The 69,999-nt window shown below is 57.2% G+C and overlaps 1 protein-coding gene across 2 annotated transcripts; it reads left to right on the forward strand.

Moving 5' to 3' along the window:
- Nucleotides 1-26,306: 26,306 nt before the first annotated feature.
- ALDH1L1 (aldehyde dehydrogenase 1 family member L1) lies at nt 26,307-60,725 on the forward strand (the record flags this gene model as incomplete). 2 transcript variants are annotated; one of them, XM_079713437.1, is made up of 22 exons in its annotated part: nt 26,307-26,436; nt 27,866-28,100; nt 28,851-29,016; nt 30,650-30,751; nt 31,501-31,590; nt 32,690-32,827; nt 34,730-34,855; nt 37,437-37,528; nt 40,224-40,371; nt 41,851-41,970; nt 42,975-43,102; nt 46,611-46,761; nt 47,750-47,820; nt 51,559-51,664; nt 52,603-52,690; nt 54,228-54,321; nt 55,776-55,875; nt 57,120-57,218; nt 57,851-58,016; nt 58,924-59,029; nt 59,499-59,698; nt 60,519-60,725. In XM_079713437.1, 22 exons carry the CDS (start codon nt 26,310-26,312, stop codon nt 60,572-60,574), a joined length of 2,709 nt encoding a protein of 902 aa, XP_079569563.1. In that variant the 3' UTR covers nt 60,575-60,725. The 2 variants fall into 2 exon arrangements, with proteins under 2 accessions (XP_079569563.1, XP_079569562.1); XM_079713436.1 differs by lacking the exons at nt 28,851-29,016; nt 30,650-30,751 and having other exon boundaries at nt 26,310-26,436; nt 27,866-28,089; nt 31,525-31,590.
- Between the last annotated feature and the right edge of the window lie 9,274 nt (nt 60,726-69,999).

Raw genomic sequence — 69,999 nt, forward strand, 5'->3', positions numbered from 1 at the left:
AATCAATTAATGTTATCTGTCACATCAATGGGCTAAAGAAGAAAAATCATATGATGGTATCAACAGGTATAGAAAAAGCACTTGACAAAATCCAATACCCATTCATGATTTTAAAACACTCTTAGCAAACTAGGAATACATAGAAACTTCCTCAACTTGATAAAGACCATCTACAAAAACCCTACAGCTAACATCATACTTAATGGTGAGAAATCTCCTGATTTCTCTGTAAGATCAAGAACAAGGCAAGAATGTCCCCTCTCACAACTCTTATTCAGCTTCGTGCTAGAAGTCCTAGCTAATGCAATTAGACAAGACAAGAAAAGAAAATGTATACAGATTTGGAAGGAAGAAATTAAACTGTATTTGTTAACAGATGACATAATTGTATCTGTAAAAAAGTCCAATGAATTGAATGAAACTCCTAGAACTAATTAGTTATTATAGCAAAGATGCAGGATACAAGCTTAGTATAAAAAAGTCAATGTCTTTCCTATATGAAGGCAATGAGCAATTGGATTTTGAAATTAGAAATGCAACGCCATTTATATCAGCACCAAAAATCATAAAATATTTAGGTGTAAATCTAACAAAATATGTACAGGATCCCTAGAACAAGATCTAGGGTCCAGAACAAGAATGTAGTTTTGTAGTTATTCTTTAAAAAAAAAAAATCAAAGATCTAAACAAATAGAAAGATATTTTTCATCCATGGAAGGAAGACTCAATATCATCGTCAATAAATTGGTCTTTCCAAACTTGATCTTACATATTCAGTGCAATTCATATCAAAATTCCAGTAAGTTACCTTTCAAATATCAACAGACTGAGCCTAGAGTGTATATAGGGACTTCCCTGGTGGTCTAGTGGTTGAAAATCTGCCTTCCAATGCAGGGGACATGCATTCAATCCCTAGTTGGGGAACTAAGATCCCACATGCCTCAGGGCATCTAAGCCCATGTGCTGCAACTACTGAGCACACACTCTGGAGCCCACGTGCCGCAACTAGAGAAGCCCGCGCGCTGCAAACAAAGAGCCTACGTGTCACAGTGAAGATCCCGCGTGCTGCAACTAAGGCCTGATGCAGCCAAAGAAATAAATACATATATACATACATACATAAATATTAAAGTATACATGGAGAGGCAAAGGCCTAGAGCCAACACAATATTGAAGAAGAACAAAGTCAGAGGACCGATACCACCCGACTTCAAGGCTTGATATAAAGTTACAGAAATCAAGATAGTGTAGTATTGACTAAAGAATAGACTAAGAGATCAGTGGAACAGAGTAGAGAACCCAGAAAGAGACCCACATAAATAGAGTCAACCTTTCTTTGACAAAAAGGTCAGAATCAGTAGTGACAAGTCATATTTATGGCATGTAACCTTGATATGATGTGATGAAAATGGCTCTCTGCCTCTGTGGTCTTCCCATAACCTCAGTCTAATCATGAGAAAAACATCAGATAAATTTCAATAAAGGGGCATCTTACAAAACTCATTCCTCAGAGCTGTTAAGATCATCAAAAACAAGGACAATATGAGAAAATATCACAGCCAAGGCCAAGGAGACATAAGTAAATATAATGGGTACCCCTGGGACAGAAAAAGATGTTAGCTAAAAAGTAGGGAAACTAAATAAACTTGGACTTTAGTCAGTAATCATGTCTCAGTAGTAGCTCGTTAATTGCAACAAACAGACCATACTAATATAAGATGTTAATTTTCTTTTCTTTTTTTTTTTTTCTTTTTTTTTTTTTTTGGCTGTACGAGGCCTCTCACTGTTGTGGCCTCTCCTGTTGCAGAGCACAGGCTTCGGACGCGCAGGCTCAGCGGCCATGGCTCACGGGCCCATCCGCTCCACGACATGTGGGATCTTCCCGGACCGGGGCACGAACCTGTGTCCCCTGCATCGGGAGGCGGACTCCCAACCACTGCGCCACCAGGGAAGCCCTAAGATGTTAATTTTTAGGAAGAATTGGATGAGGGAGTCGATGGAAACTCTCTAAAATTCTCTCAATCTTTCTGTAAATGGAAACTGTTCTAAAAAAGAAATTTTATTTTTAAAAAATATCAGTAACTGCAGCAAGTATGTAAGTCTCAAAACAACACAAGACGTTTTTAAGGACGATTATATTGTATCACTAGTATTGAGAATTCCCAGTGCGTTGTGATAATAAAAAGCTGACTCTGTTTTAGTTGGTTTTGTAAGTTGTCTCCAGACAAGCCTCCTGTGATTGTCTGAACTGGAGGCAGGACGCCCACTGCCCTGCCCTGGGTATGCGCTGCTCCAAACCTCTTATATTTGTTTTTCGTGATTCCTGTGTTACTTGATATTTGCTATCTTCTTTGTTTATATCCTGTGATCACCTTTACATTTCATTTTCATCTTTTTTTTTATTACTGATATTTGAGAATTTTTTATACCTCTATGCTATTAACTCTCTGTGTTAGTTTCCTAGGGTAACTCAGTCCCACAGACTGGGTGTCTTAGAGCAACAGAAATGAATTGTCTCTGTTCTGGAGACTAGAAATCTGAGATCAGGGTGCTGCTAGGGTCTCGCTCCCACTGAAACCTGCAGGGGAGTCGTTCCTCGCCTCTTCTTGCTTTGGCTGGATTGCTGGTGATCTTTGGCGTTCCGTGGCTTGAAGGTGCATCACCCTGACCCTCTATCTACACATGGCCTTCTTCCCTGTGTGTGTCTGTCTCTGTGTCCAGATTTCTTTTTTATAAGGATGGAAGGTATTGGATTGGGACCCACCCTAGTGACTTCATTTTAACTAGATTACCTCTGTAAAGATCCTGTTTCCAAACAAGGTCACATTGTGAGGTGCTGCGGGTTAGGACTTCAACATACCTCTTTGTGGGAGGGGACGCAATTCAGCCCATAACACTCTGCGATGTTCATTTTGGTTGTGAATTTTTTTTTACCAGTGACTTCTTCCTCTTTTAATATTTGCAGTATTTTTAGCATAAAAATTCACATTTTTACATGATTAAATCAGTTATGTTTTTCCTTTCTGACTTCTGAAAAACAAAATACTTTTTACTCCAAGTTTTTAGAATTATTACTGTATATCTTATTGAAATAATTTTATTGATTTTTCATGTTTAAGTATTTATTCCTTCTAGAAATGAATCTGTGCGCGGAACAGAAGTATCTCTTGAATTAAACATAAACGTGTACTTAATGACCAGTTTTAGTTCTCCCCACACTGAGGAAGGAAACGTCTCCTACTGCCTCTTAATTAGCAAAGAGCCCACCCCTGCCATGGACTCAGTAAAGCACACCGTTATCTGAAGTTTGGTCTTTTCCTGCTTCCCTTTCGGGCTTCGCCAGGAGAGAAAGTGCCCACAGACCCCCTTCCTTTACAGGCTGCTCCCTGGCAGCACAACGAAAGCCTTAGAAATGGACAGTCCAGAAAAGCCTGGACGAAATTATTAGCCAAGGAGTGTTACTGTGCTCGGTCTCCATCTGCGAGAAGAGAAAGGAGGCTACCCAGTCTCACATGCATGCACAGATACACGCCCATGTGCACACACGTGTTATAGCCCTATATGCCAGCACCAAATTTAAAAAGTATAACTCTGAAATCCAGCTGCCTTACTGTACTCTCTCACTGCTTTGAAACGGACAGGTAATATAACAACACTAGTCTCCTTCCTTTCCAAAGTTTTTGCCTCGTTTCTTGGTCTTGTTGCATCGTCTAGAATTTTGTGGGCAGTGTTGATTGACAGCATAGGTCTTCAGTCCACATTGCCGTTTCTAAGTGTCCAGAGCTCTGAAATCTCAAAGTCCTTTCATAGGTTTGTGGCAGACTCACTGGGAAACAAACCCTGAGCTGAGCTAAGGTTGGTTGTTCATACTCCTCACGTGCACACCTGGGGCGAGCGCACCTGGCCGCTGAGGTACTGGCCACTTTTCACCTCCCCACCATGCTGTGTCTGGTTGTACATCCCAGTGGATGGCTGGGTTCAAAGTTGTTGGATCATTTTGCCACCTCCTGTTTTGCGTTAACCCCAAATGCTGGACGGATCGTGTTGCCAAGAAACAAGGGTTCAAGGCAGTGAAGGAAGTAGCCCAGGAAGCAAACGTGCTGGTCCTGACTGTGACCAGTGGAGGCCCTCTGCCCTGGGCAGTGGGAAGGACCTCCATCAGGCGTGGACACCTCAGCGCAGCCGGACAGGGAGCAGCACGCCAAGGATGGTCTGAAAGGGGCGGAGGCCAGCGCTTCACCTCCGTGGAGCGCTGTGGTGACATCACCCAGAACCACCACGGTGAGTTCCAGCAAATATAGACATAGGGCTTTTGGAGCCCTGACGCTAGGGGTGATCCTGGCCAAGAGTGAGGACAGGCCTGGGAAACCTGAGTCTGCTGTTCCTCTGTCAGGCTCCTAAACACGCTTGTATCAGATACAGGCTAGGTTGCACCATGGTAGCAAACAACCCTGAAACAGCAGTGGCTTCGCACGGTGAAGCTGTATTATCCCTCACCCAGCGTTCACTGCACGTCCAGGCAGTGTTCTCGATGCAGGACCACATGGTCTAGGCCACGATGACCTTGGGACTTTGTTGGGGGAGCTGCAGCCGGGCAACAGGGACTGGCGGGTCCAACATTGGCAACGAAGAGCTTCAGCTTGGAGTTGATGTTCACTGTTTGTGTTCACGGGCCAGAGCTGGTCATAGGGCCTCTGCTAATGACAAAAGCAGCAGCAGCTTCTGCCCTGACCCTGACGCCTGGTAGTTTTGAGGAGAAAAGGTGCAGGATGGGGTTTGGCATTTTTCTGTGTTCTCTCTTGAAGGGCAACTGATCCAGCAGAATGCACAAATGTCGTGAGGCAGTGTGACGAAGTTTTACACGTAGAAGGACAGCTGTGTGCTGGACACTGTGTGAGACAGCACCCAGATCAAGACACCCAGGTCCTCAGAAGGCATCCTGGTGCCTGCTCCAAGGGAACTGGCCCCAAACTTCCGCTCTGACCCCTCGCACTATAGATGAGTTTTGCTTGGTTTTGTATTTTAAAAAATGAAATCCACAGTTGTGTGCTGTTTTGTGTAAATGAAAATTCAAGATTGTGCCTGTGAGATCCACCCATGTTGCTGCAAGGCTTCGTGTTGTTTTTGTTACTGTGTGGTGTTCCATTACGTTCTTAAACACCACCATTTAATTGATCTTTCTACTGTTTAGAGACATTTGTGTTGTTTCACATTTGGGGCTAAAAAAACAGAGCTGTTGAGGGTATTCCTGACTGTAGCTTTGGGGGGATGTGAGCCTTCATTTCTGTAGATTCTATATGAGGAGTGGAAGTGCTGGTTCACGTGGTCAGTTTGCTTCACCAGATGCTTCCCCGTGGTTTGCCACACGGCTGCACCCGCCGTGCTCCATCAGCAGTCCACACTCTCGGCCACACCTGATATGGTGAATGTAGCCATTCTGGTGGGTGGGGCGTGGTATCTTGCGGTGACATTTATTCACATTTCCTGGTGAGTGATGATGTTAAGTACCTTCTCAGGTGTAGACTGGCCGTCTGGACATGCCCCTTGGTGAAATATCTACTCCAGCCTTTCACCAGCCAGTCTTTACTGAGTTATGTCATTTTCTTATTGACTTGTTCTTCTTCCCATTTTCTGGTCATGGTGAGCCCTTTACTGGATAAAAGGTGACTTCTGTTAGTTGTTTTTTTCATTCTTAACAGTGTCTTCTGGTGCATAGAAATTCATTTAATGAGGTTTAACTTTTCAACATTTTCTTTTCTGTTTTGTGTTTGGCGGTTTTGATCCTGTTCTAACCAGGCAAACATAAATACCACAGCGTCCAGGGGACCACCCACCTCCCTGACTCAAAGCTGAGCCAGTGGCTTCACCCGGCAGGGTGTGTGTCCTCTTGGTGGAGAGAAGGGGACCAAGGCCCCTCGCCCGAGGGCCCTGTGTGGCAGGAAGCAGGATGTGGATGGGAGATGGCAGGTCACGGGCTGTACCTCCCAAGGGTGTCGAGGGCTGACCAGCGCCTCACACTCAACCCTGCAGGGAGGAGCTGGGAGGATCCGCCTGGGCCTTGCCCTCCTTCCTGACCCAAGGACCTCGCGGCCACACCTGCGGTCAACAAGCCAGGAGGCAGTAGTGCGTCGTCACGCGTCTGGCCTCCCTCGTGCCGCTGCTCCCCTGAGGCCCTCCCTCGGGTATGTGACTGGGGCGGTAACTGGACGGTGCACCGGCTTCCCCCAGCTGCAAACTCACAGCAAGGCTCTGCCCCGAGGCGCTGGACAGCAGCAGCTCCACTCCTGGGTGTCACTCAAAACGTGTGTGTGCACGTTCAGCAGGAAGCATGCGCTAGAGAGCTGGTCCAGGGCCCTTCCTCAAAGTCCTGACAGGGCCCCCTGCAGGAGGGGGCGTAGATTGCAGTTCATCACGTGCCGGGGGGCCAGGCGGTGGTGAGGAGGAACCCGAAGGACGACTTTCGTGCACTTGCCCAGAAGACAGATACGAGGGAATAGCTGCCATGAGATCACGCACATAAAGGCCCCAAAGCAGGCAAAATGGACGTATGGTTGCAGAAATCAGGAAAGGGTTTTCCCCTAGTGGCAGGAGATCAGGGGAGCAAGAGGGCTCCTGGGAGCTTGTAATGTTTGCTTTCTGGATCTGGGTGATGGTGACGTGAGTGCATTCGTGTAAAACTCAACCAGCTGCACACTGAGGGGATGCCTGTTTCCTGCATGCATATTGAGTGTACAAAAGTAAGAAAGGAAAAGACTCTGGCCTGGGGAACCCATCAGGGTGGGAGGTGGTACCCAGAAAGATAAGCGCCCTAGCCGCCGCTGGCGCGACTGTCGGTGGGGGCCAAGAGGGATGGAGTCTTTCCAGGAACCACAAAGGCATTTCCCCCGTGGCTTTAGACTCTGGAGCTCCTGGGCAGGAAGCCCCACATCCTGGGAGGCAGCCCTTTGGAATTCTGGGCAAAATGACTTTGGCTGCCATCCTGGAGGCGTCTCTGGAACCTCAGCCGCGTGGTCTGCAGGCAGATGGGATGGCGGAGAGTGAGGGGCAGAGAGGAGGCTGTGGGCTCAGAACTGTAGCCAGGAGGATCAGGCAGGACCCCAGGCCCTTGGGTCTGCTGGTCTGAGGAGAGCGGGTGGCCCTGGCCCTCCGTGGCTCCCTGGGCTCTGGTGGGCAGGCCGAGGCAGCAGAGCACCGGCTGGTCCCCTCCCTGGGGCCACCCCCAGGTTTCCGGGCCCGCGTTCCCATTTGCAGCAGGACAGAGCTGGCTGTCCTCACCTCCTCTGGGAAGGCAGCCACGGAGGACTGCGGCCAGGACGGGAGGACGCTCTTGCCATGCAGATGAGCTGAGGCAGCTCCACGGAGTCCTGCACTAAGGCTCCTGATCTCACACCCTAGTGTGGTTCCAGGCTGGGTTTTCCAGGGGCTGGGGGTGTCCTGCAGGCCCAGAGGTCCGGGGGCGGGGCTGGGGGAGCTGGGGGGAGGGCATGGCGGTGCCCCTGGGTCTGTGGCGGGGGCTGACTCCATGCTCTCTCTCTCTCTTTAGTTAATTTTTTGCAGCAGGTCATACGTTTACCTGGTTCAAAATCAAAATGATTTTTAACAAAACGATAAAAATGTTCACTTCCAAAACCTCACTGTCCCTCCCTGTCTACCTGCTCTTCTGCGCCCCCTGCTGGCACGTTTATCAGCTCTGCACGCGTGTGACAGGTTCACCTCAAGGTGAAATACACATTCCACGCCCCACTGTTCTCCATGTTCTCTGCCTGGCCCGCTTTCTTTCTCTCTCCCCACACATGCAGAGGGTTTCCTGCTGTTTCTGATGGCGCACAGAGCTGTGGTGTCTACTTAGCCAGGCCTGGTGTGCCCGTGCCATTTTGCACTCCTGCAGACGTATCTGTGGGAGGTCCCCTGTTTGTCACCCTCACTGACCTCGAGGCCCTTGGTGGCCAGGGCTGCACATCACGCGGGCCTGACTTATTGGCCCCCCACCCTGTCAGCCTCCCCTGCAGTAGACCCGGCTCAGAGAAGATTTGACGTGGCCTGACCCAGCTCCCGGGAAGCCCCTTAGAGGGTCTTTGGGTCTCCTGGACCAAGCACAGAAGGCTCAGAGTGGGCTCTCCAGTCCTGGTGACCCCCTGGGCTGAGAGCGTGCAGGGACCCTTGGGCAGTGAGGTCCACAGGACATGGTGAGCCCCAGCCGGGAGGTTGGCCCTGAGACCCCATGGAGGGGGATCTGATGTGTGGCCTAGGCCTGCGTGGAGAGAGGTGTCAGCCCGTCCGAGGCGTCGGCCCACCTGTGGGCTCTGGGCCCCAGGGAGAGGCGGGGCAGTGCAGCAGGGAGCCTGGGTGAGGATGCAGTCGGAAGGGACTTGTGGCTTCCAGGCCAGCCTGGGGCATGGCAGTGGGCTCTCTGTCTTGGTCCCAGGACAGGTGCCTGCATCAGGAGGGATGGGCACGGCTCAGGCAGAGCATCGGCGAATCCCAGAGCTCGCCCAGAGCCCCTCCTGTGGAGCTCAGGCTGAGGCAGGGGTACTCGTGTCCACAAGATGCGCCAGGAATTAGGGGACACTTACCTCAGGTTGGTGATGACCAAGGAAGGGGGGACACCCATCTCCTCACCATGCCTTGGCTTAAACCTAGGACTGAGAACTTGGTCCTGGGCCCGTGTTGGGCCAGGACCCCTCGTCCACGTGTGAGATCAGGATCCCTAGTCCACGTAAGAGGCTGGTTTTTCATTTTCAGTGATGACGTACACATATTTTTCAAAGGATATTAAACAAAGATATAACTTGATTTAAAGAAAATTTTAATACTTGTGCCTATAGTATCCAAATATGCCATAAAAGCCAAGGGACTCAGGGTGGAGACACAGTGCTCTGAAGGTAAACCATGCGACGGGTGAGTACGGGGGGCTCGGTGGGGTCTCGCCGCCGGGCAGGGCCTGGAACGACCCCCTCGGAGGCCAGGAGGGGAGGGCCTGGGCCCATGCAGGGCTCCCCCACGGCGGGCTCTGTGGGCCCCTCCCAGCTGGCACCTCCTGGGCAGGACAGTCCCCCAGTCTGTATGTAGCGAGTCATTTCCAGCAAGAACCTTGGCCCATCTTGGAAGTGTCTCAGCCTAACTGACTTTAATTATGGACAGAGAGCCACACTGTGTGCTTGAGTCTTCGGGGCTTAAAAATGGGGCTTCCAGGTAGGAAAACGTGGTGGGAATTTTGACAGGCAGTTTGGGAGAGATCGTGAACAGAAAGGAGATGCCTGGAAAAGAAACCACAGCCAAAGTGTTCAAATGGCTCCTTTGTCAAAATGCCGGCTGATGGCATTGTTTCAGGAGAAAGATGTGGCCGAGGTTTTGTGAAGGCCCAGGGGCCTCCCCGGACCTCTGTCCAGCTGAGGCCCTGCACGGGCCTGGGGGCAGGCGGGGGACGGGGGCGCCTGGACCAGCAGAGAAATTCCAGGTCGTGAAAAAGCACTCGCCCTCTGCAGGCGGCCAGGAGCCTACTGGGCTGGAGGTTTTGCAGGAGACGGCGCAGGATCTGGAGGAACTGCGGAACCGATCCTGGGCTGGCTGGATTGCAGCTTTCCCTGTGTCATTCACTCGCTGTGACGTTGGTCAATCAACTTCTGCTCTGAGCCTCAGTTTTCTCACCTGCAAAATGGGTTTTTTGCTTTATGGGGTTGTTTGTGGTCTGCGGGCCCCGGGGCCTGGCTTGTGCCACTCCCCATCTTCCCAGGAGCCTCGGGTCTCTGCTGCCTTTGGCACTGCCTGGATCACAGGCAGCAGGACCTGTGTCTGGTCAACTGGAGCAAGAATCACCTAGCGATGGGGCAGCTCACAGGATCGAAGAGGAGGTGAAAAGTTCCTACGAACCAGAGCCAAGGGCAGCTCCCACTGAGAAGCTGGAGAACACGCCTCTCGGAGGGGATGGTGGGTCTCCTGCCGTCCACGTTTGCAGTGCTCTGCTCGGGACTCAGGGACCCAGAGGCTCGGCTTGTGTCACAGCCTGTTGCCCAGGGAGGGTGTCTTGATCGACTTCTCACCACAACTGCGTGCACTACGGATCTGCAGGCCCCAAAGCAAAACCAGCGAGCTCTTGGAAGTGGGTGGGACTGGGTCTGGGGGGTGCAGGAAGGAAGAGGGCAAGCGCCCGTCAGCCCCTCCGCTGAGCGTCTTCTCTCCTGAGGGCCTCTCCCCCTCCCTGGGGCCCGGGGCCCGGCGCTCTCTAAGGACCGTTCAGGATAACAACGCACCTGCTCCACGGCGATCACAGCGTCGGAGGCACATTAACACCCACGTGGGCACCAACCTGTATGTTCCTCAAGTGTGATCTCAGCGTTTTTTCACACCCACTCTCTCTGGCTGTTGATCGTACACCTTCGAGCTGGCGGGCAGGGGACCCCCCGTTTTCAGGAGGCTCCACAGAGACTCGGACGGGAGGAGTGAGAGAAAGTGGCCGATGCCCGGTCACAGAGCTCGCGGGATGGTACTTACTAATTTTAGAAGTTTTTCTGTTGACTCTCTTGGGATTTTGTGGACCAGAATCATAACTTAAAGTGGTAGTACTTTCTCTCTTCTAATTATTATGTATTCTACTTTGTTTTTATTTTATTACACTACCCCAGAACTTTACAGTAAAAACAACAGCCGATGCCCCTGTTTGCTTCCTGAACTTAATGCGTCTGCCCCTCAAGTTCTGCCTGGAAAGATGATGCTGGTTGATGTGCTTAACACAGTGTTTGGTCTAAAGTAGGTGCTCCATAAGTGTTAGAGAGGAGTTATCGTCACTCCGCCTCACAGACAGAGCCAAGCCCCTCACCCCTTCCACACCTGGGCTTGGGCAGAGCTGAAGGGGCCTAGGGTCGTGAGGCCAGGGGCTCAGGGGCTCGGTGCGTGTTTACTGCATTAAAGTGCATGCCTGGTGGACAGTGAAGGAGTTCCGGCAGCTCCGTCCGGGATGTGCCGGCCTCGCAGTGCAGGGGAAGGAGCGTGGTGGGACCGTGTGTTGGTCCTTACAGCTCAAGGTGGAGTCAGACGCCGTCCTTCCCCCTGCCTGCAGCCAGGCTCCTCGCACCGAGAGCCGGGCTCTTCCCTCACCCCGGAATGTGGACTGTCTCAGTGACTGGCCTGACGGATAGACAGTGGTGGAAGCAACATTCTGGCACTTCCAGGCCAGTCATGGGCCTCAGCACCTCCACCTGGCCTCTCGCCGTGCTCACTCTGGGAGCACTTGTTCTTGGATGCTCCCTCGTGGACCCGAGCTGTCACTGAGAGCGGCCCTAGCCCCACAGAGACGCCGAGTGTGAGTGCCCCGGTCACGGGCCCCAGCGGAGGTTCCAGGTGATGGTCCGCATTACCTGCCAGCGACGTGCCTGAGCCATCCTGGACTTCCAGCCCAGCTGAGCCTTCAGAGGACTTGCAGCCCCAGCAAAGACCTGAGAAACCCTGAGGAAGAACTCCTGACCCCGTCAGTGTCCCTGACCCCAGCGTCACTGCATGATGGCACACTGTGTTTCAAGCTGCTGTGTGTGTGGGGGGGTGGTCTTAAAGCTGGAGTCGATGCCCAGAGCTTCTGCTTAGAGGGGCACACACCACTTCCCCTCTCAGGATCCAGCACCGAACCCCCAAGTCGTTGGCCAAGAGTTGGTGTCCACGGGGCAGAGAAGTATCATCCTCCCTCGGAGGGGCTGCAAGTGCTCAGGACAAGAGTACAGGACGGAGGGAAGTGGCTGGATACAAGGTAAACACAGGGGTGAGGTGCATTAGTACACACTAGCCATAACCCCTTCCAAAATGTAGTGAGTGAGGATCCCATTTACAGCCCCAATGACAAAAATAAAATATCTGGAAACAGCGTTCGCACCTTGAATACATCTGGTTCCTGGTACGTGGCCCCAGGGGGGTGGGAGAGGTTTTGCAGGGAGTGTGCTAGCAGGGTTGCATGCTGGGAACTTTCCAGCCAAGTTGCACGTGGGCTTCCTGCATCTTCCCGATGACTGAAAATGTTCTTCTGAACTGTTAAAATGTGACTGTGTACGTGCTGAGGTTGGAAAACATGGTATAAAGCAGGGTAGCTGGTCTGATTGGACCATAACTGGGAAATTCTTTTAAGTATGTGCCAACGTGAAAAAGCATAAAATCACCTGCAAGATGGAGCCCCCAGGCCTGGGCATTGGTTCCACAAGCACAGCCAATGCCACCGAGCCCTCTCCCTCCGTGGGCACCCAGCTGAGGCCTGGGCAATGGCCCCCGAGGAGAAGGCAGGTGCCCCTCCTCTAGAAATTTAGTTTCTAATAAAGCTTTGCGTGCAGAAGGAAAGCAGTGAGCATCCCAGGGCTCTTACCCTTTGGGAGTGAGACTCTGACCGAGGCTGCAGATCCTCTCCCGGGGAGAACCCTACCCGCACAGCACACATTCCTGCGTGACACTTCTGATGGCTGCTGACTCCGAATCTTGTCCCCGCCCCCAGGTGTATCTTTCCCCAGGTGAGCCCTTCCCCAGGTGTATCTTTCCCCAGGTGTATCTTTCCCCAGGTATGCCCTTCCCCAGGGCCCACATGGCTCCCTCACCTTCTCTAGGCCTCTGCTCAGCCATCACTGTCTCATGAAGCTTCTCTCACCACTCTGTTTAAAAGGCAACGTCCCCAACCCTCTGCTTCCTCTTCCCCACTTTATTTTTCTGCATCTCACATACTCTATAACTGCCGTGTTTATTCTGCTTATTGTCCACCGCCAGCCATCGGATGTAAAGGCCAGGAGGATGAGGTGTGTTTTGAGATCTGTGTTCCTTCTGTACCCCCAGCGTCCAGAACAGCATCTGCAGCACAGCAGGTGCTCAGCGCACCTTGAGCAAGAGAAAGAATTGTCTTTGACAGCTCTGTTTCCCTGCCCCGACTTTGAACCTCAGAAGCACAGGAACCTTGTCCTTTTCATCAGGGCCAACACACAGTGGATGTTTGTTCAAATGTTGGTTAAACTCAGTGGCCCATCTGCTACTAGAGACACCAGTGATTTCCAGGCAGCTCAGAAAACCCTTACGGGAAAGGTTCTCCCATGCCCTGGTGGGGACGGCTCCCTCCCCAGTTACCAACTCCTGTCCCAGCAGTGACCTCAGTGGGGCTTACTCAATCTGATCAACAGAGAAATTTCACAAGCCCAGTGTCACTCCTGTGGGGAACCTCAGAACACAGGAGAGCTGGGACAGCCCTTCCCTGTCCCAACGCCCTGCTCGGGGAACCGGTCGCTGGGATCAAACTCACCAGAGCAACCCTCAAAACGGGAGAGCCGCCTGTGAGGCTAGCCAGACCTGCCTCGGTGGGCGGCTCGCTGGAGGATGTGTCAGCCCAGGGATAGGGTGCCACACTCCTGTTTGCAGTCAGGGCCCCACCAGAGAGGGTCTCAGAGGTGACAACGAGCTCCCCCAGACAGCACCCGGGTCAGGCACCCCTGAGGAAGAGGCCATGGAGAGACTGTCGTTGGCCTTCTGGGCCATCTGGGGGCCATCCGCTGGCCACGACCAGCATACTGTCCGTAGACATTCCAGCCAAGTAAGCCCCCACCTGACCCCGCATAACTGCTGGGCCCTTTCCGCTTCCCAGGACCCCGTGCGTGGAGCAGGGTGTGTGTGTGTCTGGTGGGGAGCCCTCTGCACCTGAGTGTGGCGAGCTTCTCTGCCCAGCCCAGGCGCTGGTGCAGACAGCCCTGCTGAGCGGACGGTGCCTAGAGAGCAGCACTGCCCAGGGAGGGGACACAAATGCGACCTGCAGGATGAGTAGGGGTGTAGTCCAAAGAGAGGGCGGGGCGCCAGGAGGGCTCAGTGTGTGCGCCATGTTCCAGGGGCTGAGGTCGGCGTGGCGACCAGGGCGAGGGTGCTGGACGGGGGCGCACGTGTGGGTCCTTGGGTTGGGAAGGCGGCACCGGAGGAGCAGACGGGGAGGGGAGAGCCATACAGCCTCCTGGCATGGTGGCTTCTGCTTGTTCAACCCACGAGCCTTCCGAGGAACCTTGGGAAAGGCATCTCACACCGTCTCCGGGGAGGGGAAGCTCTTGGCCGTCCACCCCATCTCCCTCGGGTCCAGGACTGCCTCCTGGGATGGAGGTTCCTGAGCTGTGGCTGCCAACACCCAGCAGAGACGAGTCCAGATGGGCAGGCGTTCCCACAGCAACCAAACAAGCATCCTCCAGCTGCACCTTGACAGATGCGCTTCCATGGTGACCTGAAGGCCGCCTTTGGTGCAGCTCTTAGGCGCCCAGGCCTCCAGGGAAGGCCTGGCTTTCACGGGCCCTTGGGACAAGTGTCGAGTTGCATCTGCAGGGAGGCTGGGACGGTTGTGTGCACCTTTATTATAATTGTTTCTTTCATTTTAACTTTTAAAGGAAGTTACAGAAACCTGGTTAAAAAACACTCTTCCAATCCACCGTCGTCACTTTAGACCCTCCTTTCAGTGTCCTGGGCTCCGACCTGGTGATTGCGTTCTGCTTCTACTGCTCCTTGAATGGAATTTGCCTTTTTACATTTGACAAGCACGCAAGCTTGTTTGGATGCATTAATTGTTTTTAATGGCACTCTGCTTATCCTAAGCTTAATTATCGAGCAGCACTTGACTCCGCCCTGATCGCACGTTGAATTGGGATGTTCTGGTCGCCACATTCCAGCCATCGTCTGTGTAGGGCCCGGTGAGCCTGTGGAGTCCTGCCCACCCTCCAGCCCCGCCTTGGGTGGCGTGGGGTCACAGACTCCGGCTGGGCCAGCCCCCCAGGCCAGCCAGGATGGCCGTGGCCAGTCCAGGTGGATCCGAGGGAGGTCCAGGCCTCTCAGCGCTTTGACAGGAGGGGTGAGGTGTGAATGTCTCTAGAGATAAAGAAACACATCCCCTTGCCGTGTATGTGTCCGTTCTGCTTTGCAGAAACAAAAAGTCCATTTCAGGAGCGTGTGTTACCACAAAGGAGTTTTGGTGTGGAGAGTGTTGTGTGCATGTGTCCTGCTGGAGGGGGCTGGGGGGACGGAGCACTGGGGACCGCCCTGGACTCCAGGAAAGGGGGGCGTGTCCTGGGGACACCTCCGGCTCAAGGCCCGAGGGCCCCCCTCCCTGCGTGGTGTAAGGAGGCCCCTAAGTCCGCCGGCCTCTGTGGTGCGTGATCCTGACCCTTGCGGAGGTTCGTCGGGTCGTCCATAAACAGCAGGGCCCAGTGCCTGGCTGCCCCCTGCCCCTCTCAGCACCCCCGCCCCGAGAGCTGGCACGCAGCTGACAGCGGGTGGCCTCCGCCTGGTGGCCTCACCTCAGCTCCTGCTTGCGCCCTGTTCCGCCCTCCCTGCCTCTTCACCTGCACTTGGTGACAAGTAACTGAAAACGCTGCAGCGGCGCCAAGCCCAGGGGTTTTCTCCCCAGCCTCATGCTTGCCCGCGTGCTCTGGGGTCTGCCTGACACCCAGCAGGTGGCTCTGGTCCCCCGTGGACAGAGGCTGGGTCTGGGAGGGGATGGGGGGCGGCCTCCCGAGGGCGTGGGACGCGACCCATCAGACCACGTCCCCTGCATTGTGCTTTTCTAGTCCCCGTAGGAGAGAGAGTGAGGGAGAAAGGGAGTTGGAACGACCCAGTTTTTCACGTTTGTTTTTATGAAAACAGCGCGTGCACGCGGTTACACACTTGAACAGCGCTAAGAGCACAGGACGAGAAGGCCTGCAGACCCTGCCCACTCCTGCCCCTCCGCCACACGTGGGCGCCGCGTCCACAGCACGTCCACTCCTCCAGCCGCTGGCGCTGCTCCCCTGTCCCTGTGCCTAGAACAGTGCCTGCCGGGCGGCGGGCCTTCCAGGACCGTGAGGTGGACTCTGACTTGGTCAGTGTTTGCAAACAGCAGGCGTCCAGGACTGCGGCTCGGGGAGAAGGTCCGTGACGTTAGGCAAGGGTCTAGTCCTCGCCGGTGACTCCCACCTCTCCCTCACCCCCGACCTTCCAATACAGGAAGCGCAAAATTTGGGTAAAATCAATAATCGGTTATAAACTGAAGAGCCTATCATGACTGTGCATCACTAGGCACTGTAGAGACACAGTAGGACATTGTGAGTTTTCTTCCTGATCCAATTCTTCGTTATTCTTAGAGTTAGTTTTTAAAATGTGTTCAATGTCAGTGTATGGGTCTTTATTTTTTATTTTTCTGAAATGCCCCATCAGGCCTGTCACACGCATAGCGATGTTCTTTCTTTCGTGCTTCTCCTAATGTAGAATCTGTGGGCGTCCGTCCCAGCCCCTCTCTGCGGACGCTTGTCTGGCCTGGCCGGCCATCCTGAGATTGTCCTTTTTTACTTCCTGTGCTGCACCCTGTTGCCTTCCTCCAAATCCTGCTGTCTCTGGGTTTATTTTGTTGTTTTTCTGGATCACATGCTCCAGTGGCCTCTCAGAAAGAATGCTGTGTGTGTGTGTGTGTGTGTGTGTGTCTGGGTGTAACTTTCAGTACTAGCTTGTCTTCAAAGTGTTCCTTATGCTCCCTCTGTGTCTCACTTTGAGTTGGGAATAAAATATTTGAAAGTAATTTTCCCTCATAATTTTGAGAGCAGTGGTTCTTGCTTCTGAGATAGCCTCCTTCTTTATTTGGTTCTCAGCGCCCTCCCTTTTCCCTGTTCTGAAATTGTGTGGACACCTGCTTCTCCGTTCATGGACGTGGTGGTGCCAGGTGAGTCCTTTCCATCTGGACGTCCTGTCCTTCGATTCCTGAAGGGCATGAAGCGCCATTATTCAAGACTGTCTCAAATTATTCACTTTTTATACGAACTTGTTTCAGAACCTAAAAGCTTTTCTTATTTCCAGTATACAGAGGGCTTCTATAAATTGACAAAAAGACAAAGAGAAAAAAGGGAAAATGCAGGCAAATTATAGAAGCAGAATCCACATCATTAATAAACATAGTAAAAGGTGATAGTTTCTCTGGTGTCACAAAGTTGCAATTTTATTTTATTTTTTTTTTACATCTTTATTGGAGTATAGTTGCTTTACAATGGTGTGTTAGTTTCTGCTTTATAACAAAGTGAATCAGTTATACATATACATATGTTCCCATATCTCTTCCCTCTTGCATCTCCCTCCCTCCCACCCTCCCTATCCCACCCCTCTAGGTGGTCACAAAGCACCAAGCTGATCTCCCTGTGCTACGCGGCTGCTTCCCACTAGCTATCTGTTTTACGTTTGGTAGTGTATATATGTCCAAGCCACTCTCTCACTTTGTCACAGCTTACCCTTCCCCCTCCCCATATCCTCAAGTCCATTCTCTAGTAGGTCTGTGTCTTTATTCCTGTCTTAACCCTAGGTTCTTCCTGACACTTTTTTTCTTAAATTCCATATATATGTGTCAGCATACGGTGTTTGTCTTTCTCTTTCTGACTTACTTCACTCCGTATGACAGACTCTAGCTCCATCCACCTCATTACAAATAGCTCAATTTCGTTTCTTTTTATGGCTGAGTAATATTCCATTGTATATATGTGCCACATCTTCTTTATCCATTCATTGGATGATGGACACTTAGGTTGTTTCCATCTCCGGGCTACTGTAAATAGAGCTGCAGTGAACATTTTGGTACATGACTCTTTTTGAATTATGGTTTTCTCAGAGTATATGCCCAAGAGTGGGATTGCTGGGTCATATGGTAGTTCTATTTGTAGTTTTTTAAGGAACCTCCATACCGTTCTCCATAGTGGCTGTACCAATTCACATTCCCACCAGCAGTGCAAGAGTGTTCCCTTTTCTCCACACCCTCTCCAGCATTTATTGTTTCTAGATTTTTTGATGATGGCCATTCTGACTGGTGTGAGGTGTATCTCATTGTAGTTTTATTTGCATTTCTCTAATGATTAATGATGTTGAGCATTCTTTCATGTGTGTGTTGGCAGTCTGTATACAAAGTTGCAATTTTAAAACGACAGTAAGATTCTGGTTTTGAGGGTCTGGTTGGCAGAAATGAAAAAGTCACACAACTTCCAGGGCTCTCTTACCCTGCAGCGTGAGGGGGAAGCGTGACATATTGTAACATATTGTAACATACTGTAAAGCAACTTTAGGTAATACCTGCTAATGTCAAAGCTGTCCATACCATGTAACTCAGCAATGCAACATTTGGAAAACTAGCCTTCAGAAAAGTTCCAGCACATAAGGATGTTTGCTACCGTTTTGTTGGTTGGGGGGCAGGGGGGTGTGAAGCACTGTGACGTGCACCAGAAAGCCGTCCCAGCGGCCACACGTGAGCCCACGCCCGCTGCCGTGCACGTCTGTGCGGGACGGTGCCACCGGGCAGAGTGCACAGACGCGAGAGGAACCACGGCTACTCTCAGACAGCATGCGGGGCTGGGGGATGCAGGAGCCACTGTGACCATCAGCATCCCAGGAGGACAGCAGCACAGAGGGGAGACCAGAGGGTTCAGTGAGATGTTGCAGCTGAATTTGAGCTGAAAGTTTCATTATGAACCTGTGATAAATTCTGTCTTGGCACGTGTTTCCTAGCTCCTGACCTGGGGTTCCTGATTAAACTCATCTGGGTCCCACCAGGCCTATCCTCCCAGGGAGGCCCGATGCAGCCCAGGCCCCACTCCTGATGTCTCCCCTCTCACTGATCACAGCGCTTCCCCATCTTTGGTTTCTGCTCCCCCGCTGGGCTACAAGCACCTCCAGGAGGGACACTGCACCCGACCCTCTGCTGTTCTCACTTGCTCCCCTGCACTGAGCTCTTGGGGGGCCCCCTGCAGCCCAGGCACTGTCGCAGGCGCTGGGGATACAAACCCAAGCACCCCCCACCAAGATTTGATTTTACATAGGGGTCAACAGGCCCCTGTGTGAGGCCTTCGCAGGAGCACAGCTGTGCCCTCCATGACCGTCAGCCCAGTTCTCCAGAAACACTTGTTTTTATTTCCAGCTCCTTGAGTGGGTCCCAGTTCAAAGCCTGGAGCTGTGTGAAGGTTCACTCATACTTCACCTCTGTCTGTGCTGTGGTCTGAACGTCCGTTCCCCCGAATTTGTATGTTGAATCCTAACCCCCAAAGATGCTGGTATTAGGAGGTGGGGGCTTTGGGAGGTGATCGGTCATGAGGGTGGAGCCCTCGTGAAGGGGATTTGTGCCCTTAGAAAAGGGACCCCAGAGCTCCCTCGCAGCTTCTTCCACGTGAGGACACAGCGAGAAGTCTGTGACCCAGAGAAGGGCCCTCCCTCGACCATGCTGGCACCTTGACCTCAGACCTCCAGCCTCCAGAACCCCAAGCGATAAATGTTTGTTATAAGCCACCCAGCCTGTGGTATCATCTTACCAGCCTGAACTAAGACAGTATGTAAAATCCTATATTGCCCATTTCAAGGGGGAATATCGAGGAAAACCATCCTGAATTCTCAGTCCCCATGGGGGGGCTGGGCATCAGGTGACACCATGAAAAATTCACAAGGTCGGTAGACGCAGGGGTTGGGGGGGGCGGGTCTCACTTTGCACCTGAACAGGAGACCTTAGGACTTAGGCAAAGGAAACACTGGCGCCAAGTTGGAAAAGAAAGCCTGGGTCATGCGGCCACTGCCTTTGCTTTCCCAAAGGCCACAGACCTCCCGAGTTAATGTTTCCCTTCCAGCATACACACAGCACCCAGCTCCTGAGTTGCTGAAGGACAGCTGAATCATCCTTACACAACAGAAAGAGATTCCATCTGGTCACTCGTCCACCTGGGTTGAGCCACACTCACCCCCTAAGCTACCCCTAGACTGCCTCTCACCCTCAACCTAGGGCCGAGCAAGCCCCCACTGTGCTCCTGGACACCGAGGGGCCTGCAGAAGGCTCAGCAGAGACTCTGTCTGTTGGGGGCATCCCCCATCCACACTTGCCCGCTGGGGCCTCTTTAGAGGCAGCTGACAGAGACCCTTCCCCCTCCTCAGGAGTCTGGCCGTTGTGGAAAGACAGACAAGCATATGGCAAAGTATATTAGGGTGTGAGTTGTGCTATGAACGTGGGATCCCAAGGGAGGAGGGCTGGGGCTGCAGGAGCCCATCCCTGAGCCAAAGCAAGGCTCGGATAGACCAAGTGCAGGGGCATTCTGCAGAGCGAGCTGAGCTGGCAGAGGTGGGTGCAGTGTGACGCCCTCAGAGCACCATGTAGTTCTAGGATGCAGGAGAGCTGCCTTCTGCCACTCTCGACCTCAGGCCCCATTCCTCGATCTGGTCTTGAAAGGATGGACTCAGAGTCGCACGCTGTCACCTCCACCACGTTGCACGTGTGAGAAGTGAGCCACGGAGTTCAGGCCACACTCGAGGGCTCGAGGAACTGCACTCCTCTCCTGAAGGGGCGTGTTAAAGACCTCTAAACCGCCACAGTCCTCCAAAAGCCCACAAATGACTCACAGTCCTCCCACACGCAAAACATACGCACTCTCCAAATCCCAGCCACAGCAGGATGGGCTCAAAGTCTGGAGTCTGTGTCTAAACCAGGTTCTGATGTGCAGGAGGCTCCTGGGGTACAGTGGCTCTCAATCTGAACACCTGTGAATTCAAGGACTAGTTGTCTGCACTCCCAACCCCTGCCCACACCCAGCACACAACAGTGGGACAGGCACAGCGTGACCTCCGTAGGCACTCGAAGGGGACAGGGGACAGGGCTGGGAGGCGCACAGGTGTCCCTCATCCATACAGCCCTGAAATCCCCTGGGCAGAGACTGGAAGCTCCTTCATTAGGGCTCGGTCTGATTCCGGCCTGAAAGTGTGTCCTCGTGCTCTTGGGTCCACCTTTGGACTCTTCATTCTGCTCTGCAAGCCATCCTTTCATTTCCATAAAAGGTACCCTATGTGTGCACCTGTGTGGTTTCTCAGGCTGCTTCCTGCCAGAAGAATTTGGGGGTGGGGGAGGGGAGATCCAGAAGTCTCTTTTCATTTTGCACTGTCTCTGGTACTTTCAGTCCAAGCTTTTGCCAATATAATTCTTTTAAAAACCAAGTGTGTCTTCTGTGAATCTTATTGAGGTTCAGTCCTTTGATCAGCTGGCAAACCCACTTGACCTCTTTGTGATACACCCTTCTCTACCTTGGGCTTCTGCTGAATGACAACTTTTTCTTTTTTTTAATTTATTTAATTGATTTATTTTTTGTCTGTTGGGTCTTTGTTGCCGCATGCGGGCTTTCTCTAGTTGTGTCGAGCGGGGGCTACTCTTCGTTGAGGTGCATGGGCTTCTTGTTGCAGTGGCTTCTCTTGTTGCAGAGCACGGGTTCTAGGCACTCGGGCTTCAGTAGTTGTGGTGCACAGGCTCAGTAGTTGTGGCTCGTGGGCTCTAGAGCGCAGGCTCAGTAGTTGTGTCGCACGGGTTTAGCTGCTCCGCGGCATGTGGGATCTTCTCAGACCAGGGCTTGAACCTGTGTCCCCTGCACTGGCAGGCAGATTCTTAACCGCTGCGCCACCAGGGACGCCCTGAATGACAACTTCTAAGCTTCCCGGAAGTCCTACTGTTGAACCGAATACTCTGAGGTACCACTTTGGACCTTCTTGAGAACTTAACAAAGGATCTTACAGCATACACTGGGCTTCATCTTTAGAGCCTCTTTTCCTGCCATGGCCATGCCTCATGTCTCCCTTCACCTACGAGTTGTGTGTTAATTTTAGCATCACTTGACATGCAGAGAAGCTAGGAAATTTGAAAACCAGCAAGTTCTGGTTCCTTTTTATTTAACAGTCTTCCTGTGACTTATCTGTCTTCTCTCACATTTTAGTATAAGCAGCAAGAAGAAGTCAGGAGGCACCGTCAACATTCTGCCTGGAAATTGCCCTAGCTGGACAGCCCAGGTCCCCCGGCACATTTTCTGCTTTCCGTGTTACAGCAGGTGGCAGTGCTGCCAGACTGGCTGCTTCAACTCCTCTCCTCTCTGTACACCCCCTAAGACTATGGGTTCTTCTCTGATTTCCTAACACCTTTCTGGGGTGTCCGATCTCCCAGCCATTCTTCCAGTGTCACCTGTCACTCTTCGTTCTCTATTCCAGCTTCAACGTTCTCACACAACTCTCCCACCCCAGGCTCCTCACATTCAGCCGTTTATTCCACACGTTTTATTGAGCACCTACTAAACACAAGGCACTACACCAGGTGCTGGGGAATTCCTGCGACTGAGACCGTCTTTGACCTCGTGTTCCAGTGGGGGAGCCAGTCAGATAATCAGTGAAAGCAGTGATAAACCTGCGGCTGAGAGGGTGCCTGAAGGAGCCCTTCTGTGGTCATGTGACGAGGGGGCCTTTCCTAGCGGGGGTGTGGTTAGGGAAAGCTTCCCTTAAGATGTGACGTTGAAGTAGGAGCCTCCTGAAGTATGCGTGGGTTTCCCGGAGCAAGACCTTGACAGCACGTGGAGAGTTCCTGAGCCAGTGAGTAAAGTTACCTGCCCGGCCACTTTCCCCGTATCCCGTCAGCTTGCGGGTGCTCACAACCACTGGGCCTTTGCAAAGCCCTGTGAAGCCGGGAGGGGTCGCAGCCCGGGAGCGCGCTCCCCACCCCACCCGGCGGGACTTTGCGCCCGCCCCGGCCCCTCCCCTCCCGGGCTCTGGCCTTGGCCGGGGCTCCGGGACTGGCAGGGGCCGGCCCCACCTCCCCACCGCCCAGGCCGCGACAGCGCCAACGCTGTCTCCTGCCCGGACCCGGACTCAGAGGTCCGTTCTGGCCAGCGACGCCTGCGCTCCTCCCGTACGTGGTGAGTCCTGCTCCCCGGAGCCCCAGGGAGGGAGGCCGCCCCCGCTCGCGGCTCCGGGGGCTCCGGGGGCTCTGGGCGGAGGCGCCTGGGGGCGCGCGAGCCTGGCCGCGGGGACGCGAGTCAGGGTTCCCCTGGGGGCAGCCGAGGCTCCAGCCTGGCGGGGGGTCCTCTGGCTACAGGACCGCGGTGCGGGGCAGGGCCTGTGGAGGATCGCGCGGCGGTGGCGTGGGTGGGGGGGCGGCCTGGGGGGGCGTGATCAGCCCCGCTTGCAGAAAAGGAAACTGAGGCCGGAGAGGGAAAGAGACGAACCGAAGGTGACTAGATGGTCCTGCCCCGCTGCGCCGCCTGCCCCCCACCCCGACCAAGACCCTCACCCCATTTTCGGGATGGGAATGGTCCCCCTGATTGGCTAGATTTGGGGGCCGGGAACGAGGACCTCTTGTGATTGGAGAGCTCCAGCCCTGCCCCCGCCCCCGCCCGTGCCGCCCGTCCTTCTTGCGCCGGGGGAGGGGGCGGGGAGGGGGAGCTGGGACCCCAGAACCCCAGCCCCGCCCCACGACCTGGTTTGGGGGTTGCACTAGCTGCGTGTACTCAGAGCCCGGGCCCTTGGCGCATCTGTCCAGGCCCCTCACCTGCCACCTGCCTAGGGGAGGCGGAATCTCCCTCAGGTACCGGAGACAGAATTCAGTGTGCTCGGAGCAGGGGGCCACCCCCACCCCCGGGCAAGGTCTGGCCGCTGGGCTGGGGCGGGGGGCCTCGGGAGCCCGACGGTCCCCCTGGTGCCACCTCAGCCCCACAGCGTCCCCGGGAGGAGGGCACTGAGGGCGCCAACCTGGCGGGAGGCCCTCGTGGGCTCTATGCCTCCCCCATCTGACTTAACTGGTGCCAAAGCCCAAGGTAGGCTGCCCAGGGCTCCTGTCCCGCCAGCTCCACAGGTGGCTTCCCTGACCCTGCCTCCCTGCTTCCAAAGGGATCTTCTTTGTCCCCTTTATTTTTCCACAAGTAATACACGCTCAATAAAAAAATAAAAATAAAAATAAAAATAAAACATTCTGGAAAGAAAAAGAGAATTACCATCATCAAAAGACTTCCAAACCCCAAAACCCTGCCTAGTGACTTTTAATATTTCTGTGTGAGTCCTTCCAGGCTTTTTCTCTGCCAGTATACACATGCACATACATACGTACCACACACACACCATACACACCACACACATAGCATACACACCACACATGCAGACATACCACACACAGGTACCATACACCATACACATGCCACACACACACACCCCACACATACCACATACACACCACCCTCACACACATATCACACATACCACACACACCACACACACATAACACACACACCATACACACCACACACATGTACCATACACACCATACACACACACGCCACACACACACCACATACACATACACACCACCCTCACACACATATCACACACACCACACACACCACACACACATAACATACACACACACCATACCACACACACGTACCATACGCACCATACACACACACGCCACACACACACACCACATACACATACACACCACCCTCACACACATATCACACACACCACACACACACCATACACACACACATACCACACACACACACAGGACCACCATCCTCATTCATTTGACAGTGTCTTTTGCAGACTTTTTAATCTTGATGATGTCCAGCTTATTTTTTTCTTTCTTGAATCGTGCCTTTGGTGTTGTATCTGAAAAGTCACTGGATACTCAAAGTCATCTAGGTTTTCTCCTGTGCTATCTTCTAGGAGTTTTATGCTTTTGCATCTTACATTTACGTTTGTGGTGCATTCTGAGTTAACTTTTGTGAAGTGTGTAAGATTTGTGTCTAGATTCATCTTTTGCATCTGGACATCCAGTTGTTCCAGCATCATTTGTTGAAAAGACCGTCTTTGCTCCGTTGTGTTGCCTTTGCGCCTCTGTCAAACAATAAAGATTTTAGAAGGCGAAGAGAACATCTCTAGGAACTTGGAGGAGGCAAAGATTTCTTAAACAGAATAGAAAGCCCACTAAACATAAAGGGAGATTTTGATGCAGTGTACTATACTGAGTTTAAGAAATTGTGTTCATCAAAAGGCACCACAGAGTAAAGAGTCCAGCCACAGAACTGGAGAAGATGTTTTTCATAAATATATCTGACAAAGGACTCATAGTCTAGATTATTTAAAAATAAAATGAAACAGTACGAAGCAAACAAAAACCTCCTACAAAATCAGTAAGGAAAAGATCACCCAGTGGAAAAAACAGACAAAGAAATCCAAGTGGCTGATAAACGTAGGAAAAGGTGCTCACCTTCATCAGCCATCAGGGAATTGCCAATGAAACCCCAGCAGGATAGCTCCAGTCCCTGTCAGCAGGATAGTAAAATGAACAGAGAGGAGGCTGCAATGCAAAGCACATGGAAATTGGCAAAACCACTTTGGAAAACTGGCAGAGGCTGGTAAGCCTGAACATTTTCACACCTGGGACCCAGGAATTCCACTCCCAGGTACACACCCAACGGAAGTGTGTTCTTGTATTCAGTAAGAACCATGTGCCAGAATCTGTATCACATCCGTCTTGGTAATAGCTTCAAGCTGGAAACTACCGGAATGTCCACCCGCAGTAGGATGGATACATGAGCGTATTTATTTACACTCACAGGGAAACTGTGGAGCAATGAGAATGGACACAGCACAGCGACATGGACAGTGCTGAGGGGAAACGACCCACAGAGCATCACGCAGTGTGATTCCATGTGTGTAAATGGGGTGCACCCATGTCCTACCTCTCTGTTATCTAAATGGGCTTCTGGAGTGTTCCTTCATCTGAGCGCCGATTATACTGGTGTGTTCAGTTTGTGAAAATTCATTGAGCTACATACTTACGGTGTGTACACTTTTCTGTATGTCCGAAGCATGTAATACTTCAATAAAATGTTCTCCAAAAATGTATACTTGTAGATAGATAATTTAAAGAAATATATCAACTAGATAATAGGTTTTACGGATACGAGCATGGTGAATGAACGAGCAAACTTTGGTCCAGCCGTGCGTCTTCCCACGCAGCCCGGTGGCACCTGTCGCACCGCCCACCCCACCTTCTGTCCTCTGCCCGTCCACTGGGCATCTGTCTCTATGCAGCCGAAGTCCAGGCCCATTGCTGCTTCCTGCCCAGGGAGAGCCTGGCCTGCAGGCTGGAAGCATTTGAGGAGCATCTTTCTCATCAACAAGTGAGGAAACGGAAGCCGCTGTGACTTGACCGAGGTCACAGGACTGGTTACAGAAACATGCTCAGATAGGCCTGGGAAGACAGCACACGCAGCGCCCCGTGCGGTGTTGGAGGTTCCCGGGAGGAGTCCCCGAGGCTGCGCTCGCCTGCGACACGCTGCGGCATCTACAGGCCCGCCGTTCAGAACCTCTTCCTTCACTCCTCATGTGGCCGCCTCCCCGCAGTGGCCAGCGGCCCAGGGAGCCCAGAGCGGGGTTGAGGGCTTGGGGCGGGGGCGGGTGGGCGGCCCCCTTGGGCCAGCGGGCCCTGTCTGACGCTGCGGTCGTATTCCTTTCCCAGGCACTCCCGCCCCGGCCCCGCTGCCATGAAGATCGCAGTGATCGGACAGAGCCTCTTCGGCCAGGAAGTTTACCGCCGCCTGAGGGAGGAGGGTCACGAGATCATGGGCGTGTTCACTGTGCCGGACAAGGATGGGAAGGCGGACCCCCTGGGTGAGTGCGTGGCCCAGGAGCACGGAGAGAGGGTGCCCCCTGGGCAGTGGTGGGAGCAGAGTCTGCGGGGTCTTGTGTGGGGTTGTGGGCTTCCCCGGACAGAAGCGGCCACTCATGGTCCACCCCGGGTCCTGCTCAGGTGCCAGTGGGCCACTGGGCTTTTCTGGAACCAAGTGGACTGCGGGGTGGGGCTTGTGTCCTGGAGAAGGGCCGTGGAGAAGCCTGGCCTGCTCCCAGGACCCTTCAGTCTGACCACTCTGGGCTCCCCCCCGACCGCAGCACCCATGCTCTGAAAAGGCCCCCAGGCGGGAGTCACCACGGCCAGCGTTCTCAGACGTGAGCGTGCCCTGCACCGCGTCTCGGGGGGCACCTGTTGAGCACAGCACTGAGGCCCCGACACTGCCCCCGGCCCGCCGGAGTTTCTGCTCAGAGGGATGGGAGGGGCCTGGGAGTCACATTTCTAACAAGTTCCCGAGGTCATCTCAGCAGTGCAACAGGAAGCAGGGCCCTCAGCTTGACGAACAGACCTTCAGGCCCCTCCTGGGTCCTTCTCAGGCCTGATGGATTCAGAATGTGGGTCCGGATGGACGAGGAAAGGGGCCTCACGGGGCTGCCAGGCCCCAGGGCTTGGTGCATTAGGAATAGACGGTCTCCCCAGATGGAGAGTGCAGGCTGCCCCCATGCCAGCCAGGCCTCGGCTCCAGATCTGAGCCCACCACAACCCGTAGCACAGCCTGAGTCCTGCCCGTAGCCACTCAGGGACCCCTGACAGCATCTCTGAGCCTGGCTGGGGCTGCTTCTTGACCTGACCTCAGATGTCCAGCACATGTCCTGGTCACAGTGGGGACAACTTTTGCAAGCATGGTCTGGTCTGCTCATGTTGACCCGCGTCCCTGAACCCAGGGCCCAGAGGCAGAGGAACCGATAGTGGGTCAGGTCAGCCAGGGCCACACATCAGCCAGGTGTGTACCAGAGAACTGAGGGCTGGGAAGTGCTGGACAGGGGCTGAGGGGCAGGCAGAGGGGAGCTCGGAGGAAGCGGCTAGTGACTGCAGGGGCAGCGCCACCTCCGAGGGGCAGTGGGGCAGGCAGGAAGCTGCATTCTAGAACTTGGGGACTTGCAGACTGCACGTCAGACCCGCGGGGAGGGCACCCTGCTCCGGGCAGCTAAAGAGGCCAGGGCTCAGGCAGGCGTCTGGGAGAGGGAGGCGGTCAGCAGAGGTCAGTCCTGGCACAGCAGCTCCTGAGACCTGGGCCTTGGCCGGCGCCGTCCCCTCTGGGCTGCCCAGAGCAGCCCGGCTGGGCAGCGGGGGAGGTTGGGGGGACAGGCTTGGGGAGGAGGTGCGGGAGCCACCCTGCGGGGCAGGCAGAGGTGCCGAGTCGCAGTGGGTGCAGCAGTGGGGAGCAGTTTCTCATCCGCCGCCCCGCAGGCCTGGAGGCCGACAAGGATGGAGTGCCAGTGTTCAAGTTCCCCCGCTGGCGGGCAAGGGGACAGGCTCTGCCCAACGTGGTGGCGACGTACCAGGCCCTGGGAGCCGAGCTCAACGTGCTACCCTTCTGCAGCCAGTTCATCCCCATGGAGATCATCAGCGCCCCCCGCCACGGCTCCATCATCTACCACCCGAGTCTGCTCCCCCGGCACCGGGGGGCCTCGGCCATCAACTGGTGAGACAGGGCCCAGACATCCCACCTGCCTGAATCATCCCCGTCCCTCAGCCCGGAGCTCTTCCCTGCGGCTGAGGAGCAGGCGTCACGCGGTGCCTGCCAGACGCGTCCACGCAGTGGATCGCAGCGCGATCCCTGAGCAAGAACTGGGGTCAGGCAGCGCCGTGTGCCCTGCATTCCCACAGTGAACCGCAAAGCGTTCCCGTCTGGCAGCAGGGTTGCCGGGGCAGGGTGGGCTGAGGGGCTCCCTGAGGCCTGCTCTGACCCCCACCGGCTACTGGTGCTCTCAGCAGCCCCCCACTTGGAAAGAGAGATGGAGGAAAGAATCACCTGAACAAGATAGTCTGAGACGAGAGGTGATGTATGTATGTGGAGGGTGGAGCCGTTCAGAGGAGCAGTCAGGAAGGGGAGACGTCTGAGCTGGGAAAGAGAGCGGGTTAGGATTCAGGCTCCCTGACCTCCAGTCACGTCTCCTCCCTTCTCTGGGCCTCAGTCTCCTTATCTGTAAAAGGGGCATCCGATGCTGTTACACCAGTGGGCAGTATCAAGTTACACGAGGCATTAAGGCTTTTAGCACCACAGTACCTGGCACACAGTGGGCATCAGTAAACACCATCTTCCTTCTTCAGTCCTCCCCGGGGAGATGGGGGTGTGCGCTGCAGGGCGGCGGCGGTCCCAGGGGCAGCCCCCAGGGCCGCCTCCTCCGTGGTCCTTCCGTCCGGACCCAGGCTCCACTCCTCTGCTCCCTAGGACCCTCATCCATGGAGACAAGCAGGGGGGTTTTACCATCTTCTGGGCAGACGATGGTCTGGACACCGGGGACCTTCTGCTCCAGAGGGAGTGTGAGATACTCCCGGACGACACTGTGAGCACGCTGTACAGCCGCTTCCTCTTCCCCGAAGGCGTTAAAGGGATGGTAAGGCTGCCCCCAGGGCCCCCCCTGCTGGCACCCCCACCCCACCCCACCCTGCCCCGCCCAGCTCCAGCCTGCTGCCCTGAGCTGGCCAGGATTCTGGAGGGGGAGAACGCTCATTTCAGGGTTTCAGAGGCAGGATTAGGACATATAATATTGTGTAGGCGGGACTCTTGCTTACAACTGTCAGAACAACTCAACAAGCTTTAGCCAAAAAGGGACATTTTTGGCTCGTTTAAGATAGAAGACTCCACGCCAGGATGCCATCAAGCCTGGCTGAATCCAGAGGCTTTAGGCCTGTCACGGGATTCTGTCTTTCTGTTTCTTCACCCTGATTCTACTTTCCTCCGTTTGATTAGCTTCATCCTCAGGTTGCCCTTAAATGGGAGGAAAAGTAGTCACTGGTGGCTCAAGTTTTACACCTCTTGATTCTAGGGGAAGAGAAACCCTCTTTCCCCTAGAATTTATGAATAAAAAATCAGAGGAGACTCGATTGGCCGATTTAGGTCATGGGATAACCCCAAGCCAATCACTGGCCGGCATGGGGGAGCGCTCTGATTGGCAGCCTCTGTCACATGTTCCGGTCTTGGGGGCTTCTGGCCAAGGCTGGCCCAGGTGTGGTGACTGCACTGAATTCCTGCAGGAGGAGGAGGGCCGACCCAAAAGGCTGATGTCAGAGCTGGTTTTGCAGGCCCCGTAGAGGTGGTGTGTCCAGCGGGGGAGGCCGGCCAGGACAGGAGTCAGATGGGGACATCTCCATAGCACAGCAGTGGCTGCGCCCCCAGCCCTGGGCCCCATTATGCGGCCTTGTATCCATCTGTTCACAGGAGTGAGCAGGGAGACCTGCTGGAGGTTTGATGTGAGAGGCAGGAAAGGGTCATCTTGTTCATCCTACAGAAAACAACCAAGAGTGTCCTTCAGGGCGGCGTCCAGTGGGCAGCTGCTAGTCACGGGTGGTTATTAAATTAATTTAAATGACTTGTAGCTAAATATCAAGGTCATCAGGCTCGCTGGCTACATTTCAGGTCCCCAGAAACCACCCGGGGCTGACGTGGAACACGTCCATTACCACGGAAGTTCCCCCTGGGCGGTCCTGCCTTAGGCGCTTCTGAGTTCTCCCGGCTTCTCAGCCTCGGGTCTCCGGGGGCTCCCACCACCACCTTCCCTCCCTCCGGGCCCAGCGCCTTGGCTCTCCTCCCCGACCTCCCTGACTTCTTCTCCACAACCTTCCTCTTTCCTGGAGCAGAGAAACTGCTTCCTGCTTAACTTATTAGGGACCTCCAAACGCATCACACAGTCCAGGAGCCATTCTCCCTAAGAGACACAGAAGGTTTTAGACAAAAACGTGGATGTTGGTGTGTGTTACACCGTAGAGGGCTTTAGCTTACATGATCTTCTAGGGCCTTGTGTGGGAGAGAGGGCGGGGTCTTGCGCTCATTGCTCAGACTGGAAGTAGATTCGAGCTAATTTTACCTGTCCCTACAGCACCCATTCCGTGGGCGCCCGTCACGTGCCCACGTGGTGCCAGGTGGGTCTGTTCAGTGAGTGGCCTGGTCCAGACTCAGTGTGAACCCAGGGTCTGGGAGTTGGGGAGGCCCTGATGTTGGGGACACCCAACCAACCCGTGTCTCCCCAGGTTCAGGCCGTGAAGCTGATCGCTGAGGGCAGAGCCCCCAGGTTCCCTCAGCCTGAGGACGGCGCCACCTACGAGGGGATTCAGAAGAAGGAAACAGCCCAGGTGAGTGCCAGGGCCCTGCCCACCCAAAGCCTGCCTGTGCCCGGGCTTTGGAAAATGGGCAGCCAGGACGTACCTGTTTAAGGCCAGAAGAAAGAGCAGCCCCAGTGCAGGAAGCAGGAGCTAGGCTCGAGTGGCACCTGGACAGGCAGGGAACAGGGTCTGTTTGGGTTCTTCCCGGTTCTTCCTTAGGAAGAGGTAGGCGGGGCCCTCAGGGAGAAGAGCTGGTGAGCGTGGAGGGTGTAAAAACCAGCTGTGGTGCTGGCTCCTCATGTCCGAGATGAGACACCAGAGGGAATTCAGTTCCTTGGGGCTGTCACAGGTCGGGAGCCTAGGTGGGCCCATGGGCTGTAGCTGTGCTCAGGGCTCGCGGGGTGCTCTGTCGGGATCTGTGTGAGCCCTGTAAGTGAGGAGAGGCCGCCAGGTGGGGAAGGACGGGATGGGACAGGCCTGCCCTTTGTGTAGGGCCTTGGCCACCTTGACCACAGAACATTGTCTCCCCCAAGCCATCCTGGAGTTCCCATCCCGTGGAAGACTGAGGGTCCACGCGCACCCAGATCCGGGTTGCCAGGGGGAGGCCCAGCCCAGCTCTGGGCCTCGGACTGGAGTCGAGAGGAAGCCAGACTTCCCAGCCCGTGCCCAGGGCTCCACGCAGTGTCAGGGTCATCAGGGCAGGAGGGGAGGCCAGAGGTGTTGCCCAGATGGTCAGGGAGAGGGGAGAGACCACTGAGCACACACGTCCTGCCCCGCAGATCAACTGGGAGCAGCCAGCAGAGGCCATTCATAACTGGATCCGTGGGAACGACAAGGTGCCGGGCGCCTGGACGGAGGCCTGTGGGCAGGTGTGTCCCTGCGTGGCCGGGACGGGCTGTGCTCCGTGTGTGTCCCCCGGCTGCACAGCTATCAGAATGTGGCTGAACTAAACGGTACATAGCCACTGCCCAGACCCCCAACCCCAGCCAGGTGCCCCCGGGCCCCTCGGCCTCTCCCTCAGGACCCGCGGCTGAAGGAGAGGGTCTGGCGCAGAGCAAGGCCGCCAGGCCCAGAGGCAGCTCTGGGGTCGAGCTGTGCTGGTTGTTCGACTCTCAGACCCGGGCTGTCAAAAGTTCCGAAATAGCAGAAGTAAAACCGATGAATCGGCGAAGTACTGCTAAGTTAGTTTATTGTGCACACACAGAAAAGACAGTTCCGGAACCGGGAGCCCTCAGACCACACGCGGTCTGTTGATGAGCTTGTGAATTGAGGAGGCGGTGACTGGTTATAACAAGAATTTCCTCAAACGATAGGGATTTGGCTAATGGTTACCTCATATCCATTTTGAGGAACAGTTCACATTTTGCTTACAACTTCCAGAGACACAAGCAAGACGTGACTAAGGTCAAGTTGGTCTTGACCAACTTGCGAAATAAGCTAAATTAAGCTCTGCTCCTGTGACTGCACTGGTTTTGTCTGCTCAGGGACTTTGGAAGGCTGGTCTGCATTTGTGTTTGATCTGAGCAGCTCTTAGAGACCCCAGGCCCAGCCCTGACTTGCCTTTGCCCCGGGGGTGGGGCCCTTTGGCTGATCCCCGTCGAGGGCAGCCCTGCCCTCCACGAAGCCCCTGGCTGTCCCAACCCCTGCTCACAGGCTGCCTGCGCCGCCACCAGACCCTCTGCACAGTAGCCAGGGCTTGGTGGTGTCCCCAGGCAGCACCCTCACTCAGCGATGCTGCAACAGACCTCCTGCCGCTGTCTGTCCCCCCGGGTCGGAGGTCACGGGCCAGTGTGCGGTGACGTAGGGCCCCTCCGAGGCCTCAGTGCCTTCTCCAGGTCTCGTCTGTGCCCCCATTTGTGCCCTGACCCTCAACCCCACCCCATGATTTCCCAGCCCCCCCAGCCCCTCCTGGCCCACCACTGTGGGCCTCTCTCATCCAGCACCTTCTGCTTTTCCTGTCCTCAACAGAAGCTGACGTTTTTCAGCTCGACGCTGAGCACTGAAGGCCTGGTGCCCGAGGGAGAAACTTTGCTCATCCCAGGAGCCCACCGGCCAGGGGTGGTCACCGGAGCGGGACTCATCCTCTTCGGGAATGACGACCGAATGGTAACGTTGCTGCTGTGGGTCCCCTGTCTGTACTGTAGGCTCAAGGCCACACACGCCTGTCCGGGGGCTCGGGCCCCACAGGGAGATCCCGGGCTCCAGGAGGGAAGCCCCTCGACTGCTGGGCCGGCATACTTCTCCCCTGTCCCGGGAACGCTGGCCCTGGGCTCTTCCTGCCCAGGTGCCCCCACCCAAGCTGGGTGCCCTGGGTGGGTGTCAGAGTTGGGGAGGCCCTCTCCGGGGAGCCCGGACCTGGAGTCTGGGTGCCCAGGGCATGGTCACCGGACCTCTGTGCCTCAGTTTCCTTCTCTTTGAACAAGGAAGCCACACCAGGCACATAACGTGCTCTGGCTCACCTTAGAGGAGTGCAGCTCAGAGTGACAGCTACGATTTATGCAACTAAATATTTATAGCATGCCTGCGTGCCAGGCACTGTTCAAAAACAGCTGGATGATTTAATTTAGTTTTCCTAACAACCGTATGAGACATGTATCAGTACTATACCCATTTTACCGAGTAGAAAACTGAAGCAAAGAGATTAAATCACCTGCCCATCTTCACCCAGGCTAGCCTGTGGCAGAGCTAGGGGTCCAGCCCTAGCTCTCTGGCTCTGAGGCCCACCGCTCAGCCGTGATACCCTGCCTTAGTGCTCACCCACGCAGCGGTGGGCAAATCTGGGCCTTAAGGTACCAGGGGCAGAGAAGGAGGAGGACAGGCAGGGGTCTTTGAGCACTTTTGGGAATTTCAGCAAACACTGTGGATGTTGAACGCTTGGTAGCGGTGGCACATACAGGCCAGGTGGGTGTGGGGCAGCTTTCCTCGGACTGGCGTGAGCTCACGCTGGGTGCCCACCCCACTGGCCCGAGGCTGCCCGCAATCTGCAGTGATTGGGTGTTTCAGGTATTCGTGGTTGATGCCTTCAGAGGCTCCGTATCTGTCTCGGATCATGTTCCCAAAGCAGATCTGAAACAAGAGTTCTAGTGCTTGTGAGTTACCGAGGGAAGCGGCTAGGGCAGAGGCAAACACTCAGCCAAAGTACGGGCTCTGGAGCTGCACAGCCTCCTTCTGCCCCCCGGGCAGGCTGTGTGCTGTGAATTGCTTTTGCCGACTGTGCCCCCGCATCCTCACGGCACTCAGGCCTGGGTTTCCGCCCCCACCGGGGAAGGGTGAGAGGCAGCGAGGCATAGCCCCTGGGCTTCTCTGCATGACCATGACCCTGCTTAGCCACCAACAGCGGCCAGTGAGAAGGGCGCAGGCGTAGACCACTGGGGGCAGGCGGGAAGCGGGGGGGTTGGGCCAAGTCCGCCCTGAATCCGTGAGGCCAGCAAAGTAAAGGAGCAGCCTTCGCGGAGACCCTTGGTTGAGCGTCTTTCAGGAACTTCCAGCTGGGGCCTGGCTAGGCTTTAGCTCCAGAAAGCTCCAGAGCATCTTTGGAAGACAGCAGGGGTGGGCAGTCGGCTGGGAACCCGGCTCTGGTTCCGTCCGGTGTGTGCAGGAGGTGTCGTTCTCATAGACGAGTGTTACCCGACAGACGCGGCCTCTGCCGTGAGCTCACCTGCTTCCCTGCCCCGAGGGGCACCTGGTGACCTGTGCCAGGTTTCTAGGGAGTTTCTGGAAGCTGGGCTCTTGGGTGATGAGTTGTTTTCTCCATTGACTTTCAAGGTAGTGCTTGCATTACTTTAGTCTAACGAGTAGGCATCAGTTTTATAGGGTCACCCAACCATCACAGGTTTCCGAGCTTGAGAGCGTGGTGGCGTGGATGGCAGGGAAGGAGCTCAAGCGAGTCCCTTTGGCAGCGGCCTCCTCGCCTGATCTGGGCTCCCAGGCCTGCCTCCGGGGAGGGTGGAGACGAGCGTGTGCCCACCGCTCGGGCAGCCTCGGGTCCTGACAGCCTTCCTTTTGCAGCTGCTGGTGAAGAACATCCAGCTGGAGGATGGCAAGATGATCCCAGCCTCGCAGTTCTTCAGGGGAGCCGACAGCACGGGCCTCGAGCTGACGGAGGAGGACCTGGTCACTGTGGAGGCTGTGCGAGTAAGAGACACCTGCGGGGCTACCGTCTGGCGGGGCAGGTCGTGCGCAGCAGGTGCGTTTCGCAAATCGCACCCCCTGGGGTTGGGCTGTGCACACCCTCTGAGGACGTGTGTCCTGGCCCCGGGCACAGTGTTGGTCCTGTCCTGTCACGGGGCTTCCTGATGCCCCTTGCCCCTCCTTCCTGTGCCCCTGGGACCTAGGATTCGGCCGCCGGGCCCTACTCCTCTGGGGACACACTGTCAACAGTGGGCAAATAGAATAGCTGAAGGACCCAGTTGTCCTGCCGTAGGGCATGTGTGCCGGAACCTTCTGGAAAGGCCTCCCGAGAGGGAGACCCCCACGTGGTCACCAGCACAGGTGTCACAATCGGCCGCCCTGGACTCCGGGCCACCCCGCCCATGTGCCGGTGGACACCACTGCCCTCTCGGAGGCCCGGTGTGCCCCCCACCTGGAGTCCAGGCATTGGCCACTTCCCAGAACCGCCCTCCTGCTCTCTGCTCCACCCCCCTCTCCCTGGAAGGCGTGGTTTGGAGGGTGTTTAGCTGTGTTGCTCAGAGGGCGCTGGATGGATTTTCAGCTGTTCAGTCATTCGGTCGTGGGTTTGCTTATTTGAGATACATGTGCAGACGCTAGGGGTGTGATGGTCAGCAGTGTCTCTGCTGTCACGTGTGTCCCTTCTCACAGGAAAGAGAGCCGGCGAACGACCAGGCAAGGGAATAAAATAATTTCCGACGGGAGATGTGCTCAGAGGGCAGTAACGGTGATGGGAACGAGGTGGCTGGAGGCCGGGATGCTGCAGAAGGGAGTGCGGGGAAGGCCACCCTGGCTAGGGAGGTGGTTTGTGCTGAGACCCGAGTGGAGAGAGACGGCAGGCACAGCAGATGCCGGGGCCCTGAGAGCTGGGGAGCCGCGGAGGGCCAGGCGGTGGCCGCGGGGCCACTGGGTACTTGTGACCAGTGCAGATGCAGGACCCAGCAAGGGGGGACGGGGGAGCCTGCCGGTCCGGGGGGCACCGAGCACCTCCTCAGGTGGAGGCTAAACATTCTGAATGTCTATTTAAAAAAAAAAAAAAGCCTATTCATTCAAAAAGTACTCTTGGAGCAATTGCTCTGGCCCTGGGCCTGAGCCTGCCCTGGGGTTACGGGGCCAGCTGGACAGACTGCCTTCTGGAACTTGTGGCTGAGTGGTACCGGGATGGCTGAGGCTGGTGGCAGAAGAGGTAACAGCTTAGTGGCACCTGTTAGCACCTCAGTACCACTGGCCATGAGCCCAACAGTCATAAGAAAAGCAGATGCTTCTAGAGTGTCCGGGTTACTCTAAACTGACTTCCAGATGTGCAGCAGAGGCCTCACGGGCTCTGAGGCAGCATGGGCTCCTGCACCCCGAGCTCTGCCAGCCTCATGCCAGGGATGCTCCCAGGGCCGCCCCCAGCCCCTTGCCCAGATGAGGAGACCGAGGCAGGGGAGGCTGCCTGCGTCTGACGGCTTGTCAGGGGCCGAGCTGGGGCCTGGACAAGGCCATGCGGCCGCTCGGGTTCCACACACCCCAGGAGGGCCAGCGTGCAGCGCCCACACAGCGGCAGTGACTGCTGGCCCCAGGCTGAGCGAGCGTTGCAGTCACTGAAGGTTTGGGGGAAGAGGTGACATAGCAGTTGACCTTGAAGGATGCCCAGGATTAAGTGTGAGCTGGGGGTTCAAGGAAGCATGTCACCAGAGGGTGAGAGCCTGGGTGGAGGCCCGGGGAGAAGGCACAGTTGTGTGGGGCGGGGATGGCTCGGGACGGCTGCTGATGGTCCCCAGGAGGATGGGAGTGGGGAGCAAATCCAGGGCAGCCTCCTGAGAGAGGCCAGGCAGGGTCCGCCTAGGGGTCACTGGGGGCTGGTCCCGGTTGGGCCACAGCCTGGAGCCCGGCCTGAGTATGGGCCTCCCGGCACCTGCCCTGAAAGGCCCGGCTGGGAGCTGCCCAGAGAGCAGTCGTCCCATTGTGTCCCGTCGTGACCCGAAGGATGGCCCTCCTGTGCTGCCCACTCGGCTCTCACTGCCCTGTCCACGCTTGTCCACGAGGCCGGGGGCAGGAACCACTGCCCTCCACAGGCCCGGGACAGAGGGGCACAGAGCCAGCCAGCCTCTCTGTGAGGATGAGACCCAGGACTCCCGAGCCCCCTCGGTGGCCCCGTTCACTCACAGAACCACCCCCCGCTTTGCTGTCCCTTCCACGTGGCAGCACCCCCACACAGTGTCAGGCGGGGGCACCCACCCCGGGCAACCCTCCAGGTGGGGCTGGCGGGGGGCGGGTCTCAGGAGCAGCTCTGGCACATCCGTCCTCCCGCCACCCCTGGACCAGTGTGGGGACCCCTGCGAAGCTGCGGTCAAGGTGAGGGGTGTGTGTGGACAGCAGCCTGGGCTCCTGCTTCCCCAGGGAGGCTATCACCCCAGTACCATGAGGCATCTGGGAGCATCAGAGAGTGGAGTGGACGGGCCAGCCTGGCGCCGGGCAGTGTGCAGGCACCCGGAGCTGTTCTCACCCCCGCCGTTCGCGCCCGGGCCCTTGGAGCCGTGTGCTCACCACTCCTGCTTTCCAGGGTGCCTGGAAACGGATTCTCCCCAACGTCCTGGAGGTGGAAGACTCCACTGACTTCTTCAAGGCGGGGGCCGCGTCGGTGGACGTTGTCAGGTAAGGCCTGGAGTGGGGGTGGTGTTCCAGGTGTCTCTGGGTCAGGAGTCAGCCTAAAATGGAGTGGCAGGAAACTATGTGGGTCAGGGATCCAGAAAGGACTCACGTGTGCAGGCCTCGGGCCCACCAGGAGTGGACCAGCGGGAGCTGGGACAGCTGGGCGGGCATGTCCTCCCCCGCCCAGGCTGTGTCCTGGCCCCAGAGCGGCCACGCTGGGACTTGGACGTCTAGCTGGCGGCTCCCGGCTCTGCAAACGTGAGGCCAGCAAGCAGACAGGTGCGGACCACTGCCCTGACTGGTCTCAGTGGCCACAAGCCCACCCAGATTTAAGGGCAGGGGCGGGACTGAGACTCACCCCTCATGGGAGGAAGATCAAACAACGTGCGGCTCTTTTATTTTTTTATTTACTTTTAAAAAGTATATTTATTTATTTATTTTTGGCTGTGTTGGGTCTTTGTTGCCGCACGCGGGCTTTCTCTACTTGCGGCGAGTGGGGGCTGCTCTTCATTGCGGTGCGCGGGCTTCTCATTGTCGTGGTTTCTCTTGTTGTGGAGCACGGCCTCTAGGCTTTCGGGCTTTAGTAGTTGTGGCTCACGGTCTCAGTAATTGTGGTTCGTGAGCTCTAGAGCGCTGGTTCAGTATTTGTGGCTCACGGGCTTAATTGTTCCGCGGTGTGTGGGATCTTCCCGGACCGGGGCACGAACCCGTGTCTCCTGCATCGGCAGGCGGACTCTCAACCACTGCGCCACCAGGGAAGCCCTCATTTTTTTTTCTTTCTACTCCTCATACTGGATACTTTCAGGTTCACGACCTTTTCTTCTGCTTGTTCAGATGTGCTCCTGAAGCCTCTAGTGAGTGTTTCATTTCAGTTATTGTATCTGTCAGCTTGAGAATTTGTTTGGTTTATTATTATAATTTCTATTTCTTTCTTTTTTTTTTTTTTTTTTTTTTTTTTTTTGCGGTACACGGGCCTCTCACTGTTGTGGCCTCCCCCATTGCAGAGCACAGGCTCCGGACACGCAGGCCCAGCGGCCATGGCTCACGGGCCTAGCCACTCCGTGGCATGTGGGATCTTCCCGGACCGGGGCATGAACCCGTGTCCCCTGCATCGGCAGGCGGACTCTCAACCACTGCGCCACCAGGGAAGCCCTCTATTTCTTTCTTGATATTCTTTTTTTTCATAATCATTTTCCTAGTTTCCTTTAAGTCATTGAACACATTTAAGATGGTTGATTTAACGTCTTTGATAATAATCCCTAGGCATGGTTTCTTCCAAATTCTTTTTTCGTGTAAATGGGCCTGTTTTTTTATGTTTTGCAATGTTTTGCTCAAACTGGACATTTTGAGTGTAATGCTGTGTCAGTTCTGAGAATCTGATTCTCTCACTCCGGGAAGGTTGTTAAATCTTGCTTGTTGAGGGTTGGAGCCATCCATTTGTGACTTTTCCAAATTTTTCTTTGCATGGTGTGTAATTCCTTATTGTGTGTAATCACTGAAGTTTCTCTTCTGTTATCCCTGTGGTCATACACACTATGCAAAGCATGTATGGGATTGGCCAGCCTTTGGGCCAGCCCCTCAGCAATCAAAAGCAGCCTCAGCACTTGGAACCCACGACCCAGATGTGTGGAGGACGAGGTCCTCATTGCCCCCCAACCCCCGCCTCCAGGAGGCCACGGCAGGAGTGACCTGCTGCCACTGTCGCCTCCTGCCCTGGGGGTGGAAAGGCTGGAAGTTACTGCCACACCCTGGCTCGTCACCACATTCTCCCCTGGAAGCTGCAAGTGTCCACGAGACTCGAGAATTCCAAAGCATTTGATTCAGACAAGTCCTGCCTGTTCAATGGTTGTTTAGGTGGAGAGACAGATTTTTGGAGCTTCTGGCTCTGCCATTTTGTGTCTATACATGGGCTTTTATTTCTCTTGGGTAAATACCTAAAAGTGTTGGGAAGTATATGTTTAATGTTTAGGGAACTGCCAAAGTGCTTTGCAAAGTGGCTTCCACAGCACCGTGTTACAGTCCCACCAGCAGGGTTCGGGGGTTCAGGTGCTCCGCATCCTCGCCAGTGGTTGGTACGGTCGGGCTCTTAAGGTTAGATATGCTGCTAAGTACTGAGCCGAATCTCCTTGTGGCTGGTTTGCATTTCCTATGGACGAGTGATGTGGAGCATCTTTTCATATGCTTATTTGCCATCCACGTTTCTGCCTTGGTCAATCTTTTGCCTAGTTTCACTTGGATTTTTTTCTTAGAATTGATTTTAAGAACTATTTACGTATTCTGATGCCGAGTCTCTTATCAGGTATGTGATTTGGAAATATTTTCTCCCGATCTGTGGCTTGTCTTTTCATTCTTTTCACACTGTCTTTCAATGATTATTATTAATCTTCTATTAATTATTACCACGTGGATTGTCTCATTTACTCATCAGGAAATAGTAGAGGAGCCACGATTGGTCCAATTTTACAGGCAAAGAAACTAGGCTCAGAGCAATTGGTCACTTGCCCAAGGTCACAAATTCATAAGTGCTGGAGCCAGAACTTGAAACCAGAGCCTCTGAATCCACGGACTGGGCTTTTAACCCTAACTCTAGACTGACACCCACGCCTCGGGGGCTGAGATGAGCCACCACCTCTGCCGCTAGAACCAGGCAGGTCTGCCAGGCCTCCTCCAGGCCCTTGCTTTTCCATCTTCCCTCCAGGCTGGTTGAGGAAGTGAAGGAGCTGTGTGATGGCCTGGAGTTAGAAAATGAAGACATCTACATGGCAACCACCTTCGGGGACTTCATCCAGCTGTTAGTGAGAAAGATGCGAGGGGACAACCAGGAGAGCAAGTGCGTCATCGACTACGTGAGTCCAGGGCCCCCCTTGCGGGCCCGGCCTGGGTGTCATCGACCACGTGAGTCCTGGGCCCACCACATGGGCCCGGCCTGCACACCCCTCAGGCACCCATCCACCCTGTGGATCCACAGGGACACTTGGGGGAAGCCTGGATGTCCAGAAGCTTTAGTGACCCAAGCTTCCCTTGGTAATTCCAAATAGCCTAAAGATGCCAGGCGGTAGGACAAACTCAACAGAGGAAATTGTTGTCCAAGACTCAGTCTAGGGGACAGGTTCGGTCCCAAGACAGCAGCCGGGGTATTAAGGAGAGACTTTTACAGTGTGCGTCTCTCTCCACCCCCGTTCTCCTTTGGTGGGTTTCCTGGCGTGGCTTCCGGCCCTGCCAACTCGTCCTGTACCCCCGGGTGACCCTCGCCTCTAGTCCTGGCTCCACCACCTCCCAGCAGTGGGAGCGGCTTCCTGCTGGTGTCGACCTCTGGCTTGACTCGTGGCTTCTCAGCTTTTCCGTCACCTGTGCAACCAGTCACTTGTGTGAAATTCCGTTGGTTGAAACAAAAGAGAGAGAGAGAGAGAGAAAGGGATTGGGAATGTTCTCCCAATGAGGAAAACAAATGATCCTCTATATTCAACTTGGATGTATGAAGTATGAGGCAGTAACTAACTGCAAATGTATTTTTGTTGTTGTTGTTGTTGTTTTGTTTTTTTTTGTTTTTTTTTTTTTGCGGTCGGACCCGCAGGCCCATCAGCCATGGCTCACGGGCCTAGCCGCTCCGCGGCATGTGGGATTTTCCCGGACCAGGGCACGAATCCATGTCCCCTGCATCGGCAGGCGGACTCTCAACCACTGCGCCACCGGGGAAGCCCCGCAAATGTATTTTTTAAAGAAACTGTGGAAAAACCATCCCTGGGGTATCTCGGTAGACTACCGACTCCTATGGGAATTAGCTTTGTGATAGTTTGTCTGGCTAGTGCTTTGGAACAAGGGCTGATGAAGAAAGTATGGGTGACCAGGGTGGACACCAGGCTGGCCTTAGGGTTGTGGACAAATGACTGCGGAAGGAGGGCCGGCATCCCAGAGGCTCCGCGTTCATCGTGGGATTGCAGGCCCGAGGGGCAGTGAGCGGGGGCCGCATCACGTCTGGGGGCCGCAAGTGCTGTCTGCTCACTGGCGCTTCCTGTGTGCGGAGGCCACGCAACCAGCCCAAGGTCAGTGGCAGAGCCGGGGCTCCAGCCGGGCAGTGTAGCTGCGGAGTCTGGCCCTCCATGTCTTCTTATCACTCAGCTGCCACCTCTGCCCACACGACAGCTCCCTGGGCAGCAGGGCTGCATCCGACGAGGAGACCGAGTAGCCGGGCCCTTGCTTGTGTATTTGGGGATGGGTGGGCAGGGCGAGTGGTCCCTGTGTCTCTGGTGGGGTCGTGCCCATCAAGGATGGCCGTTCGCGAAGAATCCACACGGCAGCTCCGGCCTGTGGCCCTTCGTCCCCAGGTGGAAAAGACCGTGAACAAGCTGACCCTCCGAATGCCCCACCAGCTCTTCATCGGAGGCGCGTTTGTGGACGCCGAGGGCGCCGAGACCTATGAGGCCGTCAACCCGACAGATGGACGTGTGAGTGCAGGCCTGGCACCCCGTTGCCCTGCACAGGCCCCCGATGCCCCCTCTCCCATCCACTCCCCCTCCCCAGTCTGGGGGCCTCTGCTGGGGTGGGAAAACGCTGCAGTCAGCCTCCAGCCCGGTGGGGAGGGTGATGGGGACGCGGGAGGACTCTGGAGGGTCTGCGGCACAGTTAAACCCTCCCAAGGAGGAAACAGAGGCCGTTTCCTCCCCTCCACACCTCAAGAATAACCCCAGCGTCGGGAGGGCCCGCCTCACATCCCGGGTTTGTCAGGACGCCCTGGCTGTAGCTGCCCTGCTCAGTGCACACGTGTGGCGCTGTCACTTTCGTGCACCCTCACACACTCCTTCCTACAGACGCGCACCGCAGAAGACAGGGCCTCAGAATGGTCCTCTGAGGGGAGTTTAAGAAAGTGACGGGCAGGGTGTGTGGACCCAGACAGGTGCCCTCAGGCAGGAAAGTCAGGCCCTGCCACCACAACCTCGGGGCCAGTTTTGGGAAGCCCGGGCAGGAGGCTGTGTGGATGCCTGGTGCCGGGACCATGGGCAGGGAGGGCACAGCCTACCTGTGGTGACCAGCAAGGAGGCACTGGGCTCCGCCCTCCCACCCCGTCCACGTGGAGGGAGGTATGGGGGCCTGTGCCAGCGGGAGGTGGGCACCCTCGGGACATGGAATGCAGGGCTGTTGGGCTGGCTTATGTCACTTCAGGAGCTAACCTCCCGCCTGCGCCTCACTAAATGTATGGGTCTCTGCTCTCGGTTTGCAAACGCTGAGCTGACCCTCGGCCTTATGGCTGCAGCCTGAGTCCATCGCCCTGCTTGGGGTCAGTGGGAGAGTAGAGGGAAGGCCCTCGGGACGTAGGAACACGGCCCTTTCTGCAGGCCCCATCTCCCCTCGTCGTGCAGACCCTGCCTGTGCCCTCCTGTCCGCCAACCTTCGCCTCCGCGGCCGCCCAGGTGGCCAGGCAGGGCTTCAGGGCTCCACTCCACCACCACAGGTCATCTGCCAGGTGTCCCTGGCCCAGGTCAGCGACGTGGACAAGGCCGTGGCTGCTGCGAAGGACGCCTTTGAGCACGGGCTGTGGGGGAAGATGAGCGCGCGGGACCGGGGCCGCCTCCTGTACAGGTGGGACCTTGCCCGCACCCACCTGCCTGTCCCGGGCCTTCCTCACGGGAGGACGCGGTCCCGGAAGGGCAGTGTGACCACGGCCTGAGGCCCAGGGGAGGCTTCTCAGAGGAAGTAGCTTGAGAGGCAGGAGGGACTGTCGGGGGAGGGGGGGTCCGGGGGAGGTGCCCGGGTGGAGGGAACAGTGTGGGCGGAGACGAGGCACCGAGTGAGGGTGTGCTTCGGAGCGGAGCCGCTGCCGCAGGGTAACAGCTGCTACTGGGCCGGCCCAGACGGCACCAATTGCTTGTGGGGCGGGGCTCCCAGGAGCCGGGGGGCGGGGCTCCCAGGAGCCGGGGGGCGGGGCGGGGCGGGGCGGGGCGGGGCGGGCCGTCCTGGCCCCGCGCGTCCTGGCCCAGCCTGGCTCTGGCTGCCAGGGTCTCCTGTCTCACGTTCCCCTTCTGTTAAACCCTCCGCCCCGTCGGAAGTCCAGGGAAGCGTCGGGGACGCTCCGGCTCATGACCCGGGTGGGGGTGAGGCGCGGAGGAGAGCTGCTGCCCGCTCTCTTCGAGCCAGGTGGTCCCACTGGGGACGATCAGGTGCCCCAGGAGGCGGGGTGGCGTTTCCAGAAGGGGGCTGCTGGCGGATGAACCGAGCGGTGTCGGGAAACCTGCTGAGCTGGCCTCAGGAACCCGTTTTTCTCTCTGGGTCCTGGGGAGCCGGGCTGGGGCCAGGTCGCGCTGTGGGTCCCAGCTTGTCGCCGGGCGGGAGGGCCCCCGCCGTGGCCTTGCTGTCCGAAGGCCTTTTGTTTCCACTCCGGAGGCCAGAAATGCCGGGGCAGCCGCCACACAGGCAGCCAGAGAGAGGGACCAGAGTGATTTGCAAAACAGAATGGATATGGTGGGTTTGGGGCGGGCAAGGGCATGCCCAGCCTGCCGTATCTCAGGAGCCATCGGTTGTAGGAAGGCATTGTCTGGAGACCTGAGGCCCCAGAGATCTGGCAGAGCTATGAACCCTGGCAGAGCAGGGACCCTGGTGGGCTGCCCTGAGCCAGACCGCGTCCCTCCCCCAAGACCCTCTGCTGCCCTGTGGTGGCACGTGTTGCAATAGGCCCACTGGCCACAAGGACCTTGGGGGAGGTGCCCCGAGCAGCTGTGTAGACAGACCCCTCAGGGCTCTACAGCTCCTGGTGACCCAGTCCCCTCCCAGTCCCCACAGAGGGGCGAGACAGGATTTCCCTGGTCCATGGAGGGAAGTGGGACCCCCGTGGATGCATCACAGGAGGAAGACACCACGCAGTTACGGGAGAAGCTGGGCAGAAAGGTCCAGGGGGAGAGTCAGAGAAAGTCACCAGACACCCCCCGGAGCCGGGGAGCCATGTACACAGCTGCCGGAATGGACCCTGCAGAGCGGGCGGGCGTCAGTGGAAAGCTGCTGCCCCGTGCTAGCACACTTCCTTGGGTCCACTGCCCGGAGTCTGGTGGTGGCCCGGGCTGCCGCGGTCAGGGTCCGGGGAGGGGGGTCTGAGCCGCCTGGCACCTCAGCGTCTGCCCCTCCCGGTGCCCACCCAGCAGACCTTCAGGAGGCCAGCGCTGCCTGCCCATTCTTCCCCGACCTGGTGCTATGCGGGGACCAGGCTCTGGCAGGCAGAAGGCACCCTCACCCAAGCTGCCCCCCAGCCTCCCAAGCAGCTCAGGTGACAATTACTTAGGGACTCGTGACACGGCCACATCACATGCACGTGGCATTTTGCACAGGTATGGCGGATGGAGGGATTGGGGGCTGACCAAGGAAGAAGACGTGGCCACGAGAGCCAGCAGCACACCGCAGGCTTCATTGGGCGGCACCCCGCAGCGGGAGGCCCCCCAAGCCTGTAGTGGCGGAGCAGGGGCGCTCCCGGGGGGAGAGGGACCTGAGAGGGGCTCCCGTGTCCGGGCGAAGTCGCCCAGCAGCACGCACGCCAGGGTCTCTGCGTCAGAGGACTGGGAAGGCCCGTGACTGTAACTGCACAGCCTGTCTCACCGGTCGTAACAGCTGTCGGGTGAGGTTCCTGGGGGGCGCATCCACTTATCAGTGGCTAAAAATGTGCACGTTTGAGCTATTTTTAAAATAGCTGGATGTGTACAAGTTGGCGTTGGCGGGCTTTTGAGCTAAGGTGTCTCAGGCTGCAAACACCTTAAAAGACAGGAGACATGACAACCTAGGGGCCGACACACACAGGCCGCCTCATGCTGACTTTAATATGGATTTATGTCTTTGGCCTTCTGTCCTCGTAGCTGGTGGGACCCTTGTCCTGGTAACGCCAACAACACGCTGTCTCCACTGTTTGGTCTACAGTTTTTCTCAAAACGTGACTTACCTTCTCCCTCGTACCCGGAGAGTGACCTGGCGCGTCCCTGTCTCTGCGGTGACGGTGGGCCCTTCCGCTCGGTCCCCAGTCCCACTCGGCAGCCCCAGGCTGTGTGCGGGCCGTGCACCCAGCAGGAGCGGGAGGTCAGGGAGAGCAGGAGGCCAGCTGTCTCCGTGCTCGCGGGAGAGGCGGGCGGTCTGGAACGCCTGTCCCGGCGCATGTCTGTGCCGGCCGGAGAGTTTGAAGGGCGCTGGGAGCGGGAGGGCGCTGGCAGGACGCTGCGGGGTGTGATGCGGGGGGGCGCACAGTCAGCTTCCCGGGCCTGAAAGAGGCGCAGTGGTCGGGACGGGAAGCGGGAGGAGGCGCGGGGAGAGCCGTCCAGGCCCACAGCACGAGGCTCCCGAGGGCCGGGCAGGGCTGACTTACCCGAGCACCCGGACGAAACTGATGTGGAGGCAGAAGAGGGCAGTGGCACCACGGTCCCGGGAGGAAATGGGCAGGGCCTCGGGGCCGGTGGGCCAGGCAGGGGTTGAGGCCGCATCCTGAGCACGGTGGGCGGCTTCGGGGTCCTGGGGTGTCCGGGCCATGCTGGCGGCTGTAGCGGGGGCAGGGCACAGAAGGGGCAGGTCGGCCGGCTTTGATCCCATGCGGAACTCCTCATGCGCAAGACCGAGGGCTGCTCCGGATTGCTGGTCTCCACCTGCCCCTGATGTGTGAGACCCTCACACGGCGGGGCCGGGCCTCCCAGCTCCCAGGTCCCACAGCAGACGCCCACAGGGACCGCTGAGGGCGGCTGGACGTGGGCTCATCCTGGAGGAGGCTGTGCAGATGCGCCGTCCCTCATCGCCGGTACAGCCGTGTGGAGTGGTTGCTGCTCAATATTGGCATGCCATCCCTGGACAAGGCCTCTTGTCGCAGAGGCAGGAGGTGTAATTAGGAAGCAGTGGATCCACCGATACCCCAGGAAGGAAGAGAGGGAGGAGAGGAGGGGGACGGGGCACCACGCTCACGCCCCTCCAGCCAGGGACACGCCGCCGTCCCACCTCACAGATGAGGACGCCGAGGCCGGCACCTGAGTGCGGTGGTGCTGGCAGGGCACCCGGCTCCTGAGGAAGGGCCCCGAAAGGGCGGGCGAGGCCGTGCCAGGCCTGAGCCCCACGCCCTGCCCGCCCCACTCAGGCTGGCCGACCTCTTGGAGCAGCAGCAGGAGGAGCTGGCCACCATCGAGGCCCTGGACGCGGGCGCCGTCTACACGCTGGCGCTGAAGACCCACGTGGGCATGTCCATCCAGACCTTCCGCTACTTTGCTGGCTGGTGTGATAAGATCCAGGTGGGGCTCCCACGGGCGTCCGGGCCGGCAGGGACCCCGAGGGCGGCACAGCACTCTGAAGGCCGCGCCACAACCCGCCACAGCTCTGTGGCCTTAAGAAAACGCCGGTTATTCGCTCCCGGTTCTGCAGGTGGGAAGCGGGTCGGGCTGGGCTGGGTTCTGTGCCAGGGTCTCAAGGGTCGCTGTCGGGTTGTCACTGGGCTGGGCCTTGCTGGCACTTCCGGGGAGGACCGGGTGTTAGCGGCGCCCAGGGGGCAGGGCTGCGGCCGGGACTCCTGCAGTCCTCTCTCCAGTCCTCGCCCAGCCCTCCACACCCCGTCCCTCGTCCCTCTGACTCTCTGCTGCCACTAACTGGAGGCCTAGAGGAGAGCCACCTGCTCTCCCCGAGGTTCCTGTGCTTATGCTTGGCCCACCTGTACCATCTCCCCATCCTAAGGCCAACTCTGTCATACTGTGTCATCGTACGGGCAGCTCACCAGGTCCCAGGGTTCAGGGCCTCACTTGGGGGCCATTATTGGAGGTTTTCCAGCCACAGGCAGTAGTGGGTGAGCCCCTCCAGGGAGACCCACGGCCACGGGATTCTCGGTGTCTCTGCTGGGTCTGGGCTGTCGCCCCCTCCTAGTGCAGGCGTGAGCTCGAGGGAGGGGTCTGCCCGGTGCCTGCTGCCCGTTAGCCCCTGCGTCACAGGCCTCCCGGGCTAGCACAGCCCCCAGAGGCAGCGGGCCCCCACCCTGGCCCTTCCCTGCCCCAGAGGCCGTCCCCGTGCTGGACCTGCTTCCTGCCTGAGGACTCCGCCAGGCTCCGCACCTCACCCCCTGTGGCTGCCCGCTCCGCCTGGCTCTGGACCCCTCAGCTGTCCTGTCCTGCACAAGCAGGGCATCGGGACACAGCCCCTGTCCCTCCCTGGGCCCCAGGCGCAGGCTGGCTGCCCAGAGGGGAAGGGGTGAGGGGCCAGAGCCCCTCCCGGTGATGCTACTGCTTCTTCCAGGGTGCCACCATCCCCATCAACCAGGCCAGACCCAACCGCAACCTGACCATGACCCGGAGAGAGCCCATCGGGTGAGTCACGCGCCGGGCACTTTTTAGGACTGCGCAGGGGGCTCAGGTGTCCCCTGTCTGTGTATTTATCAGACAGCTGTTTATTTGCCAGCCACTACCTCCCAGACATGGCAAGGGCCGGAGATGCAACAAAGAGAAAAACCAATGAAAATTCCTGTCCTCAGGGTGAAAACAGCTTTCACCTCCACAGCCCCTGTTCCCTGAGGCACTATTTAACGGCTTTGAGGCCATAATTGTGTTGAATCCCTAGAGTAACCCTCCATCGGTCAGGGTCATGCGGGGAGAGAGGGCACGCCCCCAAATTTTATCTGAAGAGTGAAATGACCAGTGTACTTAAGGACAAGGAATTCCTACACAGCAGCGGGGACAGGAACCCTCAGCGAGGCCAGCCTGCGGCCCAAGGAGGAGGACAGACGTCCAGTCAACAGGGAAAGACTCGGTTTGGGAGGGTTTTAAACCCGCAGCGAGGGGCCCCATCTTACCATCTGGTGTCCGAAGGCCCGTGGGGGCAGCAGGCCTGCCTCGGCTGAGGCCGCCCGGCAGTGACCGCTGAGACCCGGCGTCTCGCCCACGAGGCTCAGTGCGGGGACTCGCTAATGCAGGACTGGGCGGGCATCCAAGGACACAGCACGTGGCAGAGCTAAGGGCTCAGCACATGGATGCAGCCACCGCCGGGAGGGGCTCAGCGCCGGGGGAGAGCGTGGGGTGAGGACACGGGGGCTGCAGGAACCACGCCCCCCAGCAAAGAACTACCCAGCCAAGGCGTCAGGAGTGTGGAGCCAGGACCCTGCTCAGAGCCCCCCTCAGGTGCAGGGGCCGGGGGCCAGTCACGTGAGTCTGCGAGGTTCCTGAGCCTCAGCCCCCGCACAGGGTGCCCACCCAGTCGGACTGAGTACGACGCTGACCCTGCCCGGTGCGTGGCTGCCGGGCGAGTCGGGGGGAGGCCTTCCCTGTACGGGCGGGTGGGGGGCTTTGTCGGGGCTTCGTAACCAAGTGCCACAGCCTGCGAGACTCACGCCGCAGACTTCGGTCGTCTCACGGTCTGGGGGCCGGGGGTCCCAGGCTACGTGTCAGTAGAGTTGGCTCCTTCTGAGGCTTCTGGTGATGGAGGCCACCTTGGTGCTCCTGGGCTCTGCCCTCGCGCCCACACGGCCCTCTCCCTCTGCGGGTCTGTCTGCACAGGGCTCTCCGTTCAGAAGGACGGCGGTCATGTGGGTTTAGGCGCCCACCCTAATCCGGCGAGACTCCATCTTAACTAATTACACCTGGGATGACCCTGTTTCCAAATCGGGTGACTGGAGTTAAGTCCTCAGCATGGGGATGTGAGGGCATGATTCAGACTTGAGGGCAGGAAGTCCCTGCTGCGTTTTCTTCTTCGGAGCCTCAGCCTCCTCCTCGGTGACCTCTCCTGCTTCCCTGGGGGCTCTTGCCCTGCTCCCTCCGCTGCCTTGTCCCTCTGGGTGTGCTGGGTGTATGTGGGGTGAGGACCGGCTTTCCCAACCCCTCAGCACACCCCACCACTCCCAGGAAGGTGTGTGGGGCCCCGTGCTGGCCCCAGGCCCCACTGCACTCCTGCTCTCCCGGCCCATGAGCCCTGTGGCTCCTCAGTGACCTGTCATGCCCTTGGCCTCTGCACGTGCTCTTCCCACTGCCGGGTCAGCTGAGCCATCATCGTTTGGGGAAGCGTTCCCTGATGATGATGGAGGTGATGAGGATGAAGAGGATGGTGGTGATGACGGTGAAGGTGATGACGGTGAAGATGATGACGGTGAAGAAAATGGTGATGAATGTGAGGATGGTTAAGATGGTGACAGTGAAGATGGTGGTGACGATGGTGAAGAAGATGGTGATGAAGATCGTGGGAATGATGGTGAAGAAGATGACAGTGAAGATGGTGATGATGGTGATGAAAATGATGGTGAAGATGATGGAGGGTGATGAAGATGATGGTGAAGATGATGGACGTGATGAAGATGATGGTGATGAAGACAATGGTGAAGATGATGGAGGTGATGAAGATGATGATGGTGATGAAGATGATGTTGAAGATGATGGAGGTGATGAGGATGATGGTGAAGATGATGGACGTGATGAAGATGATGGTGATGAAGATGATGGTGAAGATGGTGATGAAGATGATGGACGTGATGAAGACGATGGTGAAGATGATGGACGTGAGGAAGATGATGGTGATGAAGACGATGGTGAAGATGATGGACGTGATGAGGATGATGGTGATGAAGACGATGGCGATGATGGTGATGAAGATTATGGTGAAGATGATGGACATGAAGACGATGGTGAAGATGATGGACGTGATGAAGATGGTGATGATGACGATGGTGAAGATGATGGACGTGATGAAGACGATGGTGAAGATGATGGAGGTGATGAAGACGATGGTGAAGATGATGGAGGTGATGAAGATGATGGTGAAGATGATGGAGGTGATGATGGTGATGAAGATGATGGTGAAGATGATGGAGGTGATGAAGATGATGGTGATGAAGATGATGGTGATGATGGTGATGAAGATGATGGTGAAGATGATGGACATGATGAAGACGATGGTGAAGATGATGGACGTGATGAAGATGGTGATGAAGACGATGGTGAAGATGATGGACGTGATGAAGACGATGGTGAAGATGATGGAGGTGATGAAAATGATGGTGAAGATGATGGAGGTGATGATGGTGATGAAGATGATGGTGAAGATGATGGAGGTGATGAAGATGATGGTGATGATGATGGTGAAGATGATGGACGTGATGAAGACGATGGTGAAGATGATGGACGTGATGAAGATGATGGTGATGAAGACGATGGTGAAGATGATGGAGGTGATGGTGATGAAGACGATGGTGAAGATGATGGAGGTGATGAAGATGAAGATGATGGTGATGAAGACGATGGTGAAGATGATGATGAAGACAGCAGTGACGATGATGAAACAGCAGTCACTTGGTCTGCTCGGGGCTCCATGTGGACAAGCTCATGTAACTGTCTGACTTACAGGGAGGGGCTGCCATCACCGAGTTCTACGGGCTCAGGAGGAGGCAGGGCCACATGCCTCCTGGGAGCACAGGTGTCATCAGTAGGTCTCCTAGGACGTGGGGGCTCCCTCCATGGAGACACTGCCCAGCCAGAGGCTTTTCTGGGACAAAGGGAAGCACTGACACTGGACACCATCTCTCAGTGTGTAGCAGGCAGGCTTCGTCAGGTCCCCAGACTGACTGCATCCTTCTTGTCTCCTTGGCACTGACCCTGGCCTAATGCCCAGGAGGACCCTCATCCACAACCACCTGTGGGACCCCTGACCGTCTCTCAAATCCTCCTGGTCCACACATATGAGCCCTGATTCTCTCCCGCGTCCCCCCGGCCACCCCTGTGACCCCTGACTGTGTCCCAGCCTCTGCCTGTTTTCACCTGTGCCTGCTCCCTGCTGTCACCTCCCCATATCCTGGTGTTGCCTGTTCCCAACAGTGTCCCTAGACTGTGTCCCATCAGAAGCTGTGCGGTGTCCCCTGCCATCACACCCTGCTGGGAAGAGGGGCTACTGCCAGACTGGACATACTGCCCCATCAGGGCCTGGGAAGGCAGGTGTCAGTGGTCCCTCTGCTGGGCCACTGGTGCCGCATCAGGAGCCTGGCCCTGGAGTGGAGAGGCGGCAGTGGCAGGTCCACGCGGGACCCAGGCCAAGTGGAGAGATGAAGGTCTGCTTCCCTCGTCTGACAGGGTCTGTGGCATTGTCATCCCCTGGAACTACCCCTTGATGATGCTGTCCTGGAAGACAGCCGCCTGCCTGGCTGCGGGGAACACAGTGGTGATCAAGCCTGCCCAGGTGGGTGCGGGCACGTCCTGGGGGGGCCTGAGGCCTTGGAGGGCGGGTGGCGCCTGCGAGGGGTGACGGGCAGGGAGGAGGGCTCTGCGGGTGAGGGCGGCCTCCCTGGGCCGGCGCACGGGGCCGAGTCAGGCTAGCCGGGCTGTGCGTGCAGCTGCTTGGTGCGTGGTCGGCGGTCTTTCACAGACGCCAGCTCAGCCCCCTTGTGCGGCCCCGGGAACCAGGATCCGGGCTCCAAGCCCTGGGTGTCTGCGGTTAAAGCTGGTGCTTCAGGGCCCAGACATCCTGGGGAAGCTTCTGTGTGTCCACCACCCAGGCCCCTCTCAGAGAAGCTGTGTGACGGGGTCCCTCATGCAGGCCGAGGGGCCTGAGCAGGGTGCCCTGCGGTGAGGTCACCCCATGAGCCTTGAACCCTCATCTGTACTTTGGAGGGTTTAGTTAGGAGCTGAAGGTCAGATGCTGGGGCGGTGGGCCCAGGGGGTCTCACTCAGCTCCTCTGGGGCGATTTGGCCTCAAGGGTATTAACATAGTAAAAACCAGCAAAAGGGTACTGGCTTCTAGTATTTACCCTGAGTTAGGCACGCCTCAGGCATTTTAACATGCATAACAAATTTCCCAGTGATTTGCATACATCTGCTTACTAACCCCTGAGGTGACCCTTAACCTCCCCCTTTAGTGTGGGGGGATGCTGAGGGTCAAAGCAGTTGTCCCTGGAAGGCCCCACTCACCCAGGCCCCACAGAGTCTGAGCACCCACAGATGCGCCTCTCAGCCTGAGGCCCAGCAGTGGGTGGGGTGTGGACCACGAACCAGGCGAGGAAAAGTTACCCCTTTTCCTCCAGAAGAGGAGCGGCTGCTGGCTTGTGGGGTGTCGAGGGCAGGGGACAGCCGCCAGCAGGGGACGGCGGAGCCCACTTCCCTCCTCTCCTGCCTCCTCAGGTGACCCCACTCACAGCCTTGAAGTTTGCGGAGCTGACCTTGAAGGCTGGCATTCCCAAGGGTGTGATCAACATCCTGCCAGGATCCGGTAAGGGCCGTGGTCGGGGGCATGAGGCGCATTTGGTCAAAACAGGGCCTGCTACGTGCTGTGCCCTGGTGGGCGGGGCAGCAGTGGGGAGGCCTGCCTGGAGGCGGAGAACGCTGCCCTGTGGTGGGGGAGAGCTGCACCTGGAAGGGTTTAGCATTCAAATGCCTCCCCAGATGTTTTCCATTTTCTGTACATGTGTGTGTGTCCTGGAATAAACTACACAACTTGGGAATTATCAGTTAAGAAAGGAAAGGAAATATGCATTTACCCTGTCTTTTATAATTATATAATCACCTTTACTGGTGTCCTTTGTTTTTTTCTATGGATGTGAATTACCATCTCGGTCACTTGTTTTCCTTAAGTATTTTTCATAGGTGGGTCTACTAGCAACAAATTTTCTAAGTTTTTGTTTATCCGGACATGTTTTATTTGGCCTTCATTTTTTGAAAGATAGTTTTGCTGAATGTTAGATTCTTGGGGACAGTTCTGTTCTCTCAGCACTTTGGTTGTATCATCCCACTGCCCTCTGGCCTCTGCTGTTTCTGATGAGTCAGCTGTTGATCTTATAGTTGGGAAAGGTCCCTGTAGGTCCGGGAGGGTCAATAGGGACTGGCCACGTTGGGGAGGGTCCCTGCAGGTCCAGGAGGGTCAGTAGGCACTGGCCACGTTGGGGAGGGTCCCTGCAGGTCCGGGAGGGTCAGTAGGCACTGGCCACGTTGGGAAAGGTCCCTGTAGGTCCAGGAGGCTCAGTAGGCAGTGGCCACGTTGGGAAAGGTCCCTGTAGGTCCGGGAGGCTCAGTAGGCAGTGGCCACGTTGGGAAAGGTCCCTGTAGGTCCGGGAGGCTCAGTAGGCAGTGGCCACGTTGGGAAAGGTCCCTGTAGGTCCGGGAGGCTCAGCAGGCAGTGGCTACGTTGGGAAAGGTCCCTGTAGGTCCGGGAGGGTCAGGCGCTGGCCACGTTGGGAAGGGTCCCTCCAGGTCCAGGAGGGTCAATAAGGACTGGCCACGTTGGGGAGGGTCCCTGCAGGTCCGGGAGGGTCAGTAGGCACTGGCCATGTTGGGGAGGGTCCCTGCAGGCCTGGCATGGCGTGGGGGGTCATGGAGTGTGGGGCGGCCAGGAGTCCAGGCGTCCCCATAGCAGGGGTAATGAGTGCTGGTTGGGGGCTTTCCCCCTTCTCTCTGCGTCCCCACGTGGTCGCCTGTGTCTCTGTGTGTCCTTGTCTCCTCTCCTCATAAGGACACGAGTCGTATTGGTTTAAGGCCGCCCTAATGACCTCATTTGATTCAATCACCCCTCTAAAGACTCTACATCCAGTACAGTCACATCTGAGGTCAGGGGTCACGACTACAGCCTGTGAATTTGGGGAGACAGTTCTGCCCACACCAGGGACCAAGGCGCGGTGAACCCGGGGTGCTGAGGCCCTGGCCCATGGGCCCCGAGCTCTGGCCACGGGAGGACGGGCTGGAGGAGGGTGGCCGGACCCCTGTCCCGCCCTGGCACCGTGGCCATCCTTATCCCCTGCCCACTCCTCGCCCAGGCTCGGTGGTCGGCCAGAGACTCTCGGACCATCCCGACGTGCGGAAAATCGCGTTCACGGGCTCCACCGAGGTGGGAAAGCATATCATGAAAAGGTAGGCGGCTGGAGCGAGCGGAGGGGCCAGCACTGTGGGACCGGTGGCCTCTGGTCCCGCGTGTGAGGTGGACAGTGCTGTGCGTGAGCCCGAGCCTGTGGCTGTCACAGGATGGGGCCACTGCAGACCCTGGTTCCATGAGTCTGACAAGCCCTCGGTCAGGCCCAGGCCGGTGCAGTGGGGTGGGAGCAGCGAGGGGCGGGGGCTTCACTGCCATCCAGGGCCACGAGCCAGCGCGGCTGCTGGGGACGGAGCTGCTCGGGATTGAGAGGAGCTGTGAGTGCTAGGGACACGGATCTGGGAAACTTAGCACAAAGTAGAGCATCGCGACCATTTCTATATAGGTTACCAGTTGAAATGATGTTATTGTTCATGGGGTTAAATAAAATAGAATTAATTTCACTGGTTTATTTTGAGCTTTTGCTTTTAATGTGGCCACTAAGCAAAAACTACCATGTCCCGCGGCTGGTACGGGAGGCGTTTGCCCTCCCCTGCCGACCAGCGCTGGCCCAGGGCCCGCTCCTGGCTTAGTGCTCGGACTTCAGCCTCAAACCCTCTGGGTCGTGTCGCTGATTTATGACACGACGTGGGCCAAGCTGTGACCCTTCCAGGCCTGGTTCCCCCAGTCCCGTGAAGGAAGTTTGTATGTCAGTGGTTCTAATCCATGCTGCTGACGAGCTTGGAGAGGGCTATGGGGCCGGACCCCAGGGCAGCAGCTGCAGCTCTGGCGGCCCCAGGCCTCGCAGGGTGCCTGAACCACCCCCCCAGTGCAGCTGAATTTCTGGGGTGAGTTCTGGGCAGACGTCTGCACTTTGAGTGACAGGTGCAAAGGGAGAGGAGCCGGGGGCTGCTGAGCGCTCTGACCTACAGGGTCCCCAAGCCCTTTCTCTGAGGACACCTGACCGCCGTGACTGCTGTGCTCCGAGGGTCACGCATGGGCCCTCCCAGGACGGTCCAGCTGCGGCGGGGCATCTCCATGGGGTTAAAGCTGCAGCCCTACCCCCGCCCTGGCTCCCACAGGCCTCTCTGTACCCCTCAGCCCTGAGGTGGGGGCCGTGTCCCCTTTCTGAAGGGGCACCACACGGGTGCCCATCAGAGTGGCTCTGCGTGGCCTCCTCTTGGGGTCAGGCCTGAAGACCGCGAGGCTGAGCTGGAGAATCGTCTGCGAGGGGAGGGGTGCAGGGGTGCCCGTGAGAGCAAGGCCTGGGGCAGGGCTGGGCTGGGGTGCTGGGCTAGGAAGGCGGCAGGGAGTGGGGGAAGCGGGGGGACGAGGGGAGAGTGACGGGAGGAGGCGCGGCCTGGGTCACACGGGGCTCCCCCCAGCCCGGACCCCCTGCCGTCCTTTTGAGCGAAGCATGCTCTGGAGCTGCCCTCGTCCGTCACCGGGCACTGCCCCCGCCACCCCGTGTCCCGGGCTCCGGGGACCCAGCTCGCCGACTCTCTGTTCCCTTCAGCTGTGCCCTGAGCAACGTGAAGAAGGTCTCCCTGGAGCTGGGCGGGAAGTCTCCCCTCATCATCTTTGCTGACTGCGACCTCCGCAAGGCCGTGCAGATGGTGAGGGCCGTGGCGGGCGGGGCCCGGGGCTCAGGGTCCACGGGCAGACGCACAGTCAGCCTGGACCGCAGGGAAGGAAGGAAGAGGCCTTGGGGACAAGGAGTGGCATGTACCTTACAGAACAGACCCCCAAGAAGTTTCACAACTGCAGGGATAACTGCAGTCAGCTTCCAAGATGGGGAAACGTGAGCCAGGGTTCCGTCTGTTGTGAAATCAGCACAGCCAAGTTTCCTGTCCCACAGAAAAGCAAGCAGAACCCTGGGCACTCGGGCGGCACCCTGCTGTGGCTTGCCCACACTTGCCCAGCGCCGCCATGGACTCGCTGGGCAGCGTCGGGCAAGTCACTTAGCCTTTCTGGGCCTTGCGCTCTCACCGGGATGACGGGGAGGATGGGAATACGGGATTCAGCTGTCATGTCTGAAGGGCGTGGCCCACGTGGCAGGTGCGGTGGGTCACTTGTCGTGACATTGTCACTGTCGTCGTCACACCTCTGCACACCAGTGGGAGCCAGCCTGTCAGGCCACGCTCAGCCAGGTGCCCAGACACCCCCCACCCCATCCAAGTGCTGCTGTGCCCCGGAGGAGGATGTGAGCCCGGCACCGCGTGAAGGGGCTTCAGCCTCATTAGAGGGGAGACTGAGGGAGACTGTCAGCCCAAGGGTCTTGGCGGCCGAGCAGAGGCCGATGCTGCCAGGCCGGAGGCCTGTCTGTGTCTCTGGGCAGTGCAGTCCCAGCTTCTTCCAGGAGAGCTGAGCCTGACTGGCTCTCCCTCCCTCCCTCCCCCAACCCCCAGCTCCCCAGGTCCAAAGAGCAGGCTCCCTGGGGCCTCTGAGGACGTTTGTTCGGGACTCGGGCCTGGGCAGGCACCAACCCTCGCGAGAGGCCCACCCCTGCCGCCTGCTTCAGGGCGCAGACCCCGTCTCCAGGCTCAGCTCCAAGAGCGCAGTCCTGAGCCCCGTCATGCCCGGGAGCCCACCCAGTCTGTGGGGTGTCCAGGCTCCTGCACTGCACGCCCTCTCGTGCCGCCCTCACTGGCCTGGTCCCCCAGCGGCCTCACTTCCCGCTCGTTCCCCTCTGGCCTCTCGTCTCTGGGGATGGTGCCCAGTGCCGGTGAGCCGGGACGGCCGCAGGAGGTCAGGACACCTGCCTTCTTCCCCTTCCCGATCAGGGGGCGCCTGGACCCAGTGGGGGCTGGGGGCTGGCGCCCGGGGGTTGTAACCCAGCCCTGTCACCTCTTCTGCGAAGGGAATGAGCTCTGTCTTCTTCAACAAAGGCGAGAACTGCATCGCCGCCGGCCGGCTCTTTGTAGAGGACTCGATTCACGACCGGTTTGTGCAGAGGGTGGTAAGTTGTGCCGCAGGGCCTGGGCGCTGCCCACCCACCAGGTACAGGGCCTTGGCGGGCAGAGCCAGGGCTGGGCCAGGCGCCATCCACCTGGTCGGGGGCGCTGTGACCAGTCTTCCCTGGTTTTTATTATTTCGGCGAGAAACGGCAACCCCGCGGCTCCCCTGACGTGAGCAGCGGGGCCCGTGTTCGGGCAGGCAGACGTGGGGCTGGGCCGGGGGGAGTCCAGGTGCAGCCCCTGCACGCCGCTCCGTCTGCCCACCTCGTCACGGGGCGTCGTTGTCTTGTTTCCCCACCCCGTGGCCTGCAGCTCCTCCGTCTGGGAGGTCAGGTGCAGGACCGCCCTGTGCTGCCCCCGTGCCGCCCCCCTACTCCCACCTGCGTGCACATCTGCGTCATCCCAGCCCCCGGCACCAGGCCCAGATCGCCTTGCACGGAGGGTGCATTGGGGGCTTCAGCCTGGAAGGCAGGTTTGGAACCAGAATATGGTCCCAGGAGTCAGAGCCCTGCGTGTGGACTTTCTTCAGGGGCCCGCGGTTGGTCGCTGAAAAGGCATTCGTGGGAGGCAGGTCAGGCGGCGACTGGTCAGAAACCACGGCACCAGGCGGCCCTGACGGGGCGGCCCTTTGCAGGTGGAGGAGGTGGGGAAGATGAAGATCGGCAGCCCCCTCGACCGGGACACCAGCCACGGGCCACAGAACCACCAGGCCCACCTCCGGAAGCTGGTGGAGTATTGCCAGCGCGGCGTGAAGGAAGGGGCCACGCTGGTCTGTGGTGGGAACCAAGTCCCCCGGCCAGGTCAGTCAGCCCTCCTGGCCACGCGGGCAAGCCAAGACAGCGGGTGGCACGGCCTCCCCACCACCCCCTGGCCTGAGGGGCGAGAGCAGGGAGCAGAATTCCTGGGACCCCATGGGGGACAGTGCTGTGAATACGGGCTTCTCCCAGTGGCCCACCCAACTGGAGGCCAGAGGATGAGGGATCCCGGGCGTGCAGCCCTCCTTCCCGGGGCCCAGCGCGCAGGGGGGACGGGGGTGCGGGCGGAGACTGGCCACCCCGGAGCACCGGGACCTGGAGGCACATTTCCTTTGCAGACAGGGTGAATACAGGCCACACCCCAGGGGTCAACATGTGTTCATACATGACTCATGTTTTAGAAATTGTAAATACTGTTAGAATATAATTTATAAAAATATGGAATATTTTATTAAAGATAAAATTTTTTTTGTTCTTCTAAACACTGGAGGTAGAAAATTTCAAGTCATTTGGTTTTCCCTAAATCAGGCCAAACTAAACCTTAGTCCAGCAGGTCTCAGGGCCTGTAGCTCTATGTCCAGAGGAGAAGTAGTCAGAGAATGCCTTTCTGCCGCCAGAAATGGTTTTGTGGGGCAGCCAGGGCCTGTGGGGTGGCAGTCAGGATAGGAGAAGGTGTGTCTGGCCGAGAGCACGCCCTCCACGGGGCCGATGGAGGGCCTTCCGGAGGCTGCACTAGCCGAAGGATCCAGATGTGCTTTCAGACTAAAGGTCACTAGAGAAACCCAGGTTTCGTCCGGCTGCGAGCTGCAGCCCTGGCGGTGGACAGACCAGCTCCCAGCATCACCTCACTGTCCTTACAGCACTTAGTTGAAAGGCTGTGAGGGTCAGGACTCGTGCGCCTGGGGCAGGAAAACCACCCACAGTGTCACGAACTCCTCTGTCTCCACCACAGGTTTCTTCTTCGAGCCGACCGTCTTCACGGACGTGGAGGACCACATGTTCATAGCCCAGGAGGAGTCCTTCGGGCCCATCATGATCATCTCTCGGTTTGCCAGCGGGTAGGGAGCCCACTTAGGGTCATGACAGCCTCATTCTTGCCCTTGTTACTGGGGTCTTCGCATGAGCTGCGGGGCCCGGAGGGGAGCTCAGACGGGTGGGGGCTGTGGACGCAGCCCGGACCCTGCAGACTCCTCGCAGCCGCGGGGGTGGAGACCCCAGGGAACCGCAGGGCAGCTGGGGCCCACCAGGAGTGTCCTCCGCGTCTCTCTGGGCATCTCCACGGCGTGCTGGCTTCAGCCCTGAGCACCCACGGCTGCGTCATGAGCCAGCCAAACCTCAGTGGCCGGAATAGCAACCATTGTTTATTTCGCTTGTGAATCTGCAGTTTGGTCAATGGGGCTGAGCGGTCTGTGCCCTGTGCCGTGTTGGGCTCCCCTCTGGGGCGGGGGACGCAGGTCTCTCTGGGTCCCATGTCCAGGGCTAGGCCCTTGCCCTCCTCACGGAGGCCCTCCTGGCTTTCCCCTGCAGCGACGTGGATGCGGTGCTGTCTCGGGCCAACGCTACAGAGTTCGGCCTGGCCTCTGGCGTCTTCACCAGGGACATCAACAAGGCTCTGTACGTCAGTGACAAGCTAGAGGCGGGCACCGTGTTCGTCAACACGTACAACAAGACCGACGTGGCTGCTCCCTTCGGAGGGTTCAAGCAGTCGGGATTTGGCAAAGACCTGGGTAACCTAATTGTGCCCGCTTTCATTTATTCATTCAACAAACATCAGTTAGCGCCCGCTCAGTCCCAGGGGCCAGGGGGTGGAGCTGATGAGATGGCTGCTCACTTCTTGCTGGGAGGGGATCGGTGATAAATGGGGCTGGAAGCCAGATCCTGCTGGAAGCCGTCCAGACAGAGCGATCTGAACAGGAGGCTGGAGGGTGGCTTTAGCTGGGGGCCAGGTGGGCCTCCCTGAGGAGGTGTCCTCTGGGCTGAGACCTGAGTGGCTGGAGGAGCTGCCGTGAAGGCCCAGGTTCGTGCATTCCTGCCAGAGGGAACGGTGGGTCCTGAGGGAACCAGCTTTGGTCTTGGAGCTGCAGAGAGAGGCCGAGTGCTATAGTGGGCCCAGGGGCAGGGAGGAGGCCAGGGAGGCAGGCAACGGCCAGATTGCAGGACCTGGGACTGCGGTCGGGGCTCAGGCTTCAGAGAGGGGAACCCGTGGGGGCCGAGCCTGCCCGATGTGGTGACGTGAGTCCCAGTGTAGAGACGGTGTCACCGGGCCTGCCTGCCCAGGGAAGAGGACTTCTGCCCGGCACCCCTCTTTCCCTGGCTGCTCTGTAATGTAGGGCGGGTCCCACTCCCCGCATCCTGCCCCTGTGGAAGGCAGAAGCTGGGGGTTAGGTCCAGTCGGGGATCGACTCTGATGTCGAGCTTGCAGCGGGGCAGGGGGTGCGAAGGTGCAGCACAGCAGGATGCTCTTCTCAGCTACGGGGCCAACGGGGTCACGAGAGCACAGCGCCGCCGGGACCATGACGTCGCCCCTGGGCTCGCGGTGTCTTGCAGGAGAGGCGGCCCTGAATGAGTACCTGCGGGTCAAGACAGTTACCTTCGAGTACTGAGGAGGGCCTCAGGATGCGTCCCCGGCCATGGGCTCGCCCCCCGCGGTGCACAGCCCCTCCCTGAACGTGGTGGAAGCCTCGTGCCTGCACCCCTGTCCCCATCTGGGACCCCCATCCCGTCCCGCCAGCGCGGCCGTCGGCTCGGTCAGAAAGTGGCCCCGTGAGAATAAAGGTTCTGGCTGGCGCCCTGCGTCCTGGCCCATCTGTGTGCCCAGGCCCTCCGTGCGAGTCCTGCTGTCGGGCCAGCTGGCCGGGCTCGGGAGAGCCAGGCGCCCTCCTGGGCAGGGTTTCAGCTCCCGCTTCAGAAACCGGGTGCTGAGATGAAGTTGGGACACATGTCTGTTGGGGTGACCCCGGGAGACGCCAGGGAGGAAGCAGTCTGGGCCGCGGACGCCTCCCCAGCAAGTGGCCGCACCCTCCCCCCATGCCGAGCAGACCTGTCCAGGGCCCCGCGGGGGCGGCCGGCTCTGCTCGGGCCCCAGTCTGCTGGTCGCGATGGGCGTGCTCCCCCTTCGCCCAGCCTGTGTCTTCTGTGTCTCCCGGGGCCCAGCGGCCTCCCCGCTTCTCCTGTCCCCTGCCATGTGGCCTTCCTCTCCATCCCGCCCTCAGCGTCCCAACCTCCCTGGGGAGTAAGAGGAGGCGCCGTGAGGAACGGGTTCCTTGCTCACTAGATGCTACCTGCACGCACCCTCCCTGCCCCGCGTGTGGGTCACTTAACCCCCCTCCCCCGGGCCCACGATTTTACCCATTTATAAACCAGGGGGCTGAGTGGACATCATTGTCCTCAGATCCCAGGAACAAGGATCTCGGACACCCCTGCCTGCAGAGCAGCCCACCAACTCAGAGCCGGCAGGGCTCCCAGACTCGCTCTGGGGCTGGTCTGGGCAGCAGGCTGCCCCCGGGCCCCGCTCCGCCTTGGGGCGGCCTCTCTCCCGGTGTCCTCTCCATCCCGAGCGTGAGGCGGCCCTTCTCCCCAGACCTGCTTAGGGGTCACGAAGAACCAGCAACCCCGCCTCGAGGGGCGACGCCGCCCCGGAGCCAGACCCCGCCCCGTGCCCACCTGCCTGCCAGAGTCAGGGCCAGCCCCCCAGCCTGGTGCCGGCTCTGCAGTCTCATTGCCCACAGAGGGGAGAAATGTGTTTCGTCTCTGGACTCTGTCCCCTGCCTGGGGCCATTCGTGAGGACCCAAGGTGGAGGGGACCTGCCCTGAGGGGACGTGGACCTGCCTTATTATCTCCTAACTGGAGTGACACTCCCACTGCTGCCCCTTTGCTGGGTCCCCGTTGTTTCTCCTCCACCCCCCCCCCCCTCCGACCCCAGGGCCAGGGCGTCCACAGCAGAGTCCGGGCTCTGCAGCCGGCTTGGCCCTCGGCTGCTGCTCTGCTGTCCCCTCGCCAGGTGGGAGCCTGCAGGGTCCCCAGGGCTCGGCCTGGCTTCCCTGAAAACAGCCCCGCAGGCAGAAGAGCAGGCAGGGCCTGGAGCACAGCCCGACCTCGCCCAGGTCGAGCTAGGAAACACCTTCCTCCCCGTGGCCCAGGGCTTGGCTGGCCCGGTGACTAAGCTGCACTTGAGAATTCTGGTTCATCTGCGAGGCAGCGCCTGTCTTTGTCCTGAATCCTGTCTCCAGAAGGGATTCCAGAATCCTCCAGAAGCCACAGGCTAGTGTATAAGAAAAGCACCCAGTGCTCCCGCCTGGGTCTGTCTCTCCAGTGAGGCTCCTTCACGTCCACACAGAACAGGGCACTTCTGGTCACTAGATGTCGGAGGGCTGGTCCCCACACCAAGCGATTCTCTGTGACACCAGCTGAGTGTCCTGCAATTTAACCAAATTCTGACATTGCTGCCCGGAGCTGGTGTCAGACCCCACAGATTGAGGGCTCAGCCCCACAAGACTGCCCCCCGGGTGCCAATCCCAAGCAGGGTCCCCAGGTTACCAACTTCTGTCTGACGTGGCTACAAAGCAGAGGCTCCCATGACCCCCTCCTTGGGTTCAATCCATTTGCTAGAGCAGCTCACGGAACTCAGGGAAACACTCACCTACATTTATCAGTTTATTAAAGGATCTGATAAAGGAAACATGAACAGCCAGAGTACGTAGGGTGAGGCCTGGGAGGGTCTGAGCACGGGAGCTTCTGTCCCATGGACTTGGGGGGTGCCATCCTCCCGGTGTGGATGTGCTCAGCCCCTGGACCCTGTCCTGTTGGGGTGTTTTGCGCCTTCTTCATATACGCGTGATCCATTATTAACTCCATTCGCGGCCCCTCTCCTCTCTCTGGAGGGTGGTGGGTGGCGGGAGAAGAGCTGAGAATCGGAAGCTTCTCCTGGCCTCGTCTTTCTGGTGACCAACCCCACCAGGAGCCCCCAAGAGTCGCCTCAGTAAACAAAAGATGCTTCCAGTGTTCTTATCATTTAGGAAATTGCAAGGGTTCAGGGGCTCTGTGCCAGGAGTTGGGGTGGAGAAAACGTGTATTTTCTAGTATCTCACAGTAAGGAGCGTAAGACTGAGTTATCTGCCATTTCCTTCCCTTTGTCCCCTTCTCTTCTAAGTCATAGAACTCCCAAATTGTACCCGGGCATGTGGCTGCCTGAAGGACGCAGAGTTCCCAGCGTCCTTGGCAGCTGGGCAGTGGCCACAGAGCCCAGTCAAGTGGACAGAGCTCCAGTGGACGTGGTAGCTGCCCCTCCTGAGGCACGGCCTGCAAGGGGAGTCGGGGCTCAGGCTGTCCCTCCCTCCCTCCTCCCCCGGGGCGGGCTGGAAGCGGAAGACGTCGGATCCCCACCATCACGGAGGGGACCCGCCAGCAGCCCGTTACATGGAGACAGTGAGCTTGCCCCTCCCTTTTTATAACGTTTAAATGCATTTGTCCTCACCGAGTTGACAGAAGAGTTCAAGGCAGCTTAGAAAAATAGTACAATTAAAATATGCGTGGGTGAATCAGGGCAGAGAAGGGTGCTAGGAAGATGAGCAGGAACGCGGTTGGCGCCGACACTGCCTCCAGGGAAAGAAACTCTATCCGCTTCTAAAGCTGGAGCGCAGTTTAGTCAGGGCTTTCCAGCTGCCGAGAGTGCGAGGAAACCTGATCAGTGACCTAATTCGTGGTGTCTGTGTGACAGAAACAAGCTTGTGTTTCTGGGGAAGAGAACGAAGTTCATCTTATGAGTCCTCCTAAGACACATTTCACAATGTGATGACCACGGTCTTACACGATTTTACACAGGGTGGTGACGAAATAAAATTCGTATTTTAAAGCAAGATAAGAAAAACTTAAACATAAACTTCTTCTCTGCCCTTTGGCCTCCTCCCTCCTCACTAGTGTGCATGGGTGTCTGCATTGGGTGTCACCTGACCTCCCCAATGGCAGAAATATCTGCTCAGCCACAGAAATCCATTTTCCTCCTTCTGGCGACAGCCATGGAACTCCTTAGAAGGTAATATTCCTTTCCGTATCCTCTAAGAGGCCACGATGACCCACTACTCACCTTGTACGTGCAGACATCTTTGTGGACTTTATGGGCAAGGCCACTATGTCATTTCCCTTAAAGATAATGATTGGTGCAGAATAGACTGGTCAGACGACCTGGGGAGATACTGGGCTGCACCTAAAAGAAGTTCTTAGCTCAAATACTTACTTAGGACAGTATTCACGTCACTAGCTGTATTACTTGTATGCTGCCTATTTTACAAGATTATTGTTTCTTGCATTACCAAACCCGATAAAAATAATGATGACTAGGTGACCTAAAACAATTGTCAAATACATAGTTCTGTAAGATCAGTGATTGTAACAGTGTAACTCTAGATACGGGAAGGAGGTACAAGAGGGAACCATTTCCTGGACCATAACAGACTAGTAGGACAGGTGGCCCAGAGGCTTTGGGCTACTGTTAACAGGGCCTAGTCCAGTAACAGCACACTGAGTGGCCTATCAAGGAAATCCTCCCCTGACCTGGGAATGAGCATTCCTAGTGCCATGGGATAAATTGGTCATGAAATACCTCCTCAAGACAAAACCTTGGTCAAAATTAAGACAAAAAGGAGGGGGTTGTGACATAAAGAATGTTGCCCACCACCCAGTCCTACAAGAATGAAGTCATCAACCACCACGGGCGCTGACTTACAGGACGCACTGAAAGGAATTCAGGGCGCAGATCAGGGTGAGGCACTTTGGCTCGGGGAAAACTGGCAGAACTGACCCTCAGAGAGCTCGATATTTTCAGGAGAAAATTGTTACGAACCTGGATTCTCGCCTCTTCCCACACTTAGAAAAGCACTAAAACCATTAAGGTATCTGTCTTGCGTGAATAGCGGTAACCTCCTAACAGGCTGTGTGCTTGGCTGCACGTGGCCCTTCGTCAGAATCACACATATGCTGGCCTCCCCACTCCCCTCTTCAGGACAGTCCTCAGAGTTTTCTGAGAAACCGTCTCCTGGGTTGTAATCCTCAGGTTGGCTCAAATTAAATTTTCTGTTTCTTTCCCAGATGGACTATTGATTAATTTTTCATCGACAGCAGTAAGCTTCAGACAGTTCTCAGTACCTTCCGCAAGGTGAGCTGAGGATACGTCCAGCCACAGCCACTACGACCCCTGCAGGGCAGCTGGGCTGTGGGCACCCCTGCTCCAGCCATAGGGCTCGGTGGGAGGGGGGCTGGCATCGCTGCTCACACTGCCCCTCTTGGCTCTCGGCTGATCGGACTTGAAGAGATGGAACTCACTGGAGGCCGAGCCTTGCATTCATTCAGGAAAAAATCTCTGATGTGGTAAAACGGGGGCTGGTGGGGATGTTCAGGATCAAAACGTGGTCCCAGGATTGCTCCACATAATAAAGGAAAGAGGATTCGAAGGGAGGAGGCCCCATGGGTCTCGGGGTGGGGGCGGTGAGGGGGGCATGCTGGGTAATCTCCTTCCCCTCCTCCCCTCCAGAGGACATGGTCCCAGAGACGAGATGGTTCTGTACTCGAGGGGACGTGGAGGGGACATGTGGAGCGGCCAGGCGTCTGCTTTCTATTTCACATAGTAGATATGATCTGGGGATAAGTGCTTGGAGAAAACCACAGCAGCAGGGCATGGGGAGTGCTGCCTGCGGGGAGAGTGGGTGGTGCGCTGCTGTTTTATACGGGGCGCTCAGGAAGGCCCTTCTGATAAGGTGGGATTTGAGCAAAGACCTGCAGGGAGAGGGAATGAGGTGGGACCCACATGGCGAGTCCTAAAAACGGCCACGATTTTTGGAGCTGCTTCCACCAAGTAACGGGGTTGCTTCTCCATCCCTTGAATTGGGCGGGTCTTGTGGCTTGCTTTGACCAGTAGGATGTGGCAGATGTGATGCGGTGCCTTGTCCAAGCCGCAGCCTCAAGAAGACACACAGCTTCCGCGCTTGAACCAGTCTCGTGGAGGGTGAGAGACATGGGCCCAGTGTCGCTGGGCCCCAGAGCACAGCCGCCGAAGTGGCCGGGAACTGACCGCAGACTTGCAGGTGAGGATCCGAGGAGACCAGCCCCAGCACTGACCACTGAATCGTGGGATAAGTATGACTGCTGTTTCCAGCCTTTCAGTGGCAGGGTGGTTTCTCGTGCAGCAAAAGCTAACTGATACAGACAGCTTTAAGAAGTGAAATCTCTGAGACAATGTTTCAGTGCAGGTTAGACTATAGGGCTCAGGCAGGGAAGGAGGGGCTAGACTATAGGAGGCTGTAGTAAAGCGATACGTTTTTGGAGCATCCAAAATATCACCCCCTAGGGAAATAGTTAAGTCAATGTTCTCAATGCTGCCCATCCCAATGTCTTCATTTTATATTACAAATATTTTTATATCACCCTTTTTATATCCTCTAGTGATTTGCAGGTCACATTACCTACCTATACATGTGATCTAAATAAATTAATATATTGCCCTCACTGTAATATAGATGAGAAATAAAAGAAAGGGATTTTAGGGGCTTCCCTGGTGGCGCAGTGGTTGAGAGTCCGCCTGCTGATGCAGGGGACACAGGTTCGTGCCCCGGTCCGGGAAGATCCCACATGCCGCGGAGCGGCTGGGCCCGTGAGCCATGGCCGCTGAGCCTGCACGTCCGGAGCCTGTGCTCCGCAACGGGAGAGGCCACAACAGTGAGAGGCCCGCGTACCGCAAAAAAAAAAAAAAAAAAAAAAGGAATTTTAAATAAAATATTATGTGCTTCAGTACAGAGAGGTGGGAGAGCTGGGGTTCTGCTCAGGCTCCAGCAACTAACCTGAATTCAGATTGTTCTCATGGTAGAACCAGGGGACTCAACTGCAAAGTGGGTGAGGCCTGATCAGGGCCTGTGCGTTTACGAAAGGCTCCAAAATTATAAAATTGTGGTAAAGTACACATAGCATAAAACTTAACCATCTTAACCACTTTCAAGTGTACAGGTCAGTGGCATTAAGTCTGCTCATGTTGCCATGCAACCGTCACCAGCATCATTTCCAGAACTTCTTCATCTTGCAAAACTGAAACTCCCAGCAGAGACTTTAACGTTAAAGGCAAGTGAGGTGATTCATGGAGCTGAGCTGTCACTCACCGCCAGGAGGAAAAAGATGCACACGCTTCACCTGTAAATCTGTGCCTAGTCTCTACAGAGTACACCACAGTTTAGAGCTGTGTGGGCATCAGATCCCCAGGTTACGGGCTCAGTCCCGCAAGTCTGCCCGCCCCCCAACTTCAGATGCCAGTTGAAGCCAGGTTGTCACGTGTGCTTCTGACCCACCAGCTGTAGATGAGAGGTTCCCACGGCCCACTCCTCCGGTTTGGTTAACTTGCTAGAGCAGCTCAGAGAACTCAGAGGAACACTTTACTTACTGGATTGTAGGCTTATGACAAGAGGTGTGGCTCAGGAGCAGCCAGATGGAATAGACGCTCCAGGAGGGTGTGGGGAAGGGTCCTGAGCTTCCACGCCCTCCCCGCACCCCCCCCCCAGCCTCCACGCCTCCCCATCCTGGACGCCCTCTGAACGCGCTCCTTCGGGGTTTCTATGGAGGGTTCCTTACACGGGCGTGATTGACTGCATCACGGCCACTGGTGACGGATTCCACCTCCTGCCCCCCTCCCCTCCCGGAAGGTCAGGGGCTGGGACCCACGTTCCAGGCCTCTGATCACACGGTGGCTCCTGTGCCAGGAACAGTGGACAAAGACCAAATACGTCTTTCTTATGGGCCAGACTCCAAGTCAGGGCATGGCCTTTGGGAGATGCTGGGCAGGGAACATCATCTCACGCGTCAGGGGACAGACTCTCGCTGACCCCAGATCTCTTCCATTTGCCAGCTTCTCTTCAAAGTGCAGGACTATTTTTAGCGGTGGCTCCGTCATTTTGGGCCCTGCAGGTCCGGGGCCCCGAGGCGCCTTCTCGGTGGCTGCTCCCTCTGGTGGCCCTGCCCGGCCGGGTCCTGGGAGCTGGACCATTGCTCCTCATGCCCCGCCTGGAGGGCGAACCAGCAGCTTCTCCAAGCTGCACCCGAGTGCCTGCATTTTAGGCAGGTGAGTCCTGCTGCTCGGGCCTCGGCAGTGTAGGGTAGAGAAGACCCCCAGGCTGCCTGCCGTGGGGAGGCCGTCCAGCAGGGCGAGAGGTCCCACGCCCCTGACCCAGCACTGCTGGGCACCCTGGAGGGCAGGCCCGTTTCTTCCTCCCTGCTGCCCCCGAGGCCCAGCTCCCGAGCACCTGGCAGGAGGGCGCTGAGCTGGGCACACAAAGGCCCGAGCCCCCGGCCTCGCAGCCCCTTCCGCTCCTGGGTCTCCGTGATGTCCCCACAGAAGCCCACGAGGGTCGTGTGAGTGAAGCGCAGGGCCGGCCTCTGCCGAGCAGGGCAGGCTGGGCTGGGGACGCAGCGCCGGCCCTGGATTATCCGAGAGCCGCGGGGGGATCCCTGAGGGCCCTCGACAAGGCTTCAGAGTCATTAGCAAATTGCATTCCTTGGAATTTTACTGTTTCACCTGGAAATGCGATATTATGACTTTAGTACCAAACACCGGACCATCCATAGAGCAGTGAACTCTCGCCTGGAGCCCTGGGTTAATCAGAGTGCGGCCCTTCAGCCACTCACTGTCATGTGTTTGAAGGAGACAGACCGCTGGAATGGAGAGGCTGGCCTTAGAACAGAGGCTGAAGCCCGTCTCTGCCTCGCAAGGCGTGGCCTTGACCTGTGGGAGTTCCCTCATCCATGACAGGGGGTCCGAGGGCCATACAGAAACCACACGGGCCCAGAGCGCATGCCTGGAAGTCTTAGGTCCTGCAGCCCGGCCTTGGGACCTGCAGGGACTCCTGGGACGTCTCTCTGCCCTCGTGAGCCACCTGCCCACCTGGCCTGAAGGTCCAGGACTCCGTTGTCCTGGAAGCAGCCCTCACTTGAGACCTGGTGGGATAGGAGTTGGCAGGGGCTTGGGGTGGGATCTCCGAGGCCCCGGCAGGACAGGACTGAGCACCAGGTGCCCCAGCTGCCTCCCGCTCCCACCGCCCCCACTCTCCCAGCGGGTTTCCTGGGACCACCTCCCAGACAAGCTCATCTCCAGGTCTCTTCCCGGTGGGAATCCAAGGACGAACCAACAGTCCCCTGAGGAATTCGGGGTGTGAGAGGCAAAAATACCCTCCCAAGTATATAGCACAGTGACGTGGCTAAGAGGCGTTGGGAGATCACAAGGAAGGAGGCCGAGGACCCGTGCCTGACACTCCCTGGGGGCAACAGTTCCCAAGCAGAGGCAGAAGGAGGCCGTGCAGAGGGAGCCTGTGTGGGACAGGGTGGGCAGGAGGCCGGGGGCTCTGAGGGCACAGCTGAGCGGCACTGCAGGGCAGGTGGGCTCATTGTGGGAAGAGGCTGAGGGCCCTAAGCTCCAGTCACTTTGTGGGGTCAGTCTGGGGGGGAGGGCAGGGCTTGGCCAGCCCGTCACAAGGGCCCCTGCCCAGCAGGTCTGTCCACCGGCCCTGACACTGGGTGGGCATGGAGGGCAGGAGGGAAGGGGGTGGCTCCAGGGCTGCTGCCACCAAACTGAAGGCCATTTGGGGAAGACAAGGACTGGCTGGGAACAAGGGTGGATGCCGTGGTGGCAGAGTGACAGCAGGAATCTGGGACAGACATGAGGAAAGGTGCAGGCAGGGTCAGGCCTTCCTTGTGCCCCAAACATCCCCCAGTGGGCCATTCGTGTTCCTGGACTCACCCGTCAGAACTTTAATGATAACAATAAACTTAGCAGCAGCAAACACCTACTGGGCTCCCCGTGCGTGTGCTGAGGGCTTCACAAGGACCTTCCTGTCGTCCTCCGACCTGTGAGGCAGCACTGATACTATCCCCACTTTACAGATGAGAAAACTGAGGTTCATAGCTTTCCTAAAATCAGCTTGCTGTGAAATATTAATCCCCTGCCTTAGATTAGGGTGCCATAACAAAGCGCCACGAACTGAGCAGCTTAAACAACAGAAG

The sequence above is a fragment of the Hyperoodon ampullatus genome, assembly GCF_949752795.1.
Source record: "Hyperoodon ampullatus genome assembly, chromosome: 10".
NCBI classification, from domain to species: Eukaryota; Metazoa; Chordata; class Mammalia; order Artiodactyla; family Ziphiidae; genus Hyperoodon; species Hyperoodon ampullatus.